We start from the raw sequence: 57914 nt of genomic DNA on the forward strand, positions 1-57914 counted from the left end.
CTAGCATATAGGAAATGCTTGTATATTTGTGCTTAATTATTACAACAAAGCCAAACCATATATGTATGTGTGTGTATTTATTTATTTATTTACGATCAGACTCACATGAGGACATCTTCCCACGTAAAAATTGTAGACAAATCGTAGTCATAGAAAATTAGGGCATGTTTGGTTTGTTGGAAAATGTTGTTCAAGTAAAATATTTTCCTTGAATTTGAGAAAAAATTGGTTTTTTCTTTGTGTGGTTCATGGAAAACATTTTTGGGGTAATACAACTTTATTTGTGTGATACAGTTTTTTCTTGTTATCAAATGCATGCAATTTAATTTATATACGTAAAGCAATAATATGATTTCTGCATTGGGGGCCCAGTGAAGTTTCCCTTTCAATGAATCAAAGATGCTGATAGTACGAAGACTTCCATGAGAACATGTCGGGAACATGAGATGAACATCATTCGCGCCCTTTTATATCCAAGAAAGATATAAGCAACTTCTACGGTTAGCACAAAAGCGCATGTCTCGTTATAATTAGTGTTGCTTAAAGTCGATGCCAAATTATGATTAGAGTTAATACCACAAATGATCCTTTAATTATTGGGCTAATACTTTTTTTTTAGTCTTCGACTTTCAATTCGACCACAAATGATTTTCTGAGTTTTATTTTTTACCACAAATAGTCCTCAGTTAAAATTTCTATTAAATATGTGCTAAATCTAGAGGTAATATCGTCAAATTGATTAATATTATTATGATTACTTCTTTTTTAGAATTATATGACAACATAATTAATTTCAATCAATATATTACATGGTACATATAAATATTAATATAATTATATAGGTAGCATAAAGTTTATCTATTTTATAAACTTTATAGTTCAATCAATATACTTATATTTATATTAATATATATTTATATGCACATACTTTGCTTCAAAAACACAAGTTGCTTAGTTGAAAAAGAGCTTAATGGCTAAATGTGAGGTTATAGGTTCAATTTTTATATAATGCAAATATATATATATATATATATATATATATATATATATATATATATATATATAAATGTAAAAGTATATTAAAAAATTAGTTGCCCTGTTAAACCTGTAAGCCCATTAGTATCCGGGTCAGAATCATGTTCCCACAATCGTTATATATTGGTTCAATAAAGTAGACTACTAACATAAGGTACATTTTTATTATACTACTAGTTATCACACGCGCGTTGCGCGATTAAATCAATGCCCAATGCGTAGTTTTAAATTAGTGTTCCTTAATTAGTTAAAGTAGTCATATAATAATGTGAGAAAAATGCTAATAAATTAATAAAAATCAAAGAAATAGTCTTGATGCTTATATATTTTAATAAAACGTAAGGAGTAACTAAAATGTGTAGATTATAGAGGAATATAATGAGAACCACAACATTACATACAAGGATACAAGTATAGATGAACATATTATACAATAGATATATTTACATAATGATATTGAAGTTATACTAATTAATGAGTATACTATCATTGATTTAAAAAAAAAAAAAAACTGTAACCATTATGAGTACAAATACAAATAATAGAATCAGCATGATAAGATTTTGACAATCATAATGTCACGTAGAGGTATGTTGTAGAATATGTTAGGTTTAGTTTTGGGTGAATACCAGCAGTAAGAAGGGGAGGGGTTTATATATTATTGTTTTGGGTAGAATAATGATTTAGTTAGGAATCTATACAAAATTGTATTATAGAATTCTAGTAAAACTTCAATATTCTAATTTTAAGTACACATGAGATGTTGTGATTATTAAGAAACAAATTGCCAATTTGTTTGAAAACCGCAATAAAGAAACAAATTGCCTAAAGAATTTGATTTAAACTTCCGTTATATTTGACGGAAAGAATTTGGTAAAATTATAAAAGGTTAGGATATATTAGGAATTTAATTGGAGGTTGCACAATAAGAAGAACACAAAGTGCAATATGTTATAGCATACTATTACACCAACATTTTTTTAGTTCCAGTTAGGTGTCTAACATTATTATATTGACTCTTATTAAAAGGTTAGAAATGTACATTTTTAATACACTAAAAATGTTTTTTAAGATACATTATTTGGTAGTATACTAAATAATGAACATTCAGTATATTAAAAATATATACATTTTATTCTTGGTCAACAATATAATTTGCCATGTTCCCAACACGTATATGAAATTTGACCTAAGACAAGTTGGTCCGTTTTGACAATCTCTATAGTCGGCTTAAATCGAGAAAGTCGATAAATAATTCCTGAAAGTTTTTTTTTTTTTTTTTGGAAATACGAGGGGAGACCCAGTCAATCCACCAAGGACAAACTAAGCGTCAAGCAAGGCAACTCGCTGCGCACAGATACCCATAAGGTCATTGCAGACCGGACTTCTACATCCTAGGATGGCTCATCAAATTCCATCCAGTCAGTCTCCCCACAAAGCGCAAGCTTAACCAGCTCATCCGCTACCTGATTTTGCTCACGATACACATGCACTAATAACTCCTGAACGTTAAACTTTTAATCTTGAATACTACAAATTTCGAAGAATATAAAATTGAAACTCTGGATCTAATGCGTATTCCAGGGGAACTTTGTCCCCCTTTCTTGGCGTTTTATTCTTTCATTATACCATAGTCCATAGCTCTGTAGCAGCAGCATCTTTCCCTAAATCATTACGACGTTACATCATACCCCATTACGCCGTTACGTCATTCGTGCTAACGTGCCTCTTCGTCCTTACTATCTAGGAATCGACGTCTGTCAGACCAGTCATTATGGTCCACAAAGCTATATGAACTATACTATCAAATAATGTACATTCAATACAAAAATAATATATTTTTAGTATATTAAAAATGTACATTATTTATGTACTGAATATATATTATATTGTATAATGTATATTGCCAAAGACCTTGTGGTCAAGCGGCACCCGGTGTCTTAGTGGAGGCATCTGTTGACCCTATGTTTTAGTAGGTGTGACTACATTGTAATTGAGTCAGTCGAACTCAAAAAAAAGTATAATATATTAAAAATGTATTTTTTGTTATAGTCCATACAACATTATATGAACCATGATCCACACAATAATTTACCATGCCCGACTCCACCAATCATCTTGCTCTCACATATATTTGGGCCAAGTTATGGGCTTATCATTTTCTCGGTTTGCTCACCAGGCCCAACTATATCATATGGGCCCTTCTTGTGGGCTAGTTCTGAAGGTTTAGCCCATACTTATTACGGATTTTTAGCCCAAGACTTCGCTCTTTAATCTTTCTAAAATATCTCTCTCGCTTACCCTCCCTGTGGTTTTGCTCTTTGTTTCTTCAACCTCCGACAGGCAATAGCAGTGCAGCGATGATCGCGACGGTAATTACTATTTCGTGATACTCATATCTTATTCTCGCCAGTTCAACTATAAAGCTTTCATTCAACCGGAAGTTTTTTCTTAATTTTGGAATTTGTTGTTGAATATGGAGCAGCAGCAGCAGATAAGTGGATCCGGGCCATTGCCAAGTCCGAGATCCCCTTCTTCTTCCCAAACCGGACCGTATCTTTCAGTGTCGGTGACTGATCCAGCTAAAATGGGCAATGGCGTCCAAGCTTATATCTCATACAAAGTCATCGCTAAGGTGATTATTTCTTTTTTACTGCTTTTGATGTATTTGTTTAGTACTTGAAAAAACAATTCTGCATTCTAATTTTGGTCTTATTCAGTATCGGATTCTCTGGTTAAGGTTAGGGTGAACTTGGTTTTTCTACCTGTCAGTAAGAGATGTAATTTCGTACTTGACTCAGTTGACTGTGTTTCTGTTGTTCCAACTTCCAAGTGTCTAATTGGATATACTAAAACATAATTTTAACTTAAAGTTTAGAAATATATGTTTTGATACTCCCTTTGTCATATTTTATGTCTTTGATTCAGTTAATCAGGCTTAATTGAAGTTATTTTGAATTCAATTTTTCATAATTTAAGTTTAGTATTAGTATATAAAATTTATATATGTAGAAACTAAATTAAAAGTACTATAAAACACAACAAATCAAATGGTATCTATTTGACCAATGAATAGTAAAATAAAATTGGACAGATGGAGTACTTAGGAAAGTGTGCCTACCAACGGTATCTGTTTGGGGTCTGAGTCCTGAGCAAGGGCTGACGTGCTGTGAGGGGTGGATAGGTCGTGGTCTATGTAATTAATGGTTAAATGGTTAATTGAATTAGTTTTAAGGCCTTTTCTGCAAAGTTTTAGGTCTTTATTATGTGAAGTACAGCGACACTTGTGTGTCTAAGACTTACTATTTTGGGAAAATTTAAGCAAGTATTGCTGGGTTCAACTTTTACTCTGATATCAATGATGGTGAAGTGTTCCTTATATGTTAAAATGAATTAATCGACTCAATATTTGTTAAAGGTTGTTTAGTCTATAGTACTTTTCTGCCTTATGCGATATCAATCTAATATTGTGGAATTACATCTTTTGATGGTGCTATTCCATTTTGTGATAACCAAGTATGCTGGGCACTCTGGTTGCTATTATTAAATGTCTTAACTGCAGGGATTATTGAAATTTCCCCTCTGGATTGCGCTTTAATATGCATCTTAGATATTCAGATCTGATGCTGTAGTCTTGATCTGATGGACTATCAAAACCTTGTCTAGAATTAAGAAAGAGTAAATTGCCCATCAAGAAATAGAAAATAGATCTTGCGACCAATAGCATGCTTGCTCATTATTATCAAAATATACTCCATATGCGCATATAGCCGAGCCCAACTGGTTCAGGATTAAGGTTTAATTGAGTTGTGTTTGAGTCACTTCCAAATTGTCTTCTCCTTTTCCTTTTGTTCATGAAATAAACATGTTTTTAGTGAGCCTTATAGTTAGAAATTTGTGTTGGCAGACTAATTTACCTGAGTATCAAGCACAAGAAAAGATTGTTATTCGACGTTATAGTGATTTTGTTTGGTTGCGTGATCGTCTTTTTGAGAAGTATAAGGGCATCTTTATCCCTCCTCTTCCAGAGAAGAATACTGTAGGTAATGAGCTATACTACTTTCCCCTCCACTATCCACCTGGAGACGTGATTGAGAATCAAAGGGATTGTTGAGTGGTTTGAGATTAACATGTATCTAACTGCCATATTTCTTGCAGAGAAATTCAGGTTTAGTGCTGAATTCATTGAAATGAGGCGTCAAGCTCTGGATATTTTCATTAACCGCGTAGCTTCTCATAATGGGCTTAGACAGAGTGAAGATTTGAGAATATTTTTGCAAGCAGATGAGCAGGTATCTAAGCTTGATTACTTGATTAGGAAATTCTCGTTCTCTTGTCATGACTTGAATTTTTCCCATTGCATTCAATCATGTTTTGTATGAAGTATTTTCACTTTTGGTCCGACATGTATTAGGGAATTTTTAATTTAAGTCCTCAACTATTAATTTTGTCCATTTAAGTTCATGACTTATAAATTATTATCAATTTTGGTTCATCTGGCCAAATTACTGACCAAACGTCACTGGAAATGTTCATATGCATGACACATGATGGAATTTAGAGGGCAAAATTGTCTTCTCAATATATTATATATGCCCATCGATTTTCACTGGTTTCACCAGCCAAATGAGTTTATTCTGTATAGTTCAAGAAACATGTTAGAATCACCTAAATGCAGTCTTGTAAAAATTTCCCTAGGCACCCCTAGGACAATGGGATTTCCTTGGTAGACTAGTGTTATGCGGCCAGCCAACTAGTTCACCTTGGCGGCCAAATTGGCCATTTTATTTATTTTTTAACAGTTTGTTTTGCTCAAAACGACGTAGTTTTGAGTGAAACAAACCAAATTAACAAAACCTAAGTTCGGAAGCGGCAACAAGCAAGAAAGGAAAGGAAGTTAGCCCAAATTCGCACAATCGGACATTCGGACCTCAGTTCATCAGCCCATAGCTGTCGCAGCACCGGAGCCAACCTTTCAATTGCCATATTTGCCGGTAGTAGAAGCGCAAAGAAACTTCAGAGTTCTAACATTGTTTGGAGCTTCCCCACCAGTAGCTAGTAGCGGAGCTCGTCGTCACCACTTCTCTGTTTCCTCAGCTCCTTGTCACAGTCACCAGCTCTGGTGTTCCACAACGCGCAGCTTGTCCTCTCCAGTCTCCATAGCTCCACTTCCGCACCTCGTCAAGACCCAAGTAGAGAGACTAGAGACTAGAGACTAGAGAATGATCGTCTTAGTGAGTTAGTGCTTAATGCTTTAAGCTTTTAATGCCTTTAAATAATTAAATCCATTAATAATTAATATTATATATGTTGCCAATGTTGGCAGTGTTTATGGGCTCCAAGCGGCAGTTTCAACTGTCCAAGTGTCCAGTTTTTTTTCCTAGGCGGCGCCTAGGCACCCATCGGACGCCCGATGAGTGCCTAGCGCCTTCTTCAACACTGCCTTAAAGTATCAATTATAAATTTATAATCAACACTAACTACAGTTCTTCAAAATATATCCGGAGGTGACTTGAAGGCAGTGAAGGTATAGGCACTGCTTGTAGATTCCAATCCTTTTCCATGGTAGAATGATCAACCTGACACCTCAAATAAATCTCACAAGTTGCAGTACATATCAACAATATCCTACCATGGCCAGCACCAACACTGTCTCCAAAAGTGTCCTGCAGCTTCCCTATCTCTGCCAGAGTGGTGCGGCTGGCATCAGAAACCCCTAGGTGCTGCTGCTTCTGGGCCTAAATCCCAAACACTCACTCATTATTCCACCAGCCAGTTCAGATCACCTAAATCAAGAGTCACTCCGCCATTCCCTATCCTACTCTCTATTAGGCTTCCCAGTTTCTTAATCTTCATGGGAATCTAGTTCCTGTAGGATAATAAATCCTTGTCAATTGGAATTACTTGAACTTCTTGAGGGCCTTCACCAGCAGCACCCAGTTCCCCTTTCTCTATCCTCTGAAATAATTCTTTCACCACAGCTTCCAGTTCTCCCTCACCAACTAAAATTGGGTTGTTTTACTTGGTCCTCATCCGATCTTCTAGCACCTTTCTCAGTTCTTCATACCTATGATTCCCCAACAGCACAGAACCTCATTGCTGCAGCCAAGAATACAGATATATTTTTCTATTTGATAGTGAAACACTAGGTAACACCAGCACTGGCACTGGCGATGCAGTAGATATTGAGGCAGGATTTGAGATAATTTGAGGCCTAATTAAAATTGTCCAAATTTACCTGAGTAGTATGGTGATGGGACGATGGGTAGAATTTGAGTTCGAATTTAGCATTTGTTTGATTGTAGCCTTCACTGCTGGTGAAAATCACTGGGCATATATTGAGAAAATGAGAAGACGAATTTGCCCTCTAAATTTCATCATGTGCCACTGACTGTTTCCAGTGGCATTTGGTTGGTAATTTGGCCAGAATGATCAAAACCGATAATAATTTAAAAGTTGTGAACTTAAATTGACAGAATTGATAATGAAGGACTTAAATTAAAAATAACCAAATACTTGTGGGACTAAAAGTGATAATAATAATGTTTTGTATTTAATCGTTTTTTATCTTTTTGTGCATCGCACCTTGAGGTTGAAGGGTGTTCTCTTAGAATAATGCACATGGTCAATATGTTGTTTATCTAGCTAAAAGTAAGCTAGCCCTAGCTTCTTTTGTTACTTAAGTGCATCAAGGAAACAAGAGCAAGTACTTTAAATTAATTCATTTCTTGCTCTGTTATTTTCATCAATGTACTAATCAAATTTAATGATTCTTATAATGATTTGAGCTTTAACAATGAGAGCAAGTATTTTAATGATGCTTTGAAATTTTATACCACTTTTTGCAGACAATGGACAGAGCAAGGTCCCAGGAGACTGGCCTTTTTAAGAAAAAGCCAGCTGATCTGATTCAAATATTTTGGGTAACTGACTCTTGTTCTCTAAAAGCATATTTTAATATTTTCTTGTCAAAGATAGTTATATGAAAGGGATGCAATGGGACTATGTGAAAATTGTTTGGACTTTGAAGATGTTGAAACTACTGTTTTAGTCAACCTTCAATCCTTCATTGTTTCTTGTATTTTGTTAGTAAACCCACTCACCCTTTATTTGATCCTTTACCGTCACTTTGTTCAGACTGAATTGAGGCAATTTGACACTTCTGTGCACTCCATCAATGCATTAGATGACATGAATTTGTTATCCCCAATAATGGAGTTTAATCTTGACTCCTAATTGTGTCACCTGTGATAGAATATCTGAATATGTGATGGATGTTTATGCCAGTTATTATGAATTCTGTTAAACTTGGTCCATTTTGAGCCTTGTGCATGTCAGAATCAATTTCTCTCTTAAAATGGTCACTTTGTAAGCATATAATTGATCCATTATGGCCCAGTTTGTATGAAGCTTATCTATTGCTATAAATAGTTCAATCGATTTTTTACTCTGTTTGGAAATGCTTATGAAAGGAGTTTAGGGATTTTCAAAATGTGTTTTTAAAGATTATTTCCATAAGTGAGGAGCTTATCACAATACAAAGGCTCATAAGGTATTTTCAGCCTCTTTTGCAAGAAGCTCCTAGTTGAGGCTTTTTAAGAAAAACCACTTTTAAATAAGCAATAAGCTAGGCTAAACAAGCTTGTAATTGACATTCAATTCTTTGGCAGGATGTACAATCAAAGGTGAGTGATGTTGTCCTTGGAAAGGAAAAACCAGTTGAAGAATCGAATCCTGAATATGAGAAGCTGAAGCACTACATATTTGAGCTTGAAGATCATCTAGCTGAAGCTCAGAAGCATGCATATAGTCTTGTGAAGAGACACAGAGGTACTAAATGATGCCATGATGGGTTTTGTAGATATTATATGTGCATACTCAATATAAGGATTCCAATTCCTAATACCATCTTCATTGTGATGTCTGAACTCTCAAGAAACCAGTAAATTATTATAAAATTAGAGGCACTACACATTATGCAATGTGATATCCCAATCTTAAGGCATTGGTGGGTTTAAATTCTTAAATCACTTGAAGTGTACTTTCATCAGTGTATTTAGTGTGTCACATTTCCTTAATCTAGCTCTGTGTGATAATTTTTCATTAGTATCTATGGTGAAGAACAGCTTGCTTATTCTCTTAATTTAAAAAATATCCAGAGTTAGGAGAGTCCTTGTCAAACTTTGGGAAGGCAGTCAAGCTTCTGGGAACGTCTGAAGATAATGCACTGGGGAAGGCATTTTCTGAACTTGGGGCAAAATCTGAGCTCATATCTATTAAGCTGCAGAAAGAGGTAGACTGAATTGGAACACTATCCATTTAGTTGGATTTTTTTTAATTCTTGAATTCATTGTATTGATTCTTTATTCTCATCTAGGCACATTACCTTCTAATGAATTTTGAAGAACCATTAAAGGATTATGTTCGAGCAGTACAGTCAATTAAGGTGAGTTAGCAACTTTGCTTAAGGAAGGATGTGTATTATTTACCAACTTTGTAGTGATATTCCTCCATGAACTCTCACATTCTCATGAAGACATTAATTGCAAAATAGAGCTGTTTCTGCTTAAAGAATAGTTCATAGCCTCCTAATTTTGTTCATATAATACATTGTTTTCTTTCTAATGTAATGTACAGGCCACAATAGCAGAGAGAGCAAATGCTTTCAGGCAGCAGTGTGAACTGGCCGAAACAATTAAATTCAAGGAGATAGATCTGTATGATTTAGTAAACTGAGACTTCCTTTCTTCTTGTAATTGGAATTGGTTGGATAAAAATATCTTTTTCTTTTTACATGATTTCTAAGTTGAGGTTTATTTGCCTTTTCATTCCAGAAACAAACTAAGGCTAACACGATCAGAGAAGTTGGCTGAGGCTGAGCGTGAATATGAAGTGGTTAGTTTGCTTAACTTGTGTTTTGTTGTCTGCTTGAAGGAAATTCTTTTGGTTTTCTCAAACATTTGTTTGAAACAGCTGAAAGCCGAGGGTGAGGAAGCAGCACAAAGATTTCAAACAATAGTGCGGTTGATGAATGAAGAGATTGTCCAATTTCAAGAGCAAAAAACATTGGAAATGGGTCTGGCTTTCCACGAATTTGCAAAGGGACAAGCACGCCTCGCAAATGGTATATCAGAAGCCTGGCGAGGGCTTCTTCCCAAGCTCGAAGCTTGCTCGTAATCACACCAATATTGGTATTTGGTATAGCCAGCTTCTGTGACTCCTGTGTTGTATCTACTAGCTTTTAGTCTGCTTGTACAGAGCAAAACAATAAATACAATTGCTCAAGTTTGTTAATTTCTTACTTCTACATATATTTTGAAGCTCAATATTTAAATAGTCCCGTAAATCTACTTGTTTGGACTATTTCTTTGTACAATAATATCTTCATCAACGTGCCTAAACATCTAATCTAATGAAAATGTTCAGGTGAATGAGGGGTTTTTGCTGTTAAGCCTGTTAGTCTTGCAATTGTTTCCTAGGTTGGTACATCTTACAATATGGATTTTTGATACCTAATATAATATAGGTTCACTTTGACTTGTAGTACACTATGAGGGTGCTAGCTCATATATTGGAATAAAAGTATTAATTGATCTCTTTATTTTGTGTGTAATAAATAGGAATTAGAATTAAAATGAAAGATGTTAGCGGAATCAAACTTGTTATCTTCAGGTATAAAAATCTTATTCCGTTCTTTTTAGAGCATTATGTGTATATATATTAAATTTTTATATTGAATATATGTAGAATGTCTTTTTTATATTCCAAATGTTCAAAAAAGGAGAAGATGAAGTGTAATAATTTATATTTATATAATCAAAATAGGCAAATAGCCAAGGACCTTGTGGTCCAGTGGCATCAAATCCTTCCCTTTATACGGGAGGTGAGTTAATAGTATTCACAAAAAGAAAAATAGGCAAACATATACTCCCTCTATCCTATTTACTATTTATTGGTCAAATCAACTCTTTCTTTATTAATTTTTATTTTTAAATTTAATTTTTTGTGTTTAATAGTACTTTTAATTTTTATTTTTAAATTTAATTTTTTGTGTTTAATATTCACAAAAAGAAAAATAGGCAAACATATACTCCCTCTGTCCTATTTACTATTCATTGGTCAAATCAACTCTTTCTTCATTGCTTATTTTCTTTATTAATTTTTATTTTTAAATTTAATTTTTTGTGTTTAATAGTACTTTTAATTTTTATTTTTAAATTTAATTTTTTGTGTTTAATAGTACTTTTAATGTAGTTTCTAAATATATCAATTTGATATATTAATGCTAAATTTAATATTATGAAAAATTGGATTAAAAATAATTTCAGTCAAGCCTCGTTAAACGAATCAGACAACCAAAATGGGACGGAGGTAGTATCAAATATGTAATGGGAAAAAAAGAGTTAATTTTTATTTTTTTAAATATATCAATTTGATATATTAATGCTAAATTTAATTTTATGAAAAATTAGATTAAAATAATTTCAGTCAAGCCTCGTTAAACGAATCAGACAACCAATGGGACGGAGGTAGTATCAAATATGTAATGGGAAAAAAAGAGTTAATTTTTATTTTATTTTTTTATAAAAAAATCCGCATTCAAGGCTATCCACCACAAATTAGGGAATGGTCTATCCGATGCACTTTGGTCCACTGATAACCATTCCGACTGTTACTTGAATTCTCCCTTTTCTGCAACACCCAAAGCACTCAAACGAGTACAGATATGTCTTCCTTCGCTGCAGCCAGACAACTCTTCCTCCTGACAAGTGCATCGCACGTGCAATCCCGTGTATCCCTGCAGTTTCTCCTCCCCCTATCACCTGTATCCATCCCCGGCGAGCTCCACAACGGCGGCTCCTTACGCCTCACTCAATTTTCTAGCCACCGCGACGCTGCCATAACCACCAGAGCTTCGGCCGGAAATGATGCCATTTTACCCAAGAAAGACGACGACGACGGTGTGTCTTTAGGGACCATGAAGCTGCCCCTGGATATCGACCTTGAAAGATTTGACATTTTGCTTTTTCAGGTATTTCAAACCACCATTCTTCTAACACTGTAATATAAGACAATATTTTATTTTGGTCTTTGAATATTCACATGATTATTAAAAAATTTTAATTAGGTACGTAATTATATAATTTGTATAACATTTAATCATATAGAAAGGAACACTTCATGGTTCTTGTAATAATTGTTCAAAAAATTGGTCGATAACTAAAAGTGAAATTTATTCGTAATATAGTACACCTGGCTAGATTTTAACGTTTTGTTTTGTTTAAGTAATTTGCAGTGGGCTAACAGTCTGTGCCAGGGAGCTAACCTGCCTCTTCCGGTGCCCCTAAAGGTGGACAAAATCCGTGGGGGAGCCAGACTAGGGTTCATTACAGTTGAAGATAATGGAGAAACACAGGTGCTTGTGTACATAGATTGTGTAGTCTCTCCTGCCACCGATGCTTCACCCACCCCAATGTTCAGAGCCACCAGAAATGGAGCAAAGAAAGATGAGGCGGCGCCAGGAGAGCCACGGATCATGAGAAGCCTTCTAGCTGCCTTACAAAAGTCTGTCGAGATCGCTAGAGTCTGACTAGCACCGCTATATTATGCATCATTAGACAACATGCAAAACTGAACCGCATGAATTGCAGCTTCAACCTTTGCATATGGTCTTCTTATGTGACTTCTTTCCGACCTTCTACTACAGATAACTCGGTGGGTTCCGTCATTCTAATTGACCAATATTTCAATTAATATATATGTAATATTTATTCTTAATTTTACAATAATTAATTCGTTTTTATAAATCTTAGAGATTGTTTAATTGAGCTCCTTACAATGGCCACTTCGTCGGGGTCTCGAGGAATTGGGAAAATGTATGAATTATTAAGATTTCTTGAAACTCAAAAACAAGAAATGTCAAAAATTCTAGTAATTTAATAGTATTTATTTTTATTTTTTGTTGCTAATTTTGGGTGCCTCTATGTCAGACACCATTGGTTAATTAGAAAAAGGCGTAAGATTTGAAAATTTATGAAATCTAAAGATAATAAATGTTAAAAGAATTGAAATACTAGTTGATTTATCTTTAATTTGTGTTAACACGTACTTAGCATATGACTAATGTATTGATGTGTAGTTATTGTGTATTAAAAAGCTTGATTCTTTAAGTTGTTCTTATTAATGGTGGGAAATTGTATTCTGGTTAGTTTGGTTGTCTAATTGTGTTTCAATTTTAGCATTTTCATTGGGGATTGACTTAATCTATGTCTTCGTACTAAAATCGTGCTTCGAATTTATTTTTTTGCCCCCACTAAATAAGATTTATGACTCTACTATACCCCTATCAATTATATATTCCCTTCATCCACATTGATCGTTATAAAAGAACACCATGCATGCCCTTCCCATCCCACGAGAAACTCATATTTCACGTTAGGATTGACATTAACTTGTTAGTTTGCGTGCTAAGACATTAATTCTTATGAAATTAATAATAGTGTGATTTTGAAATATCAAAATGCAATCTTTTTTTACTACATATATGCCAGGTATGCACTATATTTGATCTGAATTCTAATAGGTGGACTGAATGTAACCTATTTTGGAAGTAGTGGTCCAAAATCCAAATATATCAAAATTTAATTTTGTTTCTTTTTAATTTGAATCTTTGTATTGATCATATAATTTCCGTTCAAATTATAACACAACAAGGACAGTTTGGCCGAGTGGTCTAAGGCGCCAGATTTAGGCTCTGGTCCGAAAGGGCGTGGGTTCAAATCCCACAGCTGTCAAATACTTTACTTCTTTTTCACCTTACCGGTAGGCCTTACGCCCAAGCCCAAATTCTGTGGGTCACTTTTATGCTTGGGCCTAATAGATCAATACATGTTTAGGCCCATGACCACATTAACCGGGCTGTCTTCCTTTTACCGAGTGGGCTCTTTTCTGATTTTGTTTTTCATTTTCCGGCGGGTATTAATGGAGTTGAGATCTCTTCTTCTGCAACTCTCTTTCTTAATTGGCGAGGACACAGAGCTTCTACGATGTCTGGAGCTCTCAGAAGCAGACAGGTTCGTAGCATAGTTAACCGCTTGCTCATATTTTCCACGCCGGTTCACTCGCGGTTAATCTCAACCTTAGCTTTCGATGAAGTCCGGTCATCGCCGGACCGGCCCTACACTTTCACAGCTTTAATTCTTCACGGCCTCTTAGGCTCCGGCCGCAACTGGCGTTCCTTCTCTCGCTCCCTCGCCTCCTCTCTACCTTCTGGTACTCTTTTTTGTTTGTACGTATTCATCCCTGTAGTTTTTTTGGAGAATATGTCGAGGAAGTGAATTTTCTGATTTTGTTTTTTTTTTTGGATGTTTGTTAAGAATGGAGGATGATTCTGGTGGACCTAAGGAACCACGGGAGGTCAGCAGAGATTGGAGGCTTCGAGCCGCCGCACACCATGGAAAATGCTGCGAATGATGTGGCCAATTTGGTCAAATCACAAGGCTGGAATTGGCCTGATGTGGTTATCGGCCACTCCATGGGAGGCAAGGTGACGTTACAGTTCGCTCAGAGCTGTTCTCGTGGCGATTATGGACAATCAGCTCAATTGCCTAAGCAGGTGTGCAATTATTTTCAGCTAACAGGACAATCAGCTCAAATTCACTCTCTAGATTTCTACAGAGCAAAATTTTTTATTGGAAAACTGGAAAACACAATCAAACTTGACTATGTTACAGAAAGAGAAATCAGGAATATTTGTCTGATCAGTGGTTCTATTGCCAATCTGTGGTTTCATTTCAATTTTTTGCTGCTTAGTGATTATCCTTTGAAGTTATCATTTTTGTTGTGTTGAATGTGTGCTAATAATTCTCCTCACTGTATTTTGAACTTAAAACCCCGGCTTAGCTGTTTCTTATTTGTCTTAATACATTCCTATCTTATGTGCATTTGACTGGGGAATACTCCATTTGTTATTATGTGACATGTTTTTTCCTATAGGTTAACCCAGAAAGTTCACAATTTTGTCCACTTAAAGTGGTGAAAATTTGTTGACTTGAGTGGACGGCCATCTTGAGATCATGTCCTCAAATCCTCCTAACAAGTATCAAAAAGAAAAACGAAAACAATATGGAGTATATGTATTCTCGCAGTACTATGAACTGTTAGATTCAGTTATACTTGCACTTTCCTCTTACACTTGAAGTAAGCCTGTAACTGTTGTCAGTTTTGCTTTTACTAGTTGTATTTCCCTGCAGTATTTGATGGTTTTATGGGACAATGTGGTAATTCTTGCTTTATTGATATCAATTCCACCTCGCTTGATGCAGAACAGCTATGGATTTTGGACTCGGTCCCTGGAAAAGTGGGCCAAGAAAACAGTGATGGAGAAGTGGAGAAAGTTTTGCAAACCTTGCAGAGCTTACCTTCATCTATACCATCAAGAAAGTAAGGCCTATCTCTTTTCTTAAAGAATTGTGTATCCTTTAGTAGTGAGTGCATTTAATGCAAGAGATGTTTGATGTATCTTTACTAGGAATTGAGATCAAATTGAATGGTTGGAGAATTCAATATCTTGAATTTTCTGCTTCTTTATTTGATTTATCAAATAGTATCTTTTATTTTATTTATTCTTTTTATGCAACTTTTTTTTTTAAAAAAAAATTGAGTGAATATATAGCCACCTTAGAGTTTAAATGTGAATACAGACTAGGAAACTGACTATTACAGAGTACAAATTTTTTAGATGTGTATACAGAAAATCAACATGAATAAGAATATCTGTTTAAACTATGGTTTTAACACTGCCTAAACCAAAAACCAACTCAACAAATGCCACATTCTAATCTTATCTGATTTCTCCGAAACTTCATGATATGCAATATTGCCACTCTTTTACAATATCAATTATTTCTCAAGATATTTCATTTTGTGTTATTCTTATTGGAGATAAAAATGTATTGTTTCCAGATGGCTGGTGGATTACTTGCTGAAGCTTGGGTTTTCAAAGGCGTTGTCAGAATGGTTAGGCAGCAACCTCAAGAAATCGGGAGATGAAATGACATGGACCTTCAATATAGATGCTGCTGTCCAAATGTTTCAGTCTTATAGGTAAACAAATATGTTCCTTCTAATCATTCTTACATTTCTAGTGGCATTTATCCTATCCTTTACTTTTCCCGGTTGAAACCAATAGAACAAGGGTACCCGGGGTAGCTGCCTAATCCAGTCAAACGGGCTTTTTTCTTCCCCTCAAATATGCCTAAAATTGTGTCTGTTTTCAGGGAGACTGATTATTGGCCTTTATTGGAGCATCCACCCAAAGGTACAGAGATATCTATTGTTCGTGCAGAGAAAAGTGACAGGTGGGAACCAGAGGTGATTGAACGGCTTGAAAGCCTTGGCAGCAGAAAAAGCAATGAAGCTGAAGGCAAGTTCTCTTATCATATTCTTCCCAACTCTGGCCATTGGGTTCATGTTGAGAATCCAAAGGGGCTCCTTCAGATTGTAGCTCCAAAGTTGTCCTCCCTGGTTTAGCCACATCTCTTCTGCTCTCAATCCTTCATTTTTCGTGTTCCTAATCCATCCTTTCCTTGAAAAATAAAGGAATATTTCGATTCTTTTCTCAATTGCTGACTGTCCTCTTCTGATAAATATATATTTGTGGCTGCGAGCTCTACGCTTGCAGCAATAAGTACACGTTGGAGGTGCAACTAAACCTTTATGATTCTTTTCTGGTATATTAGAAAAGAAACGTTTGTGATTTCAGTGGATTTATATGAAGTTATTTGTATACGAATCACAAAATCATAATGGTGATTAACATTTACACTACAATTTGCATCATCCAATGTATTTTGTGATGCATGCTATTCATATTCTTACTAGTAAGTAATTTGGTGTCTTCGATGCGAGTGTTTTACTGGTTGGTGAAAACTTCTACCCAAGTATACTAAAATCAATAATGTTGGAAGTGTATTGGATTAACTTCGTGGCGTTGTGACATGTGGTGTTATCCGATATAAGTTGAATTCTATGTGATATTTCGAAAATATTATTAAAATGGTTCCTTGATTATATCGATTTGACTGATTTAGTCATCATGTTTCAAAATAGTATAATTAGGTCTTTCGACTTTAATTTTTTTTAACCGAGTTGGTCTTTCGACGTTGGAGACAATATATTTTGAAAGATATAATGGTCACACCATTATTGAACAAGTTGACTATGACTAGTTTAACCAATTTGGTCTTCATGTCTTCAAATTAATACGCAGATGTCTTCTTGACCTCATACCTTCATCTCTCAATTGCAGAACCTTAGTTCAACCTTTCTCAAATTTCTTTTCCAATTGCAACAATAAAGTGTAGTGAGAGTCTGAGTTATTCCATCTCTAGGCACTCAAATGAAATTGTAGGTGACTATTTTGTAGTACAAATTTATGTGAGATCCATTTTCGATTTGGATCGGGTCCAAGTAAATTCGGGTTCTTCGTAGTGAGACGAGGATATTGATATATTGTACGGTCAAAACGGAATAACGGGTGAATGAGAAATTGATTATACAACTCAGTTTAATCCAAATCGTCCCGTAAAATAAATACATTTTTATTTTAGAAAATAGACTTACTTTGTAAATAGGTTTTGATACTCATATAAACCACACTTTAAGAAATATTTAGCCATAGGTTTTGAAAGAGCATTTTCAAAAGAGTTTTCAATGTATTTCTAGTCAACATTTAGCTATAGGTTTTGGAAGCGATATTGACTCTTTGTATTTCAGTAGGTTGAAAAAGTAGTTATAAACAGATACACTGTGTTGTAACATACTAAGTAGGCTCAAAAAAAAAAAAAAAAGTTTACATTTATCTAAGCCCGTTAAAATTAGAATTGGGTTTAGCCCATTTAGTAAGAATTATAGGGACCTTGTCTTTTGGGTCAATGTCGTTTCATCCCAACCCTAGCTATATAGGCCACCGTGTTTTACTTCTAAATAAATCAGCTCACGCTCACGCCACTAGGGTTTTTCAAGCTTGGCTACCAACTCTGTCCTCCATCCTAATCCAGCCACAGCCATGGTAAGCTCCTCCTCCGCTACTCCCACGCCGGAGCCGTCCATCATCGTCTCTTATGCGTTCTATGATAATATTTCATCGAGTAACGATGATTTCTTAACAAAGTTATTGACGTTTTATACTGTGAATTTTATTTTCTCTAGAATTTATGAATTGTTAATTGCGAATTTTGATTTAACTAGATTTGCTGAGCAATTAAGGTTTTGTTTTTAATGAATAGAAGTGAAAGGGTATAGAAGTTCTAATTATTGAATTGGTTGGATTTTGTAGTCTAGGAGAAAGACCAGGGAGCCCAAGGAGGAGAATGTTACCCTCGGACCCGCCATACGTGAGGGAGAATTAGTTTTTGGTGTTGCCCACATTTTTGCCTCCTTCAATGATACATTCATAGTATGTTTCTTTCTTTTGTTTGCTACTCTTGTTAATTGGGATTTTTATGAGAATTGAAAACAATGAGTGGTAAATTGGCATGTTTTTATGATCTGCTTACTCATAAGCATCCTTTTCATATTTGATTCAGCATGTAACTGATTTATCTGGAAGAGAAACATTGGTTCGCATTACTGGTATGTTTATTGTTTATTTTGTAAACTCCATGTGTCAAAATGCTTATAGTAGTTACTCACTTAGTCTATATTTTTGGGGCTGTAGTTCTTGATTTTGTCATCACAAATCCTGTTTTTAATCTTTAATGAATATGCCATGAAATGTCCTCACAAGTGTTTGTTTGGCCTTGCCTTAACTTGATTATAAGTGTTCTAAAGGGCTATTAAAAAGATTTTGTCAACAGTACTATTTCAGAAATAGAAAAGCTGCATAAGCTCTTTAATAATTCAAAGATACAGGAAAAGACCTTACTGTTATGATGTTTGGTTTTAATATTTTTAAAGTGTAAAAGATACTCCGTATTTGGAATTTCAAACTTGTAATTAGTGCAACATTACATTTCCCCCACTTATTAGAAAAGAAACTGGTTGAACCACTTCAATTTGAGGCTTTTGGCTTACATGTCTTTTTTCCTATTTCTTTTATCTACTCAAAAAACTTGTTTTCAACAATTAATGTTCAGTCCAACTTTAGTTTTTTGAATTGAATAAGCTCCTATAAGCTTTGGGGTGGATAAGTAATAACTACAAGATAAATGCATAATTCACTTAATGGGTAGGATATATTATCTGTTTATGAATTTTATTATTTAATACTCCTTTTTTTGAACTTTGATTTCTAACTGTCTTCAATGTCTTTTACCCCAGGGGGCATGAAGGTGAAGGCTGACAGGGATGAATCTTCTCCATATGCAGCTATGCTTGCAGCCCAGGATGTCTCTCAGCGATGCAAGGTAGTATTTTGAACAGTGTAGTGATATAGCATTACTTTTCATTTTGATAGTGTATTAGTATATTTGCGAATTTTGTTGGCTCTCAAAATAGTTTCAAAGCTATATGGTTTTTTGAGGTGATAATGTTCCTGATTGATTTTCAGGAACTTGGAATCACTGCTCTTCACATTAAGCTCAGGGCTACAGGAGGTAACAAGACAAAGACTCCTGGTCCAGGTGCCCAGTCTGCTCTCAGAGCCCTTGCTCGATCTGGCATGAAAATTGGTCGCATAGGTATGAGATTTCTCTTTTGGTTTTATCATCCCGTTTGGTGTATTGCATTGCTTCTGTACCCTGTTTCAATCCTGCAGATCTTTACTATGATAGATAACTAGTTAACGGAATATGGTTCATTCTCTTTTGCAGAGGATGTTACTCCAATTCCCACTGACAGTACTCGTAGAAAAGGTGGTAGAAGGGGAAGGAGGCTGTAATTCCATTTTATACTCTCTCAAAATGGTTGCAACTTCAAGTCAAGGAAGAGTTTTTGTTTTACTTTTAATGTTTAGACATTTTTGTAGCTTACTCTCAAGCAAACTTCAAATCAAATTTGATGGTTTCAAGCCTTTGATATAGCATATGTGAGATGTTGGATTTGTTTGATTTCTTGCTGAAATATGAAATATCTTTCAATCAAATAAGCCTTGATTTTTGTCTGCCCGTATTTTTTGTTCTAAGCTTCCTTTTTACTCTGGTTATGGACAGATGTTATTTACAAGCATAGATGGGGTGTTGAGTTAGTCACATGTATGACAATGGAGTGATGTGGGGTGGGCTGGGGGATGTGGAGGATGGGTTTAGGATATAAGTTTCACTTGCTAGTTGCTATTGGTAGGGGTGTTAGCAAACATAGCTTTTGGTAAATTATTCATGTTTGTGTTCACTAAATGTTCGTTTATGTTAATGTTCATGAACAAAGTCTAAACAGTTTGCTTGTTTGCTAAGAGCTCGAGCTTGAGCTTGTTCATGAACATTATTCGCTTAATAATGTTTGTATTGGTTATTGTTTGTGAACATAGATTATTTTTTGTTCATGAATGAATTGTAATCATGAACATATACATGTGTTTGTTTATTAAGCGTTAAGAATGAACATGTTAGTGAACGTGTTAATTAACATTAACGAACAGGTTTGTGAACGTTAACGAATACTAATGAACGCATAACAAACGAACACGAACATGGTTTTCAAAAATCTTAACAAATGAACACTAACATTCTGTAAATCTTAACAAACAAATTTCGTAAATCTTAACAAACACAAACAACCTTCATTTGTTCATGTTCGATTCGTTAGCTATTGGTGATGGTTATAACTCGTAAGGAAGGTTCTTTACTACTTGTTATTTTAATGTAGTGTATCATTTATTTTGAGTTGTATCGGGGTATATAATTCTCTAGTACTTTTTTAAAATAATTTTTTTGTATTTAACAGTAATTTAATATAATTTTTAAATATATAAAATCTAATATTTTAAAAAAATTAAATTATAAAATAATTTTTAATTTTAAGTTTTTGTACTTAACAGTAATTTAATATAATTTTTAAATATATACTCCGTAAAATTTACTAATTTACTAATATTTTAAAATTTTTAAATTATAAATAACACGAATTTTTTTTTTTAGAATGAACACGAATTTAATAACACATAAGAGTGAATTAAATGGTGAAAGTAGATAGGTATCATCACTTACCTATTTCACCTCCAATTAGTAAAGCAAAGATATTATGTGTATTGTGTATCACGATATGGTGCGATCAACAACCCAATGGATCACCATAATATAATTATATTTATATAGCATTTCATCAATAAATTTTTCTGTTACATAAACGGCTCCAGAAAGAAAATGCACATCATCTCCAGTAACAGAATCTTCTAATACATATACGGATGCCCTCCTACAACTATATTGTGATGCTATAAGAACCATTCTCAAGTTGATGGATCCCCAATATACAAAAGGCATTCTATCCCCTAAATCCCGAGAAGGGATTCAATCAAATTGATGAACTTACAACACATTTGGAAAATACAGACACACGCTTGAACTGCATCCAAGGAATGAATGAAAGTCTCCTCACTCTACTGGTTGATGTGTGAGAAAGGAGACCGTGGGATGAGCGATGGCTTTTGTTCTTTTCCTTTAAAGGAATCATCAAATGAGTGGTTTTCTCTGAATTCTTCCATAAGCACCTCCATTGGCATGGCTCGGAGTGATTCAATATTCCCGTTGCTTGGAACATCAGGCTCGCTCCTTATTGGTGTATTTCCAGTTGGCTCGTATTCCTGGGCATAATTCGAGCACACGTATAAGCAAAAAAAATAACACAAAATCTTGATCATTTTCACAATATACTAAAAGAAGTGCATACCATGTATTTCTGCTGGAAGGTTTCACATGCCTTCTGCTGTATAGAAGTAGACTGCATGGAATGATCTTTCTGGAGTTCATCTAGTGTTTCAGACTGTGCACTTGCAGTACTGAGAATATTAGATATACAACCTTTCTCTTGCTCTGACAAGCCTGAGGTTGGAGTCAAAAAGAATCACAAGAAAGGTTACTGAAATCATACTACTCAAGGCTGTAAGCTTTTAGTAGACAATGATGAATTCATAAAAGCAATATTTACCATCAACGAGTTGAATAATACTGTCACTATTTCCTTTCACGTCTTCTTCAGCGGCATCTCTTGTGGAGTCAAAGTCCATTGCGTGGTGGTTGTTACCATCACCAATATTGCTGTAACCAAAGCGTAAGTATAGATGTAACAGCAGGACAGCATTATCAACTCCTTGAAAGAAAACCAAAGTAGATTGAGAAATACCTAACAAGTGAATCCATTGTTGAGATATGTTGACTGCCCATGTCATTAATAGATTCACGTGTAGTTTGCCACAGCTTCAAAGCTGTTTCAGCATTGCTTACACTGCAAAATAAAAGTCAGCAAAGGATTACAACTCAATTTAACTAAACCTGAGTTTAGGTTTTTAGTTGAGATAAAGCACATGTTTCAATTAATCTTACCACTCCTGCATGAGTTTTTCCATTCGGCAATGCTTAGCAGCAGAGAAATCAGCACTATCTTTGGTGTAATCTCCTGCTTGCACGAAGAAATCCTGCCATTTTCTTTTGGTGTCTGAATTAATACCCTCCATTGAGCAAACACGTTCATCTAAAAATATCTTATTTTCAGTCACAGTTTCTTTGAGACCCAGCAGCCTTGCATCCACCTGTCACCTCAGTATAAAATATATCTGTTATGAGTACAGACAAGAAAAAAATGCAATATGACAAGCACCATAAATTTAAAAGAGCATACCAGCTCTCTCTGTCGACGCATGTGATTGGAGACGAGAGAATTCATATCAGCTATAAGCTTCTCTGTGTCTGATTTTGATTGCTCCTGCATAGGACAACCTCAAACATGAGGAATTTTTAGCTACACTCTCATACATTATCCCTTTGGCAAAACTGTTAAGAATATACCTCAAATGCCTTTTGAAATTCAGCAATAGACTTCATCTGATTTTCTTCAAATTTAGTTGCATGCTCCCCAAGACTATTTGATTCATCCATAAACTTGTCAAATAACTCTTGAATGTTCTTTGAGATATTTGTCAGGTGTTCAGTACTGGTTTTAAATCTCTATAAAATACAAAATTGAAAGATGAGTGCATTAAAATTAGTAATGAATAAAATTAAGATAAATGCTCAGGCGAAAAAGTGAAACTTCAACACTTGATAACATCAAACAATATTTAATATTCTTGGACCAAGAATCACTGACAATATATCATTATCACAAAATAAAATAAACAAGAAATTTGGGCTATAAGCAATTATAAGTTTGGCAGAAGAATCAGATAAGAACCAGGTAAGTATTCTTGGCAGATTAAATCATTATACAAACCTGGCGAAGCTCTCGAGAGAAATCTGCCATTTCACTTTGATGAGTTGACATAGTGATCTGTAGATCATTAAAAACTTCATTTGCTTTAACAGCCTCTGCAGCTAAAAACTGTATCACAGCAGGAAATAAGTGAGCACACACATGTTTCAATTATACTCCATAATAGGTTATCACAAAAGTGAATAAACAGAATGTGTTGCTCCTTACTTCATCAATGGACTGTGAATTTGAAGATACCAAAGCATTTATGTCATCAAGTGCAGCATTAGAGCTAGCCTTGTGGAGCCTCACAACATTTTGCATGGCCTCAAAGTGAGAGATATACAATGCCTTTGAACCACTGACCTTCTTCTTCAAACCTAAGATAGACTACAATAGAAGATTTGGATTGAAATTAAGAACCTCAATGAAACAGAAACTGGCAACATTAGCCAAAGGTGAAACAGAGCAGCATCATAGATAAAAAAGGATAACCAAAGAAAGAACAATGAAATAAATGCTGCTGAAACTTGTTGATTACCTTCTCATGTAATTCAAGGAAAGAATGACAAAAATTTTCAACACAATGGAGTTGTTCACTTTGCCGAGAAATTGATGTGGCCACTGTTTTGGAGAGACAATCAAGTTGATTCCCAAGCTCAGATTGGAAGCCATTTACCACTGACCTGTTGTCAGCATTTAGTTGGTCCTCTTTAGCTGCAAAATATCATATTAAGAATCTAGTAATTAGTTATACAATAAAAGCGGTTGATATTAGCTAGTTGCCACCAAACTACATACCAATTTTAAGAAAGAGTGATGCATTGTCTTGGAGAGCTTTCTCCAAGTCAGCACGTAAAACACAAGCTTGATGAGCAAGTGCATTTTCTGTAAATAACCAATGAAAGGCTTCAGAAACATGAAAAAAGGACAAACTTCAGAGCCCAAATTTTCTCAAACATACCAGCTTTTTTCTGTTCGGATATTATAAAGTCTCGTTCCTTGAGGGCATACTGGCATTGCCTTAGATCTTCCTCTGTATTGACCAGCAACTTACTGGTTTGGTTCAAGTCTTTCTGCAATAAACTTCCAAAATAAGAACCATACAAAAATTTAGAAACTAGATTAAAATAATACAATAAAAAGTGGACACACCTGAGTAGCATCTAGTTTGCTGGTCAAATCAAAGCACCGTTGAGCTTCAGCATCATATTTACCTTGCAAATCCTCAAATTGCTGCATGTCACAACACAAACATATTTATCACTAAATTTAAAAATAAATAGATAATGTTAGGATAAAAATTGTGTGTGTGTGTGTGTGTGTGTGTGTATTTAACCTTTTGCTGGTTCTCTAGTGTAACGCCCATCTGTTCAATCTGATCTGCCATTGCCTATAAAATAGAGAGCAGTCATCATCAAAGAGAACAATGCAAAACTCATTTCTTCAAACGAACTCTAAATGCCATGCTATTACATAAAGAAATTTGATCTAATAAAGACAACAACAACAAAAGTGAACTGCAGGCTACTGCATATGGATACAAATACAGTCTCAACTCCATCACTGGTTACAATAAAATCACAATGGTAAATGCCTTTGTCTGTTAAACGAAAAGAAGATATTGAAACTGACAAAAATAAAAATGCCGTACCTTTCTCTCACTCTCTTCCTGATAGTATCGCTCTTTCGGTATGTAGACACCACTCTTTTCACGAGCAGCATAAACCTCTAAAGAGAAACAGTGGAATGAAAAAGGATAGCCATTAAGGGATGCCTTTAATTAAAATAATAAAATAAAAATAATAAAGATGTATGCATTCATCTTAGACAGGCATAGATATTACCTGATTTAAGCCGCTCAATTTCACCATAGAGATCCTTAATAAGAGTTGACTTCATCATTTTTTGATTTACCTACAAAGAAACATAAAGGATAAGGGCTCAGAGCCAAAGAAATAGTAATTTGTCATGGTACTGTATCAATTTACTTAATGTTTCTCCCTGGCTGGTATATGGTACGCCAAGGTGGGAAATATGAAGACACAAAACTAAAAATCATCTCAATCTTTGAAGGGTAACTTTTAAAATCTAGCTAAAGCTTAGGGTCACTTTTCTTCTCAAAGTTTTCAGCCACTCCCTTACAAAAAAAATAATACTAGTGATAGAATTGAATTACTTGTAAAGCGTACATGACATATTTTAATCATCAATATGTTAAACATAAAGAAGGATTTAGACATAATATGCAGATTTCAAACCTCAGGCTTATTCTTTATATTCTTTGCCCTATGTGCATAATCCAGCGTGCTTAGGGTCTCTTCAAGACAATGAACAGCAGGTGATACAGTGGCAATAATGCATGTCTTTGTTCTCCCTCCAAGTGAATCTCGGAGCAGTCGTGTGAGCTTACTGTCCCTGAAGTGTAACATGGCATTATGAAACGAAGCCAAGAGAGGAATCGAAAGTAACATTAAATGAAGAATTACCAATAGTCTATACCTATAGGGGACATGCCCCAAGTGTTCCACAAGGGCACTAATTACCCGTCCTAGTGTAAGTAAACTTTTATTTATTTCTCCAGCTTCTCTTGCACGTCCCTGATTAACACAGAAAAGACAGGACTTTTTATATAAGGAGATGAATAGAAAGAACAAAATGGCAATAGAAATCAAATCAATCAAATAAAAATAGGAATTGTTTATGTAAATAAATAAAAAATTTATTTAATTTAATAATTTTAACTCTTAATGCCTCAAGGACCTTACCTCCCTAGCACCAGAACGAGAAATGTTCTCTGAACCAGCCAAATCAACTAAATTCAGCTTGCCACATTTTATAAGTTCTTCTCCTTCAGGAGTTGCTTCCTTGATGTGTATAGTAATGGAGAAAAGTGAATGTGACCGACTGAAAAAACAAATCAATCAATCAATCAACCAAAATTCTAGCATACAAGTCAAAGACACCTGAGTTTTAAAGAAAATATAACCTTGACTGTTTATTTAATAAGGTTTCTGCAGTTCGACGTTTCGCCGATCCCCTTTCAAGTAATGTGAATATCTCACTGGCACTAGTGACAATTTCCTCTTCAAGACCTCTCACGAGAACTCCACCCTTTCCATCTTCCATGAGTGGCAATTGTTTTTTCTGTCTGTCTTCTAAAGCAACCTTAGATAAGTCCTCAGGAGCTAACAAATCAGTAATCTCCTCATTGTATAACTCCAGAAAAGTCACTTTCACACTGTACTCTGCATTTTGACTCTCAAGTGTATCAAAAATTTGCTTTACTGCTCTAGGTATGACTCCTGCCCCTGAAGGCAGCTCTCCATTGTGTGGACCCTGTCTCATAAGACCACACTAAAATCAGTGAAAAGTCACTTGAGCTACCCAGGCATAAAGATTTAAGCTTATCATGTAGTACTAGTACCTTTGACCTCTTAGAATCACCCTCCATAGTATAAGTCTTTCCCGTACCAGTTTGACCATAGGCAAAAATAGTGCAGTTGAAACCTTCTAAAACTTCATGTACAATGGGAACAATTGCTTGATCGTAAAGATCTTTTTGCTGAGCAGACGGACCAAAAACCTGTTTATGAACAGTAGTCAGAGTAAAAACTACACAAAATGATACGAATAGAAATAACATTTGCAATACAACAGAACTATAAATAGACAAAGTAAATCAGTAGATAGAACAGTAATAAGCATCATTTCAGCAAAATATTACCTTGTCAAATGTAAAAACCCTATCAATGTGCTTCCCGGCAATGTTCTGCGAAACTGACACCTCTCTCTGATAATCATTGCAGGTCACCACCTGCGGCGCATTGTTCCTCAATTCATCCTCACTAAACGGTCTGCAGAACCCCCAAAAAAAACAGTAGAAAAGCAATGAATATAACTATTCTCTTCACCACGAAAATTACCAATCCAATTAAAAGAATCACCAATGAAAAAAAAAAATGTGTGTATGGATGCTTGCAGTACCTGCAACGAAGAAGAACCTGAACATTTACACCTTTCTCTTTATCGTGCCGATTCGACATCCCCGCAACACTTAGAGCTCCGCTTCTTCACAGGTAAGTTTGAATGTGTTTCTGTGTTGTCCGGAGGAGAGAGAGAGAGTCTGCGTTTTTTTGTCGGAGGGATCTGAAAATGGGAGCGGGATGGGAACGACACTTTTTGAATTTTTGGGAGGCGCTCTTGCCGGTCAATCTGGACGTTAGTTTTAGAAGGGCTGAGATCGACGATGGATCTGACGACTTGGAGCCTGAGACCCTTTGGGCTCTGTTTGTGGGCTTATTATGGACCACTCAGAATTCACAACTGGGCTTATGAAGAATCAGACCGAAATCTAGTTGTATACCAAATGGGTCATAATACTTGATACTTGACATTTATTACGGAGTAATTTTTATTTTTGACTTTTAATTAGACCATAAATGGTTCTTAAATGTTGACCTTTACTATTTTTCATCATCGTTTTTTAATTTGATCATAAATGGTTCATTAACTATTGATTTTGTTTCAAATTTTGTCATCCAATTAAATATCTATTTAGTAAACATTAAGGGTGTTTGGTTTGTGGGTTTAGGCATAAGGAATAAGTATAGAAGTTATTGCTAGTGTTTGGTTGATAAGTTTTGTGAATGTTACTATGGGTTTGGAATACCCCCATTAATGAGAAAACTCATACCCTTATTAAATAATGGTTTCATTTCCCTTCCTTCTTCTTCTCCAACTATTAATAATCATTCTCATTCCACCCTTTATTTAATAAGGGAAATGAAACCCTTATTTAATAAGGGTATGGACTTTTCAATTAATGGGGTATTTCAAACCCATAGGCCATAGTAGTATTCTAAAAACCTGTCAATCAAACAATAACAATCACTTTGATACTAATACCCTATATTAAAACCCGTCAACCAAACACATCCTTAATGGTAACAATGTAAAAATTGACTTCTTGTTGGGATGGCAAATTAGGTTCATAAACTTAATACATTGGGTTCATCATTAGTGGGAATGTGAAGAATTAAAATTTTACACTATTACTTTTAAATTTAATATTTACTAAGCGTAATAATGTAAAATTTAAGTTCTTCACAATGGTAAAAGCCCTGACAATGTTATCATGAGTTTCAATTTGAATATTTCTAATTTCACTAACATTGCATTGGGTATCATTACCCATCAAGACAACTCCATCATCAACTGATTCCAGAGAGATGAACTAGTCTTTATGAGGACACATGTGAAATGTACAACCAGAATCCAAAATTCACCCAGTTTCGCTCTGTTTGTCACCGGAGCTAACAGACAACAAAACATCACCATTGGAATCACTTTCAACAACACCAGCTTCAGTGGACTTCTTTCTCTCCCTGGTTTGTTCTTTAGTTTGAAGCATTCAAACACATTATGCCACATGCTTCTTGCAATATTTACAGGATTTGTTGGACTTTCGTCCACTGAACTTGGACATGTACTTTTTTATTTTGATTGTTTGTTTCAAATGATCCTCTCCAACAGTTGAACATTCACCTTTTTCCTCATAATAGATTTTTGAGTCAAATTTTTCTTTAGACAATGGATTTGACTTGACATAGTCAAAAGTAAGGAAATCACTATTACCATACAACATAATTTATTTGAAATGCTTGTACGCTTTAAAGAGAAAGACAAGCAATAAAACAACACGATCCTTATTGGTTTTACGACTTATGGCAGTCAATGACTAGCCAACACAACCGTTAAAATAATAAGTGTATGAAAATTTAGAGAGAACGAAAAGAAACATTGAGAGAATAACAATTGTATTGCTGAATATTGCTTGTCCATTTTCCCATGTATGGGGTATATTTATACACATTTTGGACTATGAGCCCTACAAAGAATAGAAATTATAAACTGCCTCATTGGGGATAAGGAGTCCAATCCTAATACATTATGAATAATAAGCTCAAATCTTATTAAACTCCTAAGTTGTTTCGTACTAAGGATCCTTCTTGAGCTTCATTGATTCGGTTATTTTCTTGGGTCGGTCCATTTAGTAAACTTGGTATACCATCAAATATCCAGTCCCCCACTTTCTTGAAATTATGCGAAGTCGATGTCTTTGGAAAGTAGATTAACATGCAGATTCATCCAAGAAAGAAATTTCCCAATCAGTCGGTCCAATCTATCAGCCTAGGGCTCGGGGATGGCAATTTCAATCTGCCCCGCGGATATCCACTCGAATCCACCCTGCATGGATCGGGTTTTTTGGGTGGTGGGTCAGGTGTGGGTCTTAAAAGAAAAAAAAAAAAAACCTGCGGATCGAGTTGGATTCGGGTTCTATGTACAAAACCCGCCTAGAACCCCACCCGACCCACCATGTGTGTGTGTATATATAATAGTAAAATTAGTAGTACTAGTATATAGTTAATTATAAAGGTTTCAATAACATTGGGTAACATTTTACTATTTTTACATCTAAACTACTTAGTTTATTTTTAAAAATTAACAATTTAGTTATTATATTGAAATAGAGCAAATTGCCATTTTGGTCCACTGACTATAGGGGTCCTGTTAATTGCAGTCCACGACTTTCAAAAGTGTATTTCGTACCTTAACTATTCAATTTCTATCAATTTCGGTCACTCCGGTCAATTTACCGGCCAAATCTTATCGGAAAATAGTTAAGGGTAAAATAATAGGGGTATTTTAGTCATTTCATATCTGTTTCTTCTTTTCCGACTAACCCACACTTTTCTCTGACGAGCAAAATGGTCAATGGCAGCCTCCACTCACCATTTCCTCCTATCCTCTCCCTCTCTCAACTCAACCTCCACCCACGTAGTTTCAATTATGCTAAGTTTGCTGAATTTTCTTTCGCAAGCCAAAGGTAGGGTCCAATCTGTGATTGTGTACTTCATGGTTGCACTCACCTTCTCTATCAATTTCTTGCCACTAGCGAGCTCTAGTAAAAGGATGCCAAAGCTGAAAACATTGCAACTTTCTGATGCCTTCCCTGAACTTTGCAAATCCGAAATCAGTTTTAGCGGCGGTGAGGAAAGCAGTCTCCGGCGTGCTCGAGGTCCGAAATCGACGCAATCAGTTTTGGCCGGGACCTGGATAAGCAGCTCCTCCTCCGCTTCGCCGGTAATTTGGCCGCTAATAAGTTACCAGATTTGTACAGATGGGGGCGACTTTCAAACCTATTAAATTACCGGAAAATCAGATTTGCACCGGAGAAAGGTGTGGGTTCGCCGGAGAAGAAGAAACAGACATGAAATGACTAAAATACCCCCATTATTTTAGCCTTTACTATTTTCCAGTAAGATTTGGCCGGTAAATTGACCGGAGTGACCGAAATTGATAGAAATTGAATAGTTAAGGTACGAAATTAACACTTTTAAAAGTCNGTACAAAACCCGCCTAGAACCCCACCCGACCCACCATGTGTGTGTGTATATATAATAGTAAAATTAGTAGTACTAGTATATAGTTAATTATAAAGGTTTCAATAACATTGGGTAACATTTTACTATTTTTACATCTAAACTACTTAGTTTATTTTTAAAAATTAACAATTTAGTTATTATATTGAAATAGAGCAAATTGCCATTTTGGTCCACTGACTATAGGGGTCCTGTTAATTGCAGTCCACGACTTTCAAAAGTGTATTTCGTACCTTAACTATTCAATTTCTATCAATTTCGGTCACTCCGGTCAATTTACCGGCCAAATCTTACTGGAAAATAGTAAAGGCTAAAATAATGGGGGTATTTTAGTCATTTCATGTCTGTTTCTTCTTCTCCGGCGAACCCACACCTTTCTCCGGTGCAAATCTGATTTTCCGGTAATTTAATAGGTTTGAAAGTCGCCCCCATCTGTACAAATCTGGTAACTTATTAGCGGCCAAATTACCGGCGAAGCGGAGGAGGAGCTGCTTATCCAGGTCCCGGCCAAAACTGATTGCGTCGATTTCGGACCTCGAGCACGCCGGAGACTGCTTTCCTCACCGCCGCTAAAACTGATTTCGGATTTGCAAAGTTCAGGGAAGGCATCAGAAAGTTGCAATGTTTTCAGCTTTGGCATCCTTTTACTAGAGCTCGCTAGTGGCAAGAAATTGATAGAGAAGGTGAGTGCAACCATGAAGTACACAATCACAGATTGGACCCTACCTTTGGCTTGCGAAAGAAAATTCAGCAAACTTAGCATAATTGAAACTACGTGGGTGGAGGTTGAGTTGAGAGAGGGAGAGGATAGGAGGAAATGGTGAGTGGAGGCTGCCATTGACCATTTTGCTCGTCAGAGAAAAGTGTGGGTTAGTCGGAAAAGAAGAAACAGATATGAAATGACTAAAATACCCCTATTATTTTACCCTTAACTATTTTCCGATAAGATTTGGCCGGTAAATTGACCGGAGTGACCGAAATTGATAGAAATTGAATAGTTAAGGTACGAAATTAACACTTTTAAAAGTCGTGGACTACAATTAACAGGACCCCTATAAACAGTGGACCAAAATGACAATTTGCTCTATTGAAATATTTATATTATTTTATGTTTTAGTATAACTAATGAATTTTATTATTTTATTATGTGTAAGTAATTTAAATATTGAAAAAATAATAATAAGTTGATAAGTGGTGGGTACCCGCGGTGGGCATCCGCACCCAATGGGGTGGATGTGGGTTCTGAAAAAGTTCACCCGATGCGGGTTGGGGGAGGGGGTGGGTGGAAAAAATGTAAGGTGGGTCGGGTGGTGGATGTAGCCCTCCCCGACCCACATCCGACTCATTGACATCCATAGCTTGGGGTTGCTGCCTGATTTTCATTGCGCCAGGGCGAGCTGAGGGCTGATCGATCAGTGTCGCGCTTGAGGCAATGTCTAGTCAGCTTGGTCGACTAGTCAGTTGCGCGGCCAACTAGCTAGACCAGCTAGCCATCCGACCCTTTGGTTGGGCAAGTGGTCGTTAGTGCTTGACCAATTGGCATCCGGTGCCACCATCCGTTCCCATGTTTTTTTTTTGTCCACCCACCATTCATATCTATCTAATCTAACTAGTCCGTCCGGCCACTCCGTCCATCTAGTCTATCTGACCGGTCTTCTTGATTAGTGAGACCAGTCCACCTAACCAGTCTGTCTGACTAGTCCAACTGACCGCCCAGTCCTAATCTCTACAATTTTGGGAACATTCGAATTCTCAAGTAAATCATCCAATATTCCTCTTTTCAACACCACTTTTGACCATTAGTCCACTTTGTTCGCAAAAAAATTGAGAACATTCAAGTTCTCAAATTAACCATCTAATACCCCTCTCTGATTCCCAAAATCTTGAGAACATTTGAGTTCTCAAATTAACTATTTGATACTCTTATCCAATCATCAAAAGTTTGAGAATGCTTGAGTTCTCAAATTAACCATCCGATACTCCTCTCCGATCACATAAATTTTGAGAACATTCGACTTCTCAAATTAACAATCTAATACTCATTTTCAATCGCCAGAATTTTGAGAACGTGCAAGTTCTCAAATTAACCATCCAATACTCCTCTNAGAGGAGTATTGGATGGTTAATTTGAGAACTTGCACGTTCTCAAAATTCTGGCGATTGAAAATGAGTATTAGATTGTTAATTTGAGAAGTCGAATGTTCTCAAAATTTATGTGATCGGAGAGGAGTATCGGATGGTTAATTTGAGAACTCAAGCATTCTCAAACTTTTGATGATTGGATAAGAGTATCAAATAGTTAATTTGAGAACTCAAATGTTCTCAAGATTTTGGGAATCAGAGAGGGGTATTAGATGGTTAATTTGAGAACTTGAATGTTCTCAATTTTTTTGCGAACAAAGTGGACTAATGGTCAAAAGTGGTGTTGAAAAGAGGAATATTGGATGATTTACTTGAGAATTCGAATGTTCCCAAAATTGTAGAGATTAGGACTGGGCGGTCAGTTGGACTAGTCAGACAGACTGGTTAGGTGGACTGGTCTCACTAATCAAGAAGACCGGTCAGATAGACTAGATGGACGGAGTGGCCGGACGGACTAGTTAGATTAGATAGATATGAATGGTGGGTGGACAAAAAAAAAACATGGGAACGGATGGTGGCACCGGATGCCAATTGGTCAAGCACTAACGACCACTTGCCCAACCAAAGGGTCGGATGGCTAGCTGGTCTAGCTAGTTGGCCGCGCAACTGACTAGTCGACCAAGCTGACTAGACATTGCCTCAAGCGCGACACTGATCGATCAGCCCTCAGCTCGCCCTGGCGCAATGAAAATCAGGCAGCAACCCCAAGCTATGGATGTCAATGAGTCGGATGTGGGTCGGGGAGGGCTACATCCACCACCCGACCCACCTTACATTTTTTCCACCCACCCCCTCCCCCAACCCGCATCGGGTGAACTTTTTCAGAACCCACATCCACCCCATTGGGTGCGGATGCCCACCGCGGGTACCCACCACTTATCAACTTATTATTATTTTTTCAATATTTAAATTACTTACACATAATAAAATAATAAAATTCATTAGTTATACTAAAACATAAAATAATATAAATATTTCAATAGAGCAAATTGTCATTTTGGTCCACTGTTTATAGGGGTCCTGTTAATTGTAGTCCACGACTTTTAAAAGTGTTAATTTCGTACCTTAACTATTCAATTTCTATCAATTTCGGTCACTCCGGTCAATTTACCGGCCAAATCTTATCGGAAAATAGTTAAGGGTAAAATAATAGGGGTATTTTAGTCATTTCATATCTGTTTCTTCTTTTCCGACTAACCCACACTTTTCTCTGACGAGCAAAATGGTCAATGGCAGCCTCCACTCACCATTTCCTCCTATCCTCTCCCTCTCTCAACTCAACCTCCACCCACGTAGTTTCAATTATGCTAAGTTTGCTGAATTTTCTTTCGCAAGCCAAAGGTAGGGTCCAATCTGTGATTGTGTACTTCATGGTTGCACTCACCTTCTCTATCAATTTCTTGCCACTAGCGAGCTCTAGTAAAAGGATGCCAAAGCTGAAAACATTGCAACTTTCTGATGCCTTCCCTGAACTTTGCAAATCCGAAATCAGTTTTAGCGGCGGTGAGGAAAGCAGTCTCCGGCGTGCTCGAGGTCCGAAATCGACGCAATCAGTTTTGGCCGGGACCTGGATAAGCAGCTCCTCCTCCGCTTCGCCGGTAATTTGGCCGCTAATAAGTTACCAGATTTGTACAGATGGGGGCGACTTTCAAACCTATTAAATTACCGGAAAATCAGATTTGCACCGGAGAAAGGTGTGGGTTCGCCGGAGAAGAAGAAACAGACATGAAATGACTAAAATACCCCCATTATTTTAGCCTTTACTATTTTCCAGTAAGATTTGGCCGGTAAATTGACCGGAGTGACCGAAATTGATAGAAATTGAATAGTTAAGGTACGAAATTAACACTTTTAAAAGTCGTGGACTACAATTAACAGGACCCCTATAAACAGTGGACCAAAATGACAATTTGCTCTATTGAAATATTTATATTATTTTATGTTTTAGTATAACTAATGAATTTTATTATTTTATTATGTGTAAGTAATTTAAATATTGAAAAAATAATAATAAGTTGATAAGTGGTGGGTACCCGCGGTGGGCATCCGCACCCAATGGGGTGGATGTGGGTTCTGAAAAAGTTCACCCGATGCGGGTTGGGGGAGGGGGTGGGTGGAAAAAATGTAAGGTGGGTCGGGTGGTGGATGTAGCCCTCCCCGACCCACATCCGACTCATTGACATCCATAGCTTGGGGTTGCTGCCTGATTTTCATTGCGCCAGGGCGAGCTGAGGGCTGATCGATCAGTGTCGCGCTTGAGGCAATGTCTAGTCAGCTTGGTCGACTAGTCAGTTGCGCGGCCAACTAGCTAGACCAGCTAGCCATCCGACCCTTTGGTTGGGCAAGTGGTCGTTAGTGCTTGACCAATTGGCATCCGGTGCCACCATCCGTTCCCATGTTTTTTTTTTGTCCACCCACCATTCATATCTATCTAATCTAACTAGTCCGTCCGGCCACTCCGTCCATCTAGTCTATCTGACCGGTCTTCTTGATTAGTGAGACCAGTCCACCTAACCAGTCTGTCTGACTAGTCCAACTGACCGCCCAGTCCTAATCTCTACAATTTTGGGAACATTCGAATTCTCAAGTAAATCATCCAATATTCCTCTTTTCAACACCACTTTTGACCATTAGTCCACTTTGTTCGCAAAAAAATTGAGAACATTCAAGTTCTCAAATTAACCATCTAATACCCCTCTCTGATTCCCAAAATCTTGAGAACATTTGAGTTCTCAAATTAACTATTTGATACTCTTATCCAATCATCAAAAGTTTGAGAATGCTTGAGTTCTCAAATTAACCATCCGATACTCCTCTCCGATCACATAAATTTTGAGAACATTCGACTTCTCAAATTAACAATCTAATACTCATTTTCAATCGCCAGAATTTTGAGAACGTGCAAGTTCTCAAATTAACCATCCAATACTCCTCTATATTCGCCAAGATTTTGAGAATGTTCGAGTTCTCGGATTAACCATCAGGTATTCCTTTATGTTCTCCAATATTTTGAGTACGTTCGAGCATGGTTGAAAAATGATTTCCATAAATTATTTTTCAGGTTTCCAAACACAACCTAAATGCCTATTGATTTTATTGATTTAATTATATTTATATGAATTACATCTATTTAACCAAATATGTTGTTATTGGTAAGAAAATTTCCTCCCATTTGTTTGAGGGTCATGTCTTTGTCTTTGTCTCATCTCTCTCTCTCTCTCTTTTAATAGTTATCACTTGCATAAATAAGTATTTTAGGAAAAAAAAAAAACCGAATTCATAGACCACTAATCAATTTAGAATCTCTTGGTCACCATCACTGACTCCACTTTAATTTAGCCAATCCATCGACTTACAGCATAAATGCCATATTAATTAACTATCAACAACCTACTTCCTAATCTTAAATTATTCAAATTGTATCAACTCCTTTTTATCAAATTAAATTTTTTTGTTCAAAATCTCCACCACCTTACCACATCCACAACTATATACTCCCTGAAGAAACAAACCCAGGCCAATTTGTCACCACCTTCGTAGTACCTCCAACCATCTTTCCGGGTAGTTCCTTCTCAACCATTCAATAGAGAAAACCAAGCAATATAAAGAAAAAATAAATAAGAAGAAAAAGTAATGGCAAAAGATCACCAAACTCTTCTAGAAGTCCTAAATCTATTATTACAAAAAATGAAACAAAGGAACTTTAAACTTTTATCTTCAACTGAAGATGCCCAAAGGTCGGTAGATCGAAGATGAAAATGAGGAAAGAGTTTTCCATCAACAATTCAACACTATCTTCTACTATAAAGTATTTATTGTGTTTAATACACATGGCAGCTCAGTTAGTTACAATAGTGAAATTTAAAAAGAAAGATCAAGGATTGAGTCTCACCCGTCACCAACGATAATATGTCTAGGTGTTCTGTCGGGTTGGGGCATGGACTCTTAAGATTGGGGATTTAACTTTTTGGGATGAAAGTATTTATTGTGTTTAATTGATTACATCATGTCTTCCAAAAAAAAAAAAAAGAGATAATTTCTCCAGCTAATAATAAACAGAATACTTCCCAAATATTTTAATCAGTCAAATGCATCATCATCTAAGAAGTTGAATCATGTTTTCAAAAAAAAAAAAGAAGTTGAATCATTATAGTAATTGACCAAGTCTTAAAGGCATGTTTTGAGTCAAGTATTTATATAAATTAATCTCTTATAAACCTATCATTATTTATCTAGTGGGTAGCCATCAATTCTTAAATAATGGGTGATTTGATATAATAAATATTATTTCAAAGGACAATACTAAATAAATTTTCATTTGAGACTCACGGGATGAAGATAACCTATCATCTCTTACAATGTCAAGGAGTAAAAAGTGAGGGAGTAGAGAATGAGAATCCATGTAGTATAACTCTTTCTATTTGTACCGTATTTCATACTATGTACCATGCTTTAGTTTATTAATAAAATGGTGGACCATAATTTTTTATCATTCATTTCTCTTCATTTAATAAAAATTAAACATTTAGTGAGAATTGTACTCCATAGATTACACCTACCATTTTCTTATTGGAAAGCCACAAAACCAACGACTTGTGGACACATATATACAACATTCTAGTACAATTAAAATGTGACCTGGCTCTATCTTATATTCTTATTTGCTGACTGGAAAAATCATAGAAACAAAGTTACAAAACATGCTGACAACCAAGTTAATTAGTTAAGATTCTTAAGAATATTAGGGGGTACAGTAGTTTAGAAATATAATACTTCCATCATATCAGCAAGCCAATTCAGACATGCAACCGGCAAATAATATATTCCATTAGGAAGATCAAGCAAGAATATTACGGAGTATTATTCTACAATATTTACTCTCAATTCTTACTTTTCCCCATCATGATGTGTCAATTCAACACTGATAAGTTATTTTTTTCATGTAGGTCTCAAACTCCCAATAAAAATTTCGTCAAAATTTTGAGTATGAGAGTAAAAGTCGGGAATAGATAAGGAGAGTTTACATACTATTTATCATATTATTAACATATCGGAATTGATTCAAAGAGTTTACTTCACAAAATTCAGCCACGGGTGGGTTAGGTTTAGTTCCATTAGTACATCCAGTGCACGGAATCATTCACAAGCACTGCGTACTTGTGAACCAAATTAAACACAAACCATAAAATAATAAGAGAAAAAAAACTGTTTTGTTTTATCCGGAATAATATCAAATCGTATAAGCAGGCACGAATTTGTAATAAGTGCCTCTTTCCTTTTGTCAAGCTAGATAGCTACTTACCATTGACTTTGAATGCTATTCTGTACATGTCACGTAGAAATCCAAGTGTAAGCGGGGAAAGAAAAGTCATGTATCCGGCCCATGAACCACCCCAAAAGGTGGTCAGAATTTTCTATCATTTTGACGATCAAAAATTCAAAAAATAAAAAAATCATAATAAAAATTTTCAGCTATCATTGGTGGTCAGAAAAATAGAAACTTTAAAAATTTGTGTTTGTTATTTTGGTGCTCAGATAAAGTGAAATAATTTTACAATTTGATCAGAACTTCAGAAGTGAGATCCCGTGAATTTAAGATTAGTCTAGCAAAACTAAGATCACCTGAGGTTTTTTTTTTAAGAAAAAAAAAAAAGAGTAAAAAGAACATCTATTGGCCTCGTACATAACATACGTATTCTAATGAAATTGGTGTACTAGTTCCCCAAAATGGAACTGGCCGTTGCAGCATTCGACGGCGTGGACCACTTGTTGGAACGTCTTTACACTACACGGCAACAAAAGGCCGCCGGATTGGGCGAACCCAAACTCGTCGTAGGCCTTCTCCAGCAAGATCTTGAACAATGGGTGGGACAGGTAGCTGGTGGGCACCACAAACCGCCGCCGTTCCTCCCCCACGTACACCGCGAAAGCTCCGGTGGGCGTGCCGCCGCGCCGGCTCGGAGATTCCCGGCCTTCCCCATCATCACCCTGCTTGATGAGCAAGCACTCGTGGTGTTGTTGTGATGAGCAAGCCTTCTTGGCTAGCTTCTTCATCGAACTAATCTTCTTCCCCAGCATTATTTTAAGCTTCTTGGATTATATATATTTCTCTTGGCATTGAGATCAGAAACTTTTGAAGAATGGGATTAGGATGTGAAAGGTTTTGTAGTGTGGAAGGAGCGAGGAGGAATTGAAGTTCCAAAGGCTCGTCGCAAAGGGGATAATATTCTAGGCTATAAATAGTGTAGAGCCTATCATCATATCATGCAATCATGCATACCAATAGTTGAAATAGTTGTGAGTAGCCAACAAGTTGGTCAACCCACAATTTAAGAATCATAAAATTATAAATTTGATTTTAATAGGACTATTGATTACTATGTCATTCTCTAATTCCCACCCTTATTTATATCCCGAATTTATTGAACAATTAAATGCATAACTACACAAAATTTTCGATTTAAATTAATATATCTCATTATAATAAGATTATTCTCGACCCTTAAAATTTGACACTTTTAATGTGAGGTGAATTTTTTTTCTTTTCTTTATTGACATGGTGAACGCAGCTTTTGTTGCCAAATGACCACTTTTAATTTCTATTTTTTTTATAATTTTTTTTTTTGTGTGTGTATATATATATATATATATATATATATATATTGAAAGTGTGAGAGTATTAAAGGGATCTAGAAAAAATAGCGAAAAATTACAAATTTGATGATATGAAAATATGGTACACTAGAGTGTTGGAGTGATAAGGATAGCCTAAATTTGCATGATTATTTTTTAAAAATAAATAAATCATACATAAAATTGAGGAAAATGTTTTTTCTCTTCCCAAATTTCACCTCTAACTTCCCCTTCTAATATAATTTTTATTGCCAAAGCCTTGTGGTCAAGCGGCATAGCTGTGACCTTCTCACCTGAGAGGTCACAGGTTCGATTGTCAATGAGCGTTGGCTTATTGTGCTTCACATGAAGCTTAATATTAGGAGGAGTGTACAACATTAGTCTAAAATTAATCAATTAATAAAATCAATCACAAAATGGTTATAATTATTTATCATGACTCCCTATAAAAAAGTTAAAATGACAATACATGATGATATTATTTCAACTTTTACAAATCATGCCTATATACTAACTAAATATAAAAGATTTTAATTTTATTTTTAATATTAAGTAGATAATAATAACAATGTAATGACTAATGATGTAACATATAGGTCCCTATCCATGTATATATAAGATAAATAGCAATGTAGCATATATTGTTGACTAATGAGACTGAGACATGATACATGCTTTTAGAAATTTGTTTTCAGTATATTATATTAAATAATCAAATAATCAATTGTTGATAAATAATATAATTTACTATTAATCAATAAAAATGTGACGACAAGGTCTTTAAAACATTTATTTACAATGTTAAGGTATATATAGGTTCTGAATTAATGTACAAATTCTGTACTTAACAGACTCCATCCTATAATAATTTGATATTTAAATCAATAATGTGCTTGCCATAAAAAATGAATTACGATATTTCCAAATAAAATTATAAATATGCTAGTTTGTACCTACTTGGTTGGTAATTTGTACATACAATTAACAGTCAAATCAGTCAAATCAATTTGGTCGGGATTGTCTGATATATTTTTGTACAAGTTAGTACAATGATATAAGCAATTGTGTATGCATCTTTCTTTCTCTCTTTCTTTCTTTCTTTCTCTCTTTCTCTCTTTCTTTCTTTCTTTCTTTTTTTATTTTTTCTCTGGAATCCTCCCCAATAATTCTCTTTTTTTTTTTTTCTCTCTCTCCCTCTATAGAGATGATCTCCTAACACTTTATAAAATATAATTTGAGTAATTATATAAGAATGGATAGTTGAATTATGTTCCAAATTTCTACTTAATCCTCACCGTTAACAGAGTGTAAAATCACATATGAGACTGGCTCACAAATCCTTAGATTGGTCAAGTTTTTTTTTTAAATAAATATTACATATTTCTACATAAACATTACAATTCTCATCATAATTAAAATTTTCAACTCTTACTATTACATTTTGATTTAAAAATATTACATTTTTCATCAAAAGTATCACATTATATTTTTTTTGTCATAAGTATTACACTTTCTCTCATAAGTAACAATTAAATAATTTATCCATAACTAGTATTACATTTTTTCTCCTAAGTAACTATTTTTTCGATCATAAATATTACATTTTGATTTTAAAGTATTACATTTTTTCTCATAAGTATTACACTTTTCCTTGTAAATTTTATTCATGATTAATATTACATTTTCTAGCATAGGTATTACATTTATATAACCCTACATGTCTTACAGATAAAGATCCTTGAGAAAGTCTCATACAAGAGCGGAGGTACGTGGGTGGGTAGGGGGGCCTTGGCCCCTCACCCCACTGCACCCCCAAATTTTTACGGAATAATAAATATTTATGTATATATTATTATATTAGGAATAAAAATTCTATTTTGGTCCCCTAAATTCTTTTTTAAAAGATTCTACTATATGTGTATATATTAAAATACCCCAAAACACATATTGAAGTCCAAATTCACCAAATAAAAATAAATAAATCAAGTAATTAATTAGTTAGTTATTATGTATTTTTATTAGTTATTTACACTTTTAGTATGCGCATTTGCTAATTCAAAAGATTAGTTTTGAAATTGAAAAAACTAATGTTAATATTGATTCTTTAATTCGTGATTTTGAGTTTCGTCCTCATTCTTCAAATTTTAGAATATTAAATTAATTAGTAAAACAAATATCAGTTAATTATGTTTAAAGAAATGTTGCTCACAACATAATTGGCAACTTTTATTTGATAAAAGAGTGACAAACAAAATATTATTGTATATATTTTGTGTTATGTGAAAAACTAGTGTTTTACCCGTGCGCTGCACGGAAAAAATTTTGTTATTATAAATTTAAATAATAAAATTTAAAAATACAAATATATTATAATGTACAATATAATAATATAGTTGAATTTTCGTATATTTGGTCAAGTATCTATTATCATAACATACAAAATTAAAATTTTGTATGATTAATATAATCTCTAATCATATACATATTTGTATAAATTTATAGAGAAAAATTTACATTATTAAATTGAATTATTCCTAATCTTATTTCATATATATTATAATTCTAACAATATGAATAATAACTAAGAAATTATACTTAGAAATTAAAAAAATGTAAAATTTAAATTTTGTATATGTGATTGTGTAATACAGTGTATATACAAATAATATTTATTAATATGTACATATGTAAATTCTATAATATAATTTCTGTAATTATAATTTATATTGATATATTATAATTAAAATAATTAAATTTATAAACTGATAAATAGAATTTTTATTTTGTATGATTAATATAATGCATAAGTATATGTATGTATGTATGTATTTTTATAAATTTAAATATTTATGAATACACATTTTGTTAATTTTATAATTTTATTTTTAATTATATTTTATATTTTATTAATTATAATTAAGAAAATTACATTTACAAATTAAAAGAATTTAATTTTTAAATCTATATGGATTAATGTAGTCCCTAACTATGTTATATATTTAGACAAATTTTTAAATATTTTTAAATTTTTAATTAAGAATATGAGTTTAGACATATTTTAAAATAATTTTTTAATAAATATTCATTGTAGTAATTAACGTGTATAATTATGGCAATAATCACAATTCTATAAAAAAATGTATATATATTTTTATATTGTACAAAATACTATAAATATAATATGTCTACAAAAATTGATAAAAAGAGAAATTTATAATTTTTTATTATATAGATATTGATAAATATTATATAATTTTTTTCCTTGCATGAAAAACCATTCTTATTTTAAAAGTTTACATTGATATATGAGTTTTGTATCAAAATCTACTTTGATGGTATTTTTTAAACTTTGAGTAACACTTGTGTCAGACCGTCTCACGGGTCTTAATCTGTTAAACGGGTCAGATCTTTGATTAATAGGTCAGATCTTTGACCTTGTTAGTTAAAGATCAAACCCGTCTCACACACAAATTTTTTCCTCAAGCTTTTGTTTGTTATCATAAATAGTAATAGATGTCTAGAAACCATTTAGTTTTGTTTCTAAATATTTTTCAACCCGTAAATGTAGCACAATCAAAACATCTCTAGATCATTATTTAAATAATAGGTTCACAATAGACTTTGTGGTTCAAGATTTGTAGATCTATGATATGTTTGTAACTAATTTATTTGAAAGTTTATTTCTTTTAGTTCTATTATCTCTTTTTCGTTTAGTTCTATTACCTATTGTTCTTGTCATGCATCTTGTGCTCAGATGACATGTAGTGATTCTCCCGTATGGGAGGTCATGAGATTGAGCCTTGTATTCAAAAAAATAAATCTCTTATTCTTCTTCATTTTAAATTGATAGATCTCGAGATGATGCATCATTCTTAAATATGTGAATTCCAATAAATTTAATAAAATTATATTTAAATGTGAAACATTTACCCAATAACATTATATTTTTTTTTCAAACTCCGCAAATGTAAGTTAGTTCAATTAGTTCATTTTTATGTTAGTTTTTCTTCATTTATGTTATTAACGTAAATTAATTTGTTTTGAGCTCATAATATTTAAATAATAACTATTATTTTAGATTTGTAAATTTTTATAATTTATGGTATTTTATAAAATTTGTTCACAGCATTTGAACTATAAAACTTTTAAATTAATGCAATAATACTTATATTTGTTATTAGTAGAGAGCTAAAATCATAATAATGATATATTATACCTTTCACATTTTTAAACTTTGAAAACCAACATCATTTATGTAGGAAGAAATTTATATATAGTAGTAATAATATTGTAGTTATTTTTAAAAGTTAGATGAAGTAAACAAATTGACATGCAACAATTTTTTTATTTGGGTGAACTTTTGACATGCAACAATGATTNGGAATAAAAATTCTATTTTGGTCCCCTAAATTCTTTTTTAAAAGATTCTACTATATGTGTATATATTAAAATACCCCAAAACACATATTGAAGTCCAAATTCACCAAATAAAAATAAATAAATCAAGTAATTAATTAGTTAGTTATTATGTATTTTTATTAGTTATTTACACTTTTAGTATGCGCATTTGCTAATTCAAAAGATTAGTTTTGAAATTGAAAAAACTAATGTTAATATTGATTCTTTAATTCGTGATTTTGAGTTTCGTCCTCATTCTTCAAATTTTAGAATATTAAATTAATTAGTAAAACAAATATCAGTTAATTATGTTTAAAGAAATGTTGCTCACAACATAATTGGCAACTTTTATTTGATAAAAGAGTGACAAACAAAATATTATTGTATATATTTTGTGTTATGTGAAAAACTAGTGTTTTACCCGTGCGCTGCACGGAAAAAATTTTGTTATTATAAATTTAAATAATAAAATTTAAAAATACAAATATATTATAATGTACAATATAATAATATAGTTGAATTTTCGTATATTTGGTCAAGTATCTATTATCATAACATACAAAATTAAAATTTTGTATGATTAATATAATCTCTAATCATATACATATTTGTATAAATTTATAGAGAAAAATTTACATTATTAAATTGAATTATTCCTAATCTTATTTCATATATATTATAATTCTAACAATATGAATAATAACTAAGAAATTATACTTAGAAATTAAAAAAATGTAAAATTTAAATTTTGTATATGTGATTGTGTAATACAGTGTATATACAAATAATATTTATTAATATGTACATATGTAAATTCTATAATATAATTTCTGTAATTATAATTTATATTGATATATTATAATTAAAATAATTAAATTTATAAACTGATAAATAGAATTTTTATTTTGTATGATTAATATAATGCATAAGTATATGTATGTATGTATGTATTTTTATAAATTTAAATATTTATGAATACACATTTTGTTAATTTTATAATTTTATTTTTAATTATATTTTATATTTTATTAATTATAATTAAGAAAATTACATTTACAAATTAAAAGAATTTAATTTTTAAATCTATATGGATTAATGTAGTCCCTAACTATGTTATATATTTAGACAAATTTTTAAATATTTTTAAATTTTTAATTAAGAATATGAGTTTAGACATATTTTAAAATAATTTTTTAATAAATATTCATTGTAGTAATTAACGTGTATAATTATGGCAATAATCACAATTCTATAAAAAAATGTATATATATTTTTATATTGTACAAAATACTATAAATATAATATGTCTACAAAAATTGATAAAAAGAGAAATTTATAATTTTTTATTATATAGATATTGATAAATATTATATAATTTTTTTCCTTGCATGAAAAACCATTCTTATTTTAAAAGTTTACATTGATATATGAGTTTTGTATCAAAATCTACTTTGATGGTATTTTTTAAACTTTGAGTAACACTTGTGTCAGACCGTCTCACGGGTCTTAATCTGTTAAACGGGTCAGATCTTTGATTAATAGGTCAGATCTTTGACCTTGTTAGTTAAAGATCAAACCCGTCTCACACACAAATTTTTTCCTCAAGCTTTTGTTTGTTATCATAAATAGTAATAGATGTCTAGAAACCATTTAGTTTTGTTTCTAAATATTTTTCAACCCGTAAATGTAGCACAATCAAAACATCTCTAGATCATTATTTAAATAATAGGTTCACAATAGACTTTGTGGTTCAAGATTTGTAGATCTATGATATGTTTGTAACTAATTTATTTGAAAGTTTATTTCTTTTAGTTCTATTATCTCTTTTTCGTTTAGTTCTATTACCTATTGTTCTTGTCATGCATCTTGTGCTCAGATGACATGTAGTGATTCTCCCGTATGGGAGGTCATGAGATTGAGCCTTGTATTCAAAAAAATAAATCTCTTATTCTTCTTCGTTTTAAATTGATAGATCTCGAGATGATGCATCATTCTTAAATATGTGAATTCCAATAATTTTAATAAAATTATATTTAAATGTGAAACATTTACCCAATAACATTATATTTTTTTTTCAAACTCCGCAAATGTAAGTTAGTTCAATTAGTTCATTTTTATGTTAGTTTTTCTTCATTTATGTTATTAACGTAAATTAATTTGTTTTGAGCTCATAATATTTAAATAATAACTATTATTTTAGATTTGTAAATTTTTATAATTTATGGTATTTTATAAAATTTGTTCACAGCATTTGAACTATAAAACTTTTAAATTAATGCAATAATACTTATATTTGTTATTAGTAGAGAGCTAAAATCATAATAATGATATATTATACCTTTCACATTTTTAAACTTTGAAAACCAACATCATTTATGTAGGAAGAAATTTATATATAGTAGTAATAATATTGTAGTTATTTTTAAAAGTTAGATGAAGTAAACAAATTGACATGCAACAATTTTTTTATTTGGGTGAACTTTTGACATGCAACAATGATTCAATATATATATATATATATATTCGAATCAAATTAAATTATTTTAATTTTAATAATTTTAATTAAAATTCAAAAAACAAAACAAATAAAATTAAAAATATCTATAATACAAAAATATTAAATTGAAGAGAAGATTTCAATTTTATCTTATTAGAATAAATTAAATTTGACATATCTATTTTGGAATACTATAATATACATCATATAGTAATTTGATTGTTGTAAATTTTTTTTTGTGTGTGAATATTATCATGAGAGAAATTTAATTATGTACATTAACATAATATAGTAATATTTTTTTGGAATACTATAATGTACATCATATAGTAATTTGATTGTTGGAATTTTTATTTTTTTGAATATTATCATGGGAGGAATTTAATTGCGTACATTAACATAATATAGTAATATTTTTTTAATACTATAATATACATCATATTGTAATTTGATTGTTGTAATTTTTATTTTGCTTGAATATTATCATGAGAGAAATTTAATTATGTACATTAACATAATATAGTAATATTTTTTAATACTATAATAGACATCATATTGTAATTTGATTGTTGTAATTTTTATTTTGCTTGAATATTATCATGAGAGAAATTTAATTATGTACATTAACATAATATAGTAATATTTTTTAATACTATAATATACATCATATTGTAATTTGATTGTTGTAATTTTTATTTTGCTTGAATATTATCATGAGAGGAATTTAATTACGTACATTAACATAATATAGTAAATTTTTAACACTATAATATACACCATATAGTAATTTGATTGTTGGATTCTTTTTTTTTTTAATATTATCATGAGAGGAATTTAATTACGTACATTAACATAATATAGTAATATTTTTTTAATACTATAATATATATCATATAGTAATTTGATTGTTTGAATTTTTTTTTGAATATTATAATGAGAGGAATTTAGTTACGTACATTAACATAATATAGTAATATTTTTTTAAATACTATAATATACATCATATAGTAATTTGATTGTTGAAATTTTCATTTTTTTTAATATTATCATGAGAGGAATTTAATTACATACAATAACATAATATAGTAATATTTTTTAATACTATAATATACATCATATAATAATTTGATTGTTGGAATTTTTATCTTTTTGAATATTATCATGAGAGGAATCTAATTACGTACAATTACATAATATAGTAATTTTTTTGAATACTATAATATACATCATATAGTAATATATAATTTTTTTGAATACTATAATATACATCATATAGTAATATATATATATATTGAATACTATAATATACATCATATAGTAATATATATATATAATACATACTATAATATACATCATATAGTAATATATATATATAATACACAAGATTAAAAAATTGTGAACAATAATTGAATTGCATGGTATAATAACTATAATTTTGTTTAATAATTATTATTTCCGTGTGACTATTTTGTTAACATATGTATATAAATAAGGAATCCATACAGGAATGGAATTGACTAAAATATTTCAAATTAATTTTCGTGTAGAATAAGGAATGGAATCATATTTTGAATATTTTGTCAATTTTAGCCATAAATTAGCATAAAATGGCATTTTACTGGCAATATTGTGGTACAAATATATGTGGGGTCCACTTTCGATTTGGGTCGGGTCAAAGTGGATTCGCGTTCTTCGTAGTTAGACGAAAAGATTGATATATTGTACGCTCAAAACTGATAATGGGTGAATGAGAAATTGGTTCTCAAAGTTGACCCATTTGAGTTAGAAAAATATAAAAAAAAAACCTTTCAAGTAACTTTTGTCTCACATTGGTTTGAGAAGTGGTTTGGACCACTACTTATACAAGAGTTTTTCTAAGGCTTATTGAATTGTATAGCATAGAGGCTCTCTCTCGCACGCAAGGGGGGAGGGGGTGCAAATGAAATCCCAAAATGAACTTAAAAAGGCTTGACTCGTGCGCCAACACCAGCATGCATGAATGTCTTCAGAAAATTGGTTGGCCTTGCGGGTTGAATTATGCCAAATTTTCATATTTTGTACAATATTAAGCATACCATAATACAAGTTAAAACTGAGGATATTGTTTTTTATTAATAGTATAGATTGCATTGCAGAGAAATATATATACTGAATTATTACCATTAGTAATTCTAGTCTTGAATTGTATTACGAATAGGAATGTCAGGAAGAATATATTTTATTAGGAATTCTATTTTAGTTTACAATTGTATTAGGGATATATATACTGAATTATTACCATTAGTAATTCTAGTCTTGAATTGTATTACGAATAGGAACGTCAGGAAAAATATATTTTATTAGGAATTCTATTTTAGTTTACAATTGTATTAGGGATAGGAATTGTATTACCATATTTTACAATATTACGCAAACCATAATATTATAGGTCTGTTTTGGGCGGGAAGTTAAAACTGTGGATATTGTTTTTATTAATAGTATAGATTGCATTGCAGAGAAATATATATACTGAATTATTACCATTAGTAATTCTAGTCTAGAATTGTATTACGAATAGGAACGTAGGGAAGAATATATTTTATTAGGAATTCTATTTTAATTTACAATTGTATTAGGGATAGGAACTGTATTACCATATTTTACAATATTACGCAAACCATAATATTATAGGTCTGTCTTGGACGGGAAGTTAAAACTGATGATATTGTTTTTATTAATAGTATAGATAGTATAGATTGCATTGCAGAGAAATATAGAGACTGAAGTATTACCATTAGTAATTCTAGACTAGAATTGTATTACGAATAGGAACGTAGGAAAGAATATATTTTATTAGGAATTCTATTTGAGTTTACAATTGTATTAGTGGGAGTAATTGTATTACCATATTTTACAATATTACGCAAACCATAATATTATAGGTCTGTCTTGGACGGGAAGTTAAAACTGATGATATTGTTTTTATTAATAGTATAGATAGTATAGATTGCATTGCAGAGAAATATAGAGACTGAAGTATTACCATTAGTAATTCTAGACTAGAATTGTATTACGAATAGGAACGTAGGAAAGAATATATTTTATTAGGAATTCTATTTGAGTTTACAATTGTATTAGTGGGAGTAATTGTATTACCATATTTTACAATATTACGCAAACCATAATATTATAGGTCTGTCTTGGACGGGAAGTTAAAACTGATGATATTGTTTTTATTAATAGTATAGATAGTATAGATTGCATTGCAGAGAAATATAGAGACTGAAGTATTACCATTAGTAATTCTAGACTAGAATTGTATTACGAATAGGAACGTAGGAAAGAATATATTTTATTAGGAATTCTATTTGAGTTTACAATTGTATTAGTGGGAGTAATTGTATTACCATATTTTACAATATTACGCAAACCATAATATTATAGGTCTGTCTTGGACGGGAAGTTAAAACTGATGATATTGTTTTTATTAATAGTATAGATAGTATAGATTGCATTGCAGAGAAATATAGAGACTGAAGTATTACCATTAGTAATTCTAGACTAGAATTGTATTACGAATAGGAACGTAGGAAAGAATATATTTTATTAGGAATTCTATTTGAGTTTACAATTGTATTAGTGGGAGTAATTGTATTACCATATTTTACAATATTACGCAAACCATAATATTATAGGTCTGTCTTGGACGGGAAGTTAAAACTGATGATATTGTTTTTATTAATAGTATAGATAGTATAGATTGCATTGCAGAGAAATATAGAGACTGAAGTATTACCATTAGTAATTCTAGACTAGAATTGTATTACGAATAGGAACGTAGGAAAGAATATATTTTATTAGGAATTCTATTTGAGTTTACAATTGTATTAGTGGGAGTAATTGTATTACCATATTTTACAATATTACGCAAACCATAATATTATAGGTCTGTCTTGGACGGGAAGTTAAAACTGATGATATTGTTTTTATTAATAGTATAGATAGTATAGATTGCATTGCAGAGAAATATAGAGACTGAAGTATTACCATTAGTAATTCTAGACTAGAATTGTATTACGAATAGGAACGTAGGAAAGAATATATTTTATTAGGAATTCTATTTGAGTTTACAATTGTATTAGTGGGAGTAATTGTATTACCATATTTTACAATATTACGCAAACCATAATATTATAGGTCTGTCTTGGACGGGAAGTTAAAACTGATGATATTGTTTTTATTAATAGTATAGATAGTATAGATTGCATTGCAGAGAAATATAGAGACTGAAGTATTACCATTAGTAATTCTAGACTAGAATTGTATTACGAATAGGAACGTAGGAAAGAATATATTTTATTAGGAATTCTATTTGAGTTTACAATTGTATTAGTGGGAGTAATTGTATTACCATATTTTACAATATTACGCAAACCATAATATTATAGGTCTGTCTTGGACGGGAAGTTAAAACTGATGATATTGTTTTTATTAATAGTATAGATAGTATAGATTGCATTGCAGAGAAATATAGAGACTGAAGTATTACCATTAGTAATTCTAGACTAGAATTGTATTACGAATAGGAACGTAGGAAAGAATATATTTTATTAGGAATTCTATTTGAGTTTACAATTGTATTAGTGGGAGTAATTGTATTACCATATTTTACAATATTACGCAAACCATAATATTATAGGTCTGTCTTGGACGGGAAGTTAAAACTGATGATATTGTTTTTATTAATAGTATAGATAGTATAGATTGCATTGCAGAGAAATATAGAGACTGAAGTATTACCATTAGTAATTCTAGACTAGAATTGTATTACGAATAGGAACGTAGGAAAGAATATATTTTATTAGGAATTCTATTTGAGTTTACAATTGTATTAGTGGGAGTAATTGTATTACCATATTTTACAATATTACGCAAACCATAATATTATAGGTCTGTCTTGGACGGGAAGTTAAAACTGATGATATTGTTTTTATTAATAGTATAGATAGTATAGATTGCATTGCAGAGAAATATAGAGACTGAAGTATTACCATTAGTAATTCTAGACTAGAATTGTATTACGAATAGGAACGTAGGAAAGAATATATTTTATTAGGAATTCTATTTGAGTTTACAATTGTATTAGTGGGAGTAATTGTATTACCATATTTTACAATATTACGCAAACCATAATATTATAGGTCTGTCTTGGACGGGAAGTTAAAACTGATGATATTGTTTTTATTAATAGTATAGATAGTATAGATTGCATTGCAGAGAAATATAGAGACTGAAGTATTACCATTAGTAATTCTAGACTAGAATTGTATTACGAATAGGAACGTAGGAAAGAATATATTTTATTAGGAATTCTATTTGAGTTTACAATTGTATTAGTGGGAGTAATTGTATTACCATATTTTACAATATTACGCAAACCATAATATTATAGGTCTGTCTTGGACGGGAAGTTAAAACTGATGATATTGTTTTTATTAATAGTATAGATAGTATAGATTGCATTGCAGAGAAATATAGAGACTGAAGTATTACCATTAGTAATTCTAGACTAGAATTGTATTACGAATAGGAACGTAGGAAAGAATATATTTTATTAGGAATTCTATTTGAGTTTACAATTGTATTAGTGGGAGTAATTGTATTACCATATTTTACAATATTACGCAAACCATAATATTATAGGTCTGTCTTGGACGGGAAGTTAAAACTGATGATATTGTTTTTATTAATAGTATAGATAGTATAGATTGCATTGCAGAGAAATATAGAGACTGAAGTATTACCATTAGTAATTCTAGACTAGAATTGTATTACGAATAGGAACGTAGGAAAGAATATATTTTATTAGGAATTCTATTTGAGTTTACAATTGTATTAGTGGGAGTAATTGTATTACCATATTTTACAATATTACGCAAACCATAATATTATAGGTCTGTCTTGGACGGGAAGTTAAAACTGATGATATTGTTTTTATTAATAGTATAGATAGTATAGATTGCATTGCAGAGAAATATAGAGACTGAAGTATTACCATTAGTAATTCTAGACTAGAATTGTATTACGAATAGGAACGTAGGAAAGAATATATTTTATTAGGAATTCTATTTGAGTTTACAATTGTATTAGTGGGAGTAATTGTATTACCATATTTTACAATATTACGCAAACCATAATATTATAGGTCTGTCTTGGACGGGAAGTTAAAACTGATGATATTGTTTTTATTAATAGTATAGATAGTATAGATTGCATTGCAGAGAAATATAGAGACTGAAGTATTACCATTAGTAATTCTAGACTAGAATTGTATTACGAATAGGAACGTAGGAAAGAATATATTTTATTAGGAATTCTATTTGAGTTTACAATTGTATTAGTGGGAGTAATTGTATTACCATATTTTACAATATTACGCAAACCATAATATTATAGGTCTGTTTTGGGCGGGAAATTAAAACTGAGGATATTGTTTTTATTAATAGTATAGATTTTAACTCCTTCGACATGAATTTTCTGGCTCCACTGCACCTCTCTATGAGACTCACTCTTAACAGACGGATTGAACTTATTACTTATATGTATAGTTATATCCATAACAAACTCATAGTGCGGGGCTTGTTTGTTCTTTCCAAATGAGATATATAGCTTTCAAATCAAATGTGATATAAACGAGTTAACGACAACCAATAAGGAAGAGACGGAGTACTTACGTCTTCCACTGTATCCTCCCTTTTTCTCTTTGGGGAGGAAAAAACATTAAAAATTAAAATTAAAGATCCAATTAAATGGATAATTATGGTCTTCATATAACCTTTTTTTTTTTTTTTAAATACTATTAACTATATTAGCCAAAGACCTTATGGTCAAGTGGCATAGCTGTGGCCCTCTTAAGTGAGAGGTCACAGTTCGATCCCAGTGGGAGTGTTGGCTCTCTGTGCTTCAGTATGTTGAGAAAGAACAAAAAACTAAACTATATTACAAGAAGAAATTGTGATTAAGAAATATGAATGGTGACAATGATGAAGACCTCATAATAATAATGATGATGTTAAATTAACTTTTAAAAAATTTGAACTTTTGTAAAATTACGAGTTTAATTTGAAGTAAAAGTACTTATTCTTTGACTTGTCAAGTTCTGCGTGTAGCTTGCATCTTTGATTTCCCATTAGTCCCGTGAGGGATTTCACTATGTATTTTGATTACACAAATACAAGTGACATGTAGCCTTTTGCAACACATTGAATTGCTACTTGCTTCCTCCTTAATCTTGGATCTAAGCCACGAGCTTCTCTTCAACTTAATATTCATTGTCTGATCAATCTAGCTTCGCCAAGGGATAGTCACCAAGTTGTCTTGCTAAGATGTTCTTCCAACGCCTTCCTTAGAAAAAGATGGTTGATGTTTGAGGTTGGACTGTAGAATTAATTAGATGATTCTTTTTAGTTTAGAACACTAGAACAATGATCTAAGTGCCTTTCTCTCTCGTGGAATCTCAACTTCGCAACTTCCAAGACTTTGTTCTAAGCTTGTGGCAATAACTTTTTTATAGATGTGGAGAGTTGAGTGTTTATTCAAATTCATATATGCGGGTTGTCACTCAAGCAAGTGGTAGCCGTCCAAATTGCTGCTATAATCCCATTTTGCATGCGCTGGCCGTGCTACTATAAAATGTTGGATAAAGATCGTTACCTAACTTGTGTAAAGACTTTGTATTTCTCCAAAAAGTATCTTTACATCTTAGTATTTGTGGGGGTCAAAAGATTAGAAGTTACCTGAAATTTCATAGGGATTACAAACTCTCACTTTGAATGTATAATCATCAAATAGAATGTACCACCTTACCATTGGTCAAGAAAATAAAATCAACACACACACATATATATAAGGCTTAACTCATGAGAAAAGGGCTTCCCATGAGAAGTGTAGGCAAATTATACTAGTTATCAATTAGGTAGTTCTAATGATTGAAAAATAAATAAAATTAATTAGATGAAAAAAAGTACATAAGAAAATAACGGATCAATTTCATAAATATTACAAACTTTCCATGGTTGGCCATCTTTTTTCTTATTTTATACCCATTGATCATATTAAATCAACCGAACATATTAATTCGCAATTCTCATGAGAAGTCTAGTCAATACTTTGAAACTATTCAATATATTATTTTAAAAAAAATTGTAAAAATAAATGTCAATTGAACAGTCTATGAATATATTAATTGAACAGTCTATTCGATATTTCCATTGATATGTGGAAAGAGCTAGAAATTCCATATTCTATGAATAATAAAAGCAAATCAAAGAAATAACAATAGGTGAAAGAAAGTCATTTCACATTAGAAATTAAGAAAACATATATACCTAGGATATTAGTCATAACCAGTTGGTACTTAAAACTACGGAACCAACACCAACATTTTACAATTAGATCATCAGTCACAATATCTTGTTTAAAGCACATATCAATTCAACGACTTAAATAAAATATATTTAAAATAATATTATATAATTTATCACTAAAATAAAGTTTAATATAAAAAATACGATGATATTTATTTTTTCTACGTGCGTCCCAGGTTTGGCCTGATATCATATGGAATATTTATACCTACAAATGTTTATGCCCACACACCAAGACTGGGGAGTTGGAAGAGTGGAGAAGCATAACTACAAGTGAAGACTGGAAAATTTTATGGAATATAATTAATGACATGGAACAATCGACATGGGAATTTGACCGACAAAACGACAATATGGTCGAGTCTTCAACAAAAACCACGTATGCCGATTCACACGGGTGACGTGTTTAAATGAGACATTGAGATTTGAGAATAGGACCAAATGGAATTTTGTTTTGTTTTTTTTTTTTTGAGAACAATGGAATTTTGTTAATTAATATGGATTGAATATAATGATTGATGATGCCTCCTCTTGAAAAAATAAAAATTCTATGTAATGATTTAATTGGACTTAATTTTCTGTTTGTATGTAATTGTAAATATAAAATAAAATGTCATAATTATTAAAAATGCATGTTAAAATATATAAAATATTTTAAAAAATAAAATTTAAACTTCAATTAAGATTTAATTTGAGTCTTAAGTGTTTTTTTTTAAAATCTTTTTAACACATAATGCAAGGATCAAGATTATACTTCACTAGTTCTAAAATGAGTAATCAAGTGGGTGGAACATGACCTTTGTACCTAAATGTCACAAGTTTAATTCTTGTCGATACTTTATCTGTTGAGCCCTTCACACATTTTTGTTTTCAATAATTCTGGTACAATTTACCTATTATGTGTATTTTGCGAACCATTACTAAAGAAAAGGGTTAGCTCAGTTCACACCACCGAGTAGTGGCTAAAGGTTTCTATTGTCATCATCCAATTAATTAAAGATTATAGTTTATATGTCCGAAAAATTATTAGTATAAGTTGTTTTAATCATTAATTTAAAATTTGATATGAAAATAATAAATATTTTTTTTACTATTGGACTTACGTGCATTGATAATGAGTTTATTTTGCTAGTGCTACTGTGCTAGTTTGGAATTTCCACTTTAATTTTGAATTTTAACAAGGAATGCAGGGCTCGTTTGTCGCCTGGTTGGTAGAAGAATCGATAATCCTAATCAAATTGGTCGAACAATTGACTTGATAAGTATAAGGTCTCAAGTTTAGCTCTATATAAGAGTACTTTTATTCACTTTCTTGGTTTGAGTTAATCAAGTATAGACAACATAAATTTATTACCTTCTTGTAAACATGTGGTCCTTTATCGACTAAGGTCACAAAGGAGATTTTATCCAGAACACATATATAGTAATAATGGATTTTTTTTTCGTAAATTAAATATAGAGAAATGCTTTATTGGTCTATTATTGTTTTATTTTTATTCTCTATTTGACAAATCTCCCTTTCTATCTTTTATTGTTTTACTTTTATTCTCTATTTACAAATCTCCCTTTCTATCTTTCAATATATATGTAATTGATTAGGCTTAATAGCTTCAAGTGGAACTAAGACTTTTTCAATATGCATGGCACCTTTTTAGCGTTTCGAATCCTATGCATATTAGACTAGTTTACAGGCTCTGTTCACATACATACAAACACATATGTAATAAGATTTTTAAAAATTAATTGGGGTTTTGTACAACGAAGGACACTTATTATCACACATGGTCAAAAGTCAGCCCTCTACACACACACACACACACACATATATATATACACACACACACTGCCATGTATGTACTTGATCGACGATCGTTCAATTGTCACAGTACATTAATAATTAGAATAACCATGATTTTGATCTTCTTATGTTGTGAAGATACAAACGTTTCGATTCTCTTGTATTGTCTTGAATTTTTTTCACTTTTGGCCACATGATTATTTGGCCATTTTCATATTTGGTCCGCGATTATTAATTTTTTATATTTGGTTCCACAACTTTTAAAACATTGTCACATTTGATTTTCAATCTTAATTTTTGATTATCAGACTAAATTTGTATCTATATGTTATTGAACATAAGTGCATAACAGTCAAGTGACTTATCTTAAATGGTAAAGTTGTCATTTTCTATGACATTTTTTAACTAAAAATTTGGTTATCGGTGGCTGAAAAACAAAATGTTGTAAAATTTTAAAAATTGTAGGACTGAATATAACAAAATTAATAATCAGGGACTAAATATAAAATTGATTCAATAATTGTGGGATGAAAAGTGAACGGAAAAAAAACTCTAGTGCCTATTAACTTCTCGATAATAATATATGATGAATTATTCGTAGGGTCAGTGACCCGAACTAGTTGCGTGGAATAAGCCAAAAACGTAATTGTGAGAATTATTCGCAGATGGAATCGCAGGAATAGATGACTTGAGAGTTCAGACCAAAAAAATAAAAATATACAATTTAAAAAAGAAAAATGTGCCCTTTGCATGCATGTGTTATATACTTATATATCATCATCACTATGACAACCGCATTCTTTGAATTTTGACTACATCATATTATACCAAAACAATAAACATTCCTTAATATAGGAGCGACGTAACTTTTCTCAAAATAGGAGCGACGTAACTCAATGAGTTTCTTAAAAGTGGATAGACTATATATATTACAAGAAAGACAATAACAAGGGGCGAACCCAAAAATATTTATAAGACTAAACCCTATTTTTTTTATTTTTTTTTTTTTGCAGATCAAGTAGGAGAGAAGAGAAAGAGAAAATAGAAAAAAAAAAAGTAGGTCTAGCAAAACGCGAGTCTTGCGCATGATTTCTTTCATTTCGGGAGTTTAAAAAAAGTTGAATTTGCAAGAAAAAAATCCACCAAAAAAACCCACCCCACATTAGTGAAACAAACTCATCACTATTCCCCCCCCCCCCCCCCCCCCCCCCCCCCCC

At 32.6% G+C, this 57914-nt stretch overlaps 6 protein-coding genes and 1 non-coding gene across 8 annotated transcripts; 5 read left to right on the plus strand and 2 right to left on the minus strand.

Moving 5' to 3' along the window:
- The first annotated feature begins 3306 nt into the window (after positions 1-3306).
- Positions 3307-10466, plus strand: LOC116030129 (sorting nexin 1-like). Of its 2 annotated transcripts, none has more exons than XM_031272283.1 (11): positions 3307-3407; positions 3521-3670; positions 4943-5078; positions 5194-5327; positions 7884-7958; positions 8706-8865; positions 9195-9328; positions 9413-9481; positions 9673-9752; positions 9870-9930; positions 10009-10466. In XM_031272283.1, the coding sequence occupies exons 1-11, from the start codon at positions 3396-3398 to the stop codon at positions 10210-10212; spliced, it is 1215 nt and encodes a 404-aa protein (XP_031128143.1). In that variant the 5' UTR covers positions 3307-3395; the 3' UTR covers positions 10213-10466. The 2 variants fall into 2 exon arrangements, with proteins under 2 accessions (XP_031128143.1, XP_031128144.1); XM_031272284.1 differs by having other exon boundaries at positions 3337-3407; positions 3524-3670.
- Positions 10467-11672: 1206 nt separating this feature from the next.
- Positions 11673-12988, plus strand: LOC116030152. Its single transcript, XM_031272314.1, has 2 exons — positions 11673-12067; positions 12332-12988. Exons 1-2 carry the CDS (start codon positions 11762-11764, stop codon positions 12623-12625), a joined length of 600 nt encoding a protein of 199 aa, XP_031128174.1. The 5' UTR covers positions 11673-11761; the 3' UTR covers positions 12626-12988.
- A 761-nt stretch (positions 12989-13749) lies between these two features.
- Positions 13750-13829, plus strand: TRNAL-UAG. The gene has a single exon. It is a non-coding gene; the product is annotated as a tRNA-Leu (tRNA).
- A 202-nt stretch (positions 13830-14031) lies between these two features.
- LOC116030139 (protein ABHD11) lies at positions 14032-16924 on the plus strand. The gene is made up of 5 exons (XM_031272300.1): positions 14032-14307; positions 14412-14650; positions 15365-15477; positions 16000-16140; positions 16314-16924. The coding sequence occupies exons 1-5, from the start codon at positions 14082-14084 to the stop codon at positions 16564-16566; spliced, it is 972 nt and encodes a 323-aa protein (XP_031128160.1). The 5' UTR covers positions 14032-14081; the 3' UTR covers positions 16567-16924.
- A 1057-nt stretch (positions 16925-17981) lies between these two features.
- On the plus strand, positions 17982-20141 carry LOC116030160 (40S ribosomal protein S14). Its single transcript, XM_031272326.1, has 6 exons — positions 17982-18106; positions 18374-18493; positions 18624-18669; positions 19357-19442; positions 19586-19715; positions 19848-20141. Exons 1-6 carry the CDS (start codon positions 18104-18106, stop codon positions 19913-19915), a joined length of 453 nt encoding a protein of 150 aa, XP_031128186.1. The 5' UTR covers positions 17982-18103; the 3' UTR covers positions 19916-20141.
- Positions 20142-21257: 1116 nt separating this feature from the next.
- LOC116030109 (kinesin-like protein KIN-5C) lies at positions 21258-27551 on the minus strand. The gene is made up of 23 exons (XM_031272239.1): positions 27367-27551; positions 27107-27236; positions 26807-26965; positions 26369-26718; positions 26148-26286; positions 25882-25979; positions 25641-25797; positions 25227-25296; positions 25034-25110; positions 24719-24772; positions 24535-24615; positions 24344-24455; positions 24181-24267; positions 23921-24096; positions 23608-23769; positions 23401-23508; positions 22977-23135; positions 22810-22893; positions 22515-22720; positions 22315-22416; positions 22120-22229; positions 21862-22013; positions 21258-21775 (listed from the first exon to the last, which is right to left on the minus strand). Exons 1-23 carry the CDS (start codon positions 27423-27425, stop codon positions 21572-21574), a joined length of 3036 nt encoding a protein of 1011 aa, XP_031128099.1. The 5' UTR covers positions 27426-27551; the 3' UTR covers positions 21258-21571.
- A 10911-nt stretch (positions 27552-38462) lies between these two features.
- Positions 38463-39297, minus strand: LOC116030166 (auxin-induced protein X15). Its single transcript, XM_031272332.1, has one exon. The coding sequence runs from the start codon at positions 39042-39044 to the stop codon at positions 38664-38666; it is 381 nt and encodes a 126-aa protein (XP_031128192.1). The 5' UTR covers positions 39045-39297; the 3' UTR covers positions 38463-38663.
- Between the last annotated feature and the right edge of the window lie 18617 nt (positions 39298-57914).

The sequence above is a fragment of the Ipomoea triloba genome, chromosome 9 (assembly GCF_003576645.1).
Source record: "Ipomoea triloba cultivar NCNSP0323 chromosome 9, ASM357664v1".
NCBI lineage: Eukaryota > Viridiplantae > Streptophyta > Magnoliopsida > Solanales > Convolvulaceae > Ipomoea > Ipomoea triloba.

Bases quoted from the DNA above. Each gene is read 5' to 3' on its own strand.
- LOC116030129 (XM_031272283.1), top strand. The intron at 9,482-9,672 runs GTGAGTTAGCAA...TGTAATGTACAG, and splicing joins GAGCAGTACAGTCAATTAAG to GCCACAATAGCAGAGAGAGC. The intron at 9,931-10,008 runs GTTAGTTTGCTT...TGTTTGAAACAG, and splicing joins CTGAGCGTGAATATGAAGTG to CTGAAAGCCGAGGGTGAGGA.
- LOC116030152 (XM_031272314.1), top strand. From the start codon at position 11,762: ATGTCTTCCTTCGCTGCAGCCAGACAACTCTTCCTCCTGACAAGTGCA. The intron at 12,068-12,331 runs GTATTTCAAACC...AGTAATTTGCAG, and splicing joins TTGACATTTTGCTTTTTCAG to TGGGCTAACAGTCTGTGCCA.
- LOC116030139 (XM_031272300.1), top strand. From the start codon at position 14,082: ATGTCTGGAGCTCTCAGAAGCAGACAGGTTCGTAGCATAGTTAACCGC. The intron at 14,651-15,364 runs GTGTGCAATTAT...GATGCAGAACAG, and splicing joins CAGCTCAATTGCCTAAGCAG to CTATGGATTTTGGACTCGGT. The intron at 16,141-16,313 runs GTAAACAAATAT...GTCTGTTTTCAG, and splicing joins CAAATGTTTCAGTCTTATAG to GGAGACTGATTATTGGCCTT.
- LOC116030160 (XM_031272326.1), top strand. The intron at 18,670-19,356 runs GTATGTTTATTG...CTTTTACCCCAG, and splicing joins AACATTGGTTCGCATTACTG to GGGGCATGAAGGTGAAGGCT. The intron at 19,443-19,585 runs GTAGTATTTTGA...ATTGATTTTCAG, and splicing joins ATGTCTCTCAGCGATGCAAG to GAACTTGGAATCACTGCTCT.
- LOC116030109 (XM_031272239.1), bottom strand. From the start codon at position 27,425: ATGTCGAATCGGCACGATAAAGAGAAAGGTGTAAATGTTCAGGTTCTT. The intron at 23,770-23,920 runs GTAATCAACAAG...CTTCTATTGTAG, and splicing joins TCCTTGAATTACATGAGAAG to TCTATCTTAGGTTTGAAGAA. The intron at 23,509-23,607 runs GTAAGGAGCAAC...GCTGTGATACAG, and splicing joins ATTCACAGTCCATTGATGAA to TTTTTAGCTGCAGAGGCTGT.
- LOC116030166 (XM_031272332.1), bottom strand. From the start codon at position 39,044: ATGCTGGGGAAGAAGATTAGTTCGATGAAGAAGCTAGCCAAGAAGGCT.